The following is a 72,089-nucleotide window of genomic DNA, read 5'->3' on the forward strand; positions in this document are numbered from 1 at the left end:
CGGGGTATGACTATAAAGGTCTTGTAGAGGAGAAACAGGCGCTTCTTTTGCACTAGGTATCGAAGGGCGCTATGTTCAAAAATCTGAAACTAGAGCTCAAAATTCGAAAAAAATGTCCACAAAATGGGGGTCGGGTCGGCCTATTCCAGGAGTTCTAGAGAAAAATAATGAGGGGTGTCACGGAGAATGACTATATAGGTCTTGTAGAGGTGAAACAGGCGCTCCTTTTGCGCTAGGTATTTAAGGGCGCTATGTTCAAAAATCTGAAACTAGAGCTCAAAATTTGAAAAAAATGTCAAAAAATTAGGGGGGTCGGCCTATTCCAGGGCTTCTAGAGAAAAATAATGAGGGGTGTCACGGGAAATGACTATAAAGGTCTTGTAGAGGAGAAACAGGCGCTTCTTTTGCGCTAGGTATAGAAGGGCGCTATGTTCAAAAATCTGAAACTAGAGCTCAAAATTCGAAAAAAATGTCAAAAAATTAGGAGGGTCGGCCTATTCTAGGACTTCTAGAGAAAAATAATGAGGGGTGTCACGGGGTATGACTATATAGGTCTTGTAGAGGAGAAACAGGCGCTTATATCGCACTAGGTATCGAAGGGCGCTATGTTAAAAAATCTGAAACTAGAGCTCAAAATTCGAAACAAATGTCCACAAAATGGGGGTAGGGTCGGTCTATCCCAGGAGTTCTAGAGAAAAATAATGAGTGGTGTCACGGAGAATGACTATATAGGTCTTGTAGAGGGGGAACAGGCACTTCTTTTGCACTAGGTTTCGAAGGGCGCTATGTTAAAAAATCTGAAACTAGAGCTCAAAATTCGAAAAAAATGTCCAAAAAATGGGGGTAGGGTTGGCCTATTCCAGGGCTTCTAGAGAAAAATAATGAGGGGTGTCACGGGGAATGACTATAAAGGTCTTGTAGAGGAGAAACAGGCGCTTCTTTTGCGCTAGGTATCGAAGGGCGCTATGTTCAAAAATCTGAAACTAGAGCTCAAAATTCGAAAAAAATGTCAAAAAATTAGGAGGGTCTGCCTATTCTAGGACTTCTAGAGAAAAATAATGAGGGGTGTCACGGGGTATGACTATAAAGGGAAGTACACCACTAATTCATGGTCCCATTGCTTTCTATGTTAAATTCCTCCGTTTCAAGCAGGCACACCTCTTTTATTTTAAGTTCAAATAAAGTGGCAATCATTGCATTTCAAAGCAACACTTTATGGTGTCTTGTACTGGAAAAATCAACATACCTTACATGGCATATAAGAAAGAACTGGTTCCCGGAACTTCAGATGTACCAAAACAGGTACTTCAGATCTGACAAACAGACAAAATGTACCCTCTTTTTAAAATTTGATGCAGGTTTTTTAATATTCAAAATTAAAAGTCCAAAAGTGTTCTACAATGATCACCAGTCCTTCAGCTTTCATTTCATACCAAAAATACCTAAATATTCTACATATTTTGAAAGTTACACTCATGCGTAGGAACTATTTTGTGTTAAATATGTACTACTTTCTGGTATGTGCTTTCTGGCCGGGCCTGAATTAGTGGTGTTACACCTATAGGTCTTGTAGAGGAGAAACAGGCGCTTCTATTGCACTAGGTATCGAAGGGCGCTATGTTCAAAAATCTGAAACTAGAGCTCAAAATTCGAAAAAAAATGTCCAAACAATGGGGGTAGGGTCGGCCTATTCCAGGTGTTCTAGAGAAAAATAATGAGGGGTGTCACGGAGTATGACTATATAGGTCTTGTAGAAGAGAAACAGGCGCTTCCTTTGCACTAGGTTTCGAAGGGGGCTATGTTCAAAAATCTGAAACTAGAGCTCAAAATTCGAAAAAAAATGTCAAAAAATTAGGAGGGTCGGCCTATTCTAGGACTTCTAGACAAAAATAATGAGGGGTGTCACGGGGTGTGACTATATAGGTCTTGTAGAGGAGAAACAGGCGCTTCTATTGCACTAGGTATCAAAGGGCGCTATGTTAAAAAATCTGAAACTAGAGCTCAAAATTCGAAAAAAATGTCCACAAAATGGGGGTAGGGTCGGCCTATTCCTGGAGTTCTAGAGAAAAATAATGAGGGGTGTCACGGGGTAGGACTATATAGGCCTTGTAGAAGAGAAACAGGCGCTTCTTTTGCACTAGGTTTCGAAGGGCGCTATGTTCAAAAATCTGAAACTAGAGCTCAAAATTAAAAAAAAATGTCCAAAAAATGGGGGTAGGGTTGGCCTATTCCAGGAGTTTTAGAGAAAAATAATGAGGGGTGTCACGGAGAATGACTATATAGGTCTTGTAGAGGGGAAACATGCGCTCCTTTTGCGCTAGGTATTAAAGGGCGCTATGTTCAAAAATCTGAAACTAGAGCTCAAAATTTGAAAAAAATGTCAAAAAATTAGGGGGGTCGGCCTATTCCAGGGCTTCTAGAGAAATAAATGAGGGGTGTCACGGGGAATGACTATATAGGTCTTGTAGAGGAGAAACAGGCGCTTCTTTTGCGCTAGGTATTAAAGGGCGCTATGTTCAAAAATCTGAAACTAGAGCTCAAAATTTGAAAAAAATGTCAAAAAATTAGGGGGGTCGGCTTATTCCAGGGCTTCTAGAGAAATAAATGAGGGGTGTCACGGGGAATGACTATATAGGTCTTGTAGAGGAGAAACAGGCGCTTCTTTTGCGATAGGTATCGAAGGGCGCTATGTTAAAAAATCTGAAACTAGAGCTCAAAATTCGAATAAAATGTCAAAAAATTAGGAGGGTCGGCCTATTCTAGGACTTCTAGAGAAAAATAATGAGGGGTGTCACGGGGTATGACTATATAGGTCTTGTAGAGTAGAAACAGGCGCTTCTATTGCACTAGTTATCGAAGGGTGCTATGTTCAAAAATCTGAAACTAGAGCTAAAAATTCGAAAAAAAATGTCAAAAAAATGGGGGTAGGGTCGGCCTATTCCAGGAGTTCTAGAGAAAAATAATAAGGGGTGTCACGGGGTATGACTATAAAGGTCTTGTAGAGGAGAAACAGGCGCTTCTTTTGCACTAGGTATCGAAGGGCGCTATGTTAAAAAATCTGAAACTAGAGCTCAAAATTCGAAACAAATGTCCACAAAATGGGGGTAGGGTCGGTCTATCCCAGGAGTTTCAGAGAAAAATAATGAGGGGTGTCACGGAGAATGACTATATAGGTCTTGTAGAGGGGAAACAGGCGCTTCTTTTGCACTAGGTTTCGAAGGGCGCTATGTTCAAAAATCTGAAACTAGAGCTCAAAATTCGAAAAAAATGTCCAAAAAATGGGAGTAGGGTTGGCCTATTCCAGGGCTTCTAGAGAAAAATAATGAGGGGTGTCACGGGGATTGACTATAAAGGTCTTGTAGAGGAGAAACAGGCGCTTCCTTTGCGCTAGGTATCGAAGGGCGCTATGTTCAAAAATCTGAAACTAGAGCTCAAAATTCGAAAAAAATGTCAAAAAATTAGGAGGGTCTGCCTATTCTAGGACTTCTAGAGAAAAATAATGAGGGGTGTCACGGGGTATGACTATATAGGTCTTGTAGAGGAGAAACAGGCGCTTCTATTGCACTAGGTATCGAAGGGCGCTATGTTCAAAAATCTGAAACTAGAGCTCAAAATTCGAAAAAAAATGTCCAAAAAATGGGGGTAGGGTCGGCCTATTCCAGGAGTTCTAGAGAAAAATAATGAGGGGTGTCACGGGGTATGACTATATAGGTCTTGTAGAAGAGAAACAGGCGCTTCCTTTGCACTAGGTTTCGAAGGGGGCTATGTTCAAAAATCTGAAACTAGAGCTCAAAATTCGAAAAAAAATGTCAAAAAATTAGGAGGGTCGGCCTATTCTAGGACTTCTAGACAAAAATAATGAGGGGTGTCACGGGGTGTGACTATATAGGTCTTGTAGAGGAGAAACAGGCGCTTCTATTGCACTAGGTATCAAAGGGCGCTATGTTAAAAAAATCTGAAACTAGAGCTCAAAATTCGAAAAAAATGTCCACAAAATGGGGGTAGGGTCGGCCTATTCCTGGAGTTCTAGAGAAAAATAATGAGGGGTGTCACGGGGTATGACTATATAGGTCTTGTAGAAGAGAAACAGGCGCTTCTTTTGCACTAGGTTTCGAAGGGCGCTATGTTCAAAAATCTGAAACTAGAGCTCAAAATTCAAAAAAAATGTCCAAAAAATGGGGGTAGGGTTGGCCTATTCCAGGAGTTTTAGAGAAAAATAATGAGGGGTGTCACGGAGAATGACTATATAGGTCTTGTAGAGGGGAAACATGCGCTCCTTTTGCGCTAGGTATTAAAGGGCGCTATGTTCAAAAATCTGAAACTAGAGCTCAAAATTTGAAAAAAATGTCAAAAAATTAGGGGGGTCGGCCTATTCCAGGGCTTCTAGAGAAATAAATGAGGGGTGTCACGGGGAATGACTATATAGGTCTTGTAGAGGAGAAACAGGCGCTTCTTTTGCGCTAGGTATTAAAGGGCGCTATGTTCAAAAATCTGAAACTAGAGCTCAAAATTTGAAAAAAATGTCAAAAATTAGGGGGGTCGGCTTATTCCAGGGCTTCTAGAGAAATAAATGAGGGGTGTCACGGGGAATGACTATATAGGTCTTGTAGAGGAGAAACAGGCGCTTCTTTTGCGCTAGGTATCGAAGGGCGCTATGTTCAAAAATCTGAAACTAGAGCTCAAAATTCGAAAAAAATGTCCACAAAATGGGGGTAGGGTCGGCCTATTCCAGGAGTTCTAGAGAAAAATAATAAGGGGTGTCACGGGGTATGACTATAAAGGTCTTGTAGAGGAGAAACAGGCGCTTCTTTTGCACTAGGTATCGAAGGGCGCTATGTTAAAAAATCTGAAACTAGAGCTCAAAATTCGAAAAAAATGTCCACAAAATGGGGGTCGGGTCGGCCTATTCCAGGAGTTCTAGAGAAAAATAATGAGGGGTGTCACGGAGAATGACTATATAGGTCTTGTAGAGGTGAAACAGGCTCTCCTTTTGCGCTAGGTATTAAAGGGCGCTATGTTCAAAAATCTGAAACTAGAGCTCAAAATTTGAAAAAAATGTCAAAAAATTAGGGGGGTCGGCCTATTCCAGGGTTTCTAGAGAAAAATAATGTGGGGTGTCACGGGAAATGACTATATAGGTCTTGTAGAGGAGAAACAGGCGCTTCTTTTGCGCTAGGTATAGAAGGGCGCTATGTTCAAAAATCTGAAACTAGAGCTCAAAATTCGAAAAAAATGTCAAAAAATTAGGAGGGTCGGCCTATTCTAGGACTTCTAGAGAAAAATAATGAGGGGTGTCACGGGGTATGACTATATAGGTCTTGTAGAGGAGAAACGGGCGCTTATATCGCACTAGGTATCGAAGGGCGCTATGTTAAAAAATCTGAAACTAGAGCTCAAAATTCGAAACAAATGTCCACAAAATGGGGGTAGGGTCGGTCTATCCCAGGAGTTTCAGAGAAAAATAATGAGGGGTGTCACGGAGAATGACTATATAGGTCTTGTAGAGGGGAAACAGGCGCTTCTTTTGCACTAGGTTTCGAAGGGCGCTATGTTCAAAAATCTGAAACTAGAGCTCAAAATTCGAAAAAAATGTCCAAAAAATGGGAGTAGGGTTGGCCTATTCCAGGGCTTCTAGAGAAAAATAATGAGGGGTGTCACGGGGAATGACTATAAAGGTCTTGTAGAGGAGAAACAGGCGCTTCCTTTGCGCTAGGTATCGAAGGGCGCTATGTTCAAAAATCTGAAACTAGAGCTCAAAATTCGAAAAAAATGTCAAAAAATTAGGAGGGTCTGCCTATTCTAGGACTTCTAGAGAAAAATAATGAGGGGTGTCACGGGGTATGACTATATAGGTCTTGTAGAGGAGAAACAGGCGCTTCTATTGCACTAGGTATCGAAGGGCGCTATGTTCAAAAATCTGAAACTAGAGCTCAAAATTCGAAAAAAAATGTCCAAAAAATGGGGTTAGGGTCGGCCTATTCCAGGAGTTCTAGAGAAAAATAATGAGGGGTGTCACGGGGTATGACTATATAGGTCTTGTAGAAGAGAAACAGGCGCTTCCTTTGCACTAGGTTTCGAAGGGGGCTATGTTCAAAAATCTGAAACTAGAGCTCAAAATTCGAAAAAAAATGTCAAAAAATTAGGAGGGTCGGCCTATTCTAGGACTTCTAGACAAAAATAATGAGGGGTGTCACGGGGTGTGACTATATAGGTCTTGTAGAGGAGAAACAGGCGCTTCTATTGCACTAGGTATCAAAGGGCGCTATGTTAAAAAATCTGAAACTAGAGCTCAAAATTCGAAAAAAATGTCCACAAAATGGGGGTAGGGTCGGCCTATTCCTGGAGTTCTAGAGAAAAATAATGAGGGGTGTCACGGGGTATGACTATACAGGTCTTGTAGAAGAGAAACAGGCGCTTCTTTTGCACTAGGTTTCTAAGGGCGCTATGTTCAAAAATCTGAAACTAGAGCTCAAAATTCAAAAAAAATGTCCAAAAAATGGGGGTAGGGTTGGCCTATTCCAGGAGTTTTAGAGAAAAATAATGAGGGGTGTCACGGAGAATGACTATATAGGTCTTGTAGAGGGGAAACATGCGCTCCTTTTGCGCTAGGTATTAAAGGGCGCTATGTTCAAAAATCTGAAACTAGAGCTCAAAATTTGAAAAAAATGTCAAAAAATTAGGGGGGTCGGCCTATTCCAGGGCTTCTAGAGAAATAAATGAGGGGTGTCACGGGGAATGACTATATAGGTCTTGTAGAGGAGAAACAGGCGCTTCTTTTGCGCTAGGTATTAAAGGGCGCTATGTTCAAAAATCTGAAACTAGAGCTCAAAATTTGAAAAAAATGTCAAAAAATTAGGGGGGTCGGCTTATTCCAGGGCTTCTAGAGAAATAAATGAGGGGTGTCACGGGGAATGACTATATAGGTCTTGTAGAGGAGAAACAGGCGCTTCTTTTGCGCTAGGTATCGAAGGGCGCTATGTTCAAAAATCTGAAACTAGAGCTCAAAATTCGAAAAAAATGTCCACAAAATGGGGGTAGGGTCGGCCTATTCCAGGAGTTCTAGAGAAAAATAATAAGGGGTGTCACGGGGTATGACTATAAAGGTCTTGTAGAGGAGAAACAGGCGCTTCTTTTGCACTAGGTATCGAAGGGCGCTATGTTAAAAAATCTGAAACTAGAGCTCAAAATTCGAAAAAAATGTCCACAAAATGGGGGTCGGGTCGGCCTATTCCAGGAGTTCTAGAGAAAAATAATGAGGGGTGTCACGGAGAATGACTATATAGGTCTTGTAGAGGTGAAACAGGCTCTCCTTTTGCGCTAGGTATTAAAGGGCGCTATGTTCAAAAATCTGAAACTAGAGCTCAAAATTTGAAAAAAATGTCAAAAAATTAGGGGGGTCGGCCTATTCCAGGGTTTCTAGAGAAAAATAATGTGGGGTGTCACGGGAAATGACTATATAGGTCTTGTAGAGGAGAAACAGGCGCTTCTTTTGCGCTAGGTATAGAAGGGCGCTATGTTCAAAAATCTGAAACTAGAGCTCAAAATTCGAAAAAAATGTCAAAAAATTAGGAGGGTCGGCCTATTCTAGGACTTCTAGAGAAAAATAATGAGGGGTGTCACGGGGTATGACTATATAGGTCTTGTAGAGGAGAAACGGGCGCTTATATCGCACTAGGTATCGAAGGGCGCTATGTTAAAAAATCTGAAACTAGAGCTCAAAATTCGAAACAAATGTCCACAAAATGGGGGTAGGGTCGGTCTATCCTAGGAGTTCTAGAGAAAAATAATGAGGGGTGTCACGGAGAATGACTATATAGGTCTTGTAGAGGGGAAACAGGCACTTCTTTTGCACTAGGTTTCGAAGGGCGCTATGTTCAAAAATCTGAAACTAGAGCTCAAAATTCGAAAAAAATGTCCAAAAAATGGGGGTAGGGTTGGCCTATTCCAGGGCTTCTAGAGAAAAATAATGAGGAGTGTCACGGGGAATGACTATCAAGGTCTTGTAGAGGGGAAACAGGCGCTTCTTTTGCGCTAGGTATCGAAGGGCGCTATGTTCAAAAATCTGAAACTAGAGCTCAAAATTCGAAAAAAATGTCAAAAAATTAGGAGGGTCGGCCTATTCTAGGACTTCTAGAGAAAAATAATGAGGGGTGTCACGGGGTATGACTATATAGGTCTAGTAGAGGAGAAACAGGCGCTTATATCGCACTAGGTATCGAAGGGCGCTATGTTAAAAAATCTGAAACTAGAGCTCAAAATTCGAAACAAATGTCCACAAAATGGGGGTAGGGTCGGTCTATCCCAGGAGTTCTAGAGAAAAATAATGAGGGGTGTCACGGAGAATGACTATATAGGTCTTGTAGAGGGGAAACAGGCGCTTCTTTTGCACTAGGTTTCGAAGGGCGCTATGTTCAAAAATCTGAAACTAGAGCTCAAAATTCGAAAAAAATGTCCAAAAAATGGGGGTAGGGTTGGCCTATTCCAGGGCTTCTAGAGAAAAATAATGAGGAGTGTCACGGGGAATGACTATCAAGGTCTTGTAGAGGAGAAACAGGCGCTTCTTTTGCGCTAGGTATCGAAGGGCGCTATGTTCAAAAATCTGAAACTAGAGCTCAAAATTCGAAAAAAATGTCAAAAAATTAGGAGGGTCTGCCTATTCTAGGACTTCTAGAGAAAAATAATGAGGGGTGTCACGGGGTATGACTATATAGGTCTTGTAGAGGAGAAACAGGCGCTTCTATTGCACTAGGTATCGAAGGCGCTATGTTCAAAAATCTGAAACTAGAGCTCAAAATTCGAAAAAAAATGTCCAAAAAATAGGGGTAGGGTCGGCCTATTCCAGGAGTTCTAGAGAAAAATAATGAGGGGTGTCACGGGGTATGACTATATAGGTCTTGTAGAAGAGAAACAGGCGCTTCCTTTGCACTAGGTTTCGAAGGGGGCTATGTTCAAAAATCTGAAACTAGAGCTCAAAATTCGAAAAAAAATGTCAAAAAATTAGGAGGGTCGGCCTATTCTAGGACTTCTAGACAAAAATAATGAGGGGTGTCACGGGGAATGACTATAAAGGTCTTGTAGAGGAGAAACAGGCGCTTCTTTTTCGCTAGGTATCGAAGGGCGCTATGTTAAAAAATCTGAAACTAGAGCTCAAAATTCGAAAAAAATGTCAAAAAATTAGGAGGGTCGGCCTATTCTAGGACTTCTAGAGAAAAATAATGAGGGGTGTCACGGGGTATGACTATATAGGTCTTGTAGAGTAGAAACAGGCGCTTCTATTGCACTAGGTATCGAAGGGCGCTATGTTCAAAAATCTGAAACTAGAGCTCAAAATTCGAAAAAAAAATGTCCAAAAAATGGGGGTAGGGTCGGCCTATTCCAGGAGTTCTAGAGAAAAATAATAAGGGGTGTCACGGGGTATGACTATGAAGGTCTTGTAGAGGAGAAACAGGCGCTTCTTTTGCACTAGGTATCGAAGGGCGCTATGTTCAAAAATCTGAAACTAGAGCTCAAAATTCGAAAAAAATGTCCACAAAATGGGGGTCGGGTCGGCCTATTCCAGGAGTTCTAGAGAAAAATAATGAGGGGTGTCACGGAGAATGACTATATAGGTCTTGTAGAGGTGAAACAGGCGCTCCTTTTGCGCTAGGTATTAAAGGGCGCTATGTTCAAAAATCTGAAACTAGAGCTCAAAATTTGAAAAAAATGTCAAAAAATTAGGGGGGTCGGCCTATTCCAGGGCTTCTAGAGAAAAATAATGAGGGGTGTCACGGGGTATGCCTATATAGGTCTTGTAGAAGAGAAACAGGCGCTTATATCGCACTAGGTATCGAAGGGCGCTATGTTAAAAAATCTGAAACTAGAGCTCAAAATTCGAAACAAATGTCGACAAAATGGGGGTAGGGTCGGTCTATCCCAGGAGTTCTAGAGAAAAATAATGAGGGGTGTCACGGAGAATGACTATATAGGTCTTGTAGAGGGGAAACAGGCGCTTCTTTTGCACTAGGTTTCGAAGGGGGCTATGTTCAAAAATCTGAAATTAGAGCTCAAAATTCGAAAAAAATGTCCAAAAAATGGGGGTAGGGTCGGCCTATTCCAGGGCTTCTAGAGAAAAATAATGAGGGGTGTCACGGGGAATGACTATAAAGGTCTTGTAGAGGAGAAACAGGCGCTTCTTTTGCGCTAGGTATCGAAGGGCGCTATGTTCAAAAATCTGAAACTAGAGCTCAAAATTCGAAAAAAATGTCAAAAAATTAGGAGGGTCTGCCTATTCTAGGACTTCTAGAGAAAAATAATGAGGGGTATCACGGGGTATGACTATATAGGTCTTGTAGAAGATAAACAGGCGCTTTTTTTGCACTAGGTTTCGAAGGGGGCTATGTTCAAAAATCTGAAACTAGAGCTCAAAATTCGAAAAAAATGTCAAAAAATTAGGAGGGTCTGCCTATTCTAGGACTTCTAGAGAAAAATAATGAGGGGTGTCACGGGGTATGACTATATAGGTCTTGTAGAAGAGAAACAGGCGCTTCCTTTGCACTAGGTTTCGAAGGGGGCTATGTTCAAAAATCTGAAACTAGAGCTCAAAATTCGAAAAAAATGTCCAAAAAATGGGGGTAGGGTTGGCCTATTCCAGGAGTTCTAGAGAAAAATAATGAGGGGTGTCACGGGGTATGACTATATAGGTCTTGTAGAAGAGAAACAGGCGCTTCCTTTGCACTAGGTTTCGAAGGGGGCTATGTTCAAAAATCTGAAACTAGAGCTCAAAATTCGAAAAAAATGTCCAAAAAATGGGGGTAGGGTTGGCCTATTCTAGGAGTTTTAGAGACAAAAAATGAGGGGTGTCACGGAGAATGACTATATAGGTCTTGTAGAAGGGAAACATGCGCTCCTTTTGCGCTAGGTATTAAAGGGCGCTATGTTCAAAAATCTGAAACTAGAGCTCAAAATTTGAAAAAAATGTCAAAAAATTAGGGGGAACGGCCTATTCCAGGGCTTCTAGAGAAAAATAATGAGGGGTGTCACGGGGAATGACTATATAGGTCTTGTAGAGGAGAAACAGGCGCTTCTTTTGCGCTAGGTATCGAAGGGCGCTATGTTCAAAAATCTGAAACTAGAGCTCAAAATTCGAAAAAAATGTAAAAAAATTAGGAGGGTCGGCATATTCTAGGACTTCTAGAGAAAAATAATGAGGGGTGTCACGGGGTATGACTATATAGGTCTTGTAGAGGAGAAACATGCGCTTCTATTGCACTAGGTATCGAAGGGCGCTATGTTCAAAAATCTGAAACTAGAGCTCAAAATTCGAAAAAAAATGTCCAAAAAATGGGGGTAGGGTCGGCCTATTCCAGGAGTTCTAGAGAAAAATAATGAGGGGTGTCACGGGGTATGACTATATAGGTCTTGTAAAAGAGAAACAGGCGCTTCTTTTGCACTAGGTATCGAAGGGCGCTATGTTCAAAAATCTGAAACTAGAGCTCAAAATTCGAAAAAAAATGTCAAAAAAATGGGGGTAGGGTTGGCCTATTCCAGGAGTTTTAGAGAAAATAAATAAGGGGTGTCACGGAGAATGACTATATAGGTCTTGTAGAGGGGAAACATGCGCTCCTTTTGCGCTAGGTATTAAAGGGCGCTATGTTCAAAAATCTGAAACTAGAGCACAAAATTTGAAAAAAATGTCAAAAAATTAGAGGGGTCGGCCTATTCCAGGGCTTCTAGAGAAAAATAATGAGGGGTGTCACGGGGTATGACTAAATAGGTCTTGTAGAGGAGAAACATGCGCTTCTATCGCACTAGGTATCGAAGGGCGCTATGTTAAAAAATCTGAAACTAGAGCTCAAAATTCGAAAAAAATGTCAAAAAATTAGGAGGGTCGGCCTATTCTAGGGCTTCTAGAGAAAAATAATGAGGGGTGTCACGGGGTATGACTAAATAGGTCTTGTAGAGGAGAAACATGCGCTTCTATCGCACTAGGTATCGAAGGGCGCTATGTTAAAAAATCAGAAACTAGAGCTCAAAATTCGAAAAAAATGTCCACAAAATGGGGGTAGGGTCGGCCTATCCCAGGAGTTCTAGAGAAAAATAATGAGGGGTGTCACGGAGAATGACTATATAGGTCTTGTAGAGGGGAAACAGGCGCTTCTTTTGCACTAGGTATCGAAGGGCGCTTTGTTAAAAAATCTGAAACCAGAGCTCAAAATTCGAAAAAAATGTCCACAAAATGGGGGTAGGGTCGGCCTATTCCAGGAGTTTTAGAGAAAAATAATGAGGGGTGTCACGGAGAATGACTATATAGGTCTTGTAGAGGGGGAACATGCACTCCTTTTGCACTAGGTTTCGAAGGGTGCTATGTTAAAAAATCTGAAACTAGAGCTCAAAATTCGAAAAAAATGTCCACAAATTGGGGGTAGGGTCGGCCTATTCCAGGAGTTCTAGAGAAAAATAATGAGGGGTGTCACGGGGTATGACTATATAGGTCTTGTAGAAGAGAAACAGGCGCTTCCTTTGCACTAGGTATTAAAGGGCGCTATGTTCAAAAATCTGAAACTAGAGCTCAAAATTTGAAAAAAATGTCAAAAAATTAGGGGGGTCGGCCTATTCCAGGGCTTCTAGAGAAAAATAATGAGGGGTGTCACGGGGTATGCCTATATAGGTCTTGTAGAAGAGAAACAGGCGCTTATATCGCACTAGGTATCGAAGGGCGCTATGTTAAAAAATCTGAAACTAGAGCTCAAAATTCGAAACAAATGTCGACAAAATGGGGGTAGGGTCGGTCTATCCCAGGAGTTCTAGAGAAAAATAATGAGGGGTGTCACGGAGAATGACTATATAGGTCTTGTAGAGGGGAAACAGGCGCTTCTTTTGCACTAGGTTTCGAAGGGGGCTATGTTCAAAAATCTGAAACTAGAGCTCAAAATTCGAAAAAAATGTCCAAAAAATGGGGGTAGGGTCGGCCTATTCCAGGGCTTCTAGAGAAAAATAATGAGGGGTGTCACGGGGAATGACTATAAAGGTCTTGTAGAGGAGAAACAGGCGCTTCTTTTGCGCTAGGTATCGAAGGGCGCTATGTTCAAAAATCTGAAACTAGAGCTCAAAATTCGAAAAAAATGTCAAAAAATTAGGAGGGTCTGCCTATTCTAGGACTTCTAGAGAAAAATAATGAGGGGTATCACGGGGTATGACTATATAGGTCTTGTAGAAGATAAACAGGCGCTTTTTTTGCACTAGGTTTCGAAGGGGGCTATGTTCAAAAATCTGAAACTAGAGCTCAAAATTCGAAAAAAATGTCAAAAAATTAGGAGGGTCTGCCTATTCTAGGACTTCTAGAGAAAAATAATGAGGGGTGTCACGGGGTATGACTATATAGGTCTTGTAGAAGAGAAACAGGCGCTTCCTTTGCACTAGGTTTCGAAGGGGGCTATGTTCAAAAATCTGAAACTAGAGCTCAAAATTCGAAAAAAATGTCCAAAAAATGGGGGTAGGGTTGGCCTATTCCAGGAGTTCTAGAGAAAAATAATGAGGGGTGTCACGGGGTATGACTATATAGGTCTTGTAGAAGAGAAACAGGCGCTTCCTTTGCACTAGGTTTCGAAGGGGGCTATGTTCAAAAATCTGAAACTAGAGCTCAAAATTCGAAAAAAATGTCCAAAAAATGGGGGTAGGGTTGGCCTATTCTAGGAGTTTTAGAGACAAAAAATGAGGGGTGTCACGGAGAATGACTATATAGGTCTTGTAGAGGGGAAACATGCGCTCCTTTTGCGCTAGGTATTAAAGGGCGCTATGTTCAAAAATCTGAAACTAGAGCTCAAAATTTGAAAAAAATGTCAAAAAATTAGGGGGAACGGCCTATTCCAGGGCTTCTAGAGAAAAATAATGAGGGGTGTCACGGGGAATGACTATATAGGTCTTGTAGAGGAGAAACAGGCGCTTCTTTTGCGCTAGGTATCGAAGGGCGCTATGTTCAAAAATCTGAAACTAGAGCTCAAAATTCGAAAAAAATGTAAAAAAATTAGGAGGGTCGGCATATTCTAGGACTTCTAGAGAAAAATAATGAGGGGTGTCACGGGGTATGACTATATAGGTCTTGTAGAGGAGAAACATGCGCTTCTATTGCACTAGGTATCGAAGGGCGCTATGTTCAAAAATCTGAAACTAGAGCTCAAAATTCGAAAAAAAATGTCCAAAAAATGGGGGTAGGGTCGGCCTATTCCAGGAGTTCTAGAGAAAAATAATGAGGGGTGTCACGGGGTATGACTATATAGGTCTTGTAAAAGAGAAACAGGCGCTTCTTTTGCACTAGGTATCGAAGGGCGCTATGTTCAAAAATCTGAAACTAGAGCTCAAAATTCGAAAAAAAATGTCAAAAAAATGGGGGTAGGGTTGGCCTATTCCAGGAGTTTTAGAGAAAATAAATGAGGGGTGTCACGGAGAATGACTATATAGGTCTTGTAGAGGGGAAACATGCGCTCCTTTTGCGCTAGGTATTAAAGGGCGCTATGTTCAAAAATCTGAAACTAGAGCACAAAATTTGAAAAAAATGTCAAAAAATTAGAGGGGTCGGCCTATTCCAGGGCTTCTAGAGAAAAATAATGAGGGGTGTCACGGGGTATGACTAAATAGGTCTTGTAGAGGAGAAACATGCGCTTCTATCGCACTAGGTATCGAAGGGCGCTATGTTAAAAAATCTGAAACTAGAGCTCAAAATTCGAAAAAAATGTCAAAAAATTAGGAGGGTCGGCCTATTCTAGGGCTTCTAGAGAAAAATAATGAGGGGTGTCACGGGGTATGACTAAATAGGTCTTGTAGAGGAGAAACATGCGCTTCTATCGCACTAGGTATCGAAGGGCGCTATGTTAAAAAATCAGAAACTAGAGCTCAAAATTCGAAAAAAATGTCCACAAAATGGGGGTAGGGTCGGCCTATCCCAGGAGTTCTAGAGAAAAATAATGAGGGGTGTCACGGAGAATGACTATATAGGTCTTGTAGAGGGGAAACAGGCGCTTCTTTTGCACTAGGTATCGAAGGGCGCTTTGTTCAAAAATCTGAAACCAGAGCTCAAAATTCGAAAAAAATGTCCACAAAATGGGGGTAGGGTCGGCCTATTCCAGGAGTTTTAGAGAAAAATAATGAGGGGTGTCACGGAGAATGACTATATAGGTCTTGTAGAGGGGGAACATGCACTCCTTTTGCACTAGGTTTCGAAGGGTGCTATGTTAAAAAATCTGAAACTAGAGCTCAAAATTCGAAAAAAATGTCCACAAAATGGGGGTAGGGTCGGCCTATTCCAGGAGTTCTAGAGAAAAATAATGAGGGGTGTCACGGGGTATGACTATATAGGTCTTGTAGAAGAGAAACAGGCGCTTCTTTTGCACTAGGTTTCGAAGGGCGCTATGTTCAAAAATCTGAAACTAGAGCTCAAAATTCGAAAAAAATGTCCAAAAAATGGGGGTAGGGTTGGCCTATTCCAGGAGTTTTAGAGAAAAATAATGAGGGGTGTCACGGAGAATGACTATATAGGTCTTGTAGAGGGGGAACATGCACTCCGTTTGCGCTAGGTATTAAAGGGCGCTATGTTCAAAAATCTGAAACTAGAGCTCAAAATTTGAAAAAAATGTCAAAAAGTTAGGGGGGTCGGCCTATTCCAGGGCTTCTAGAGAAAAATAATGAGGGGTGTCACGGGGAATGACTATATAGGTCTTGTAGAGGAGAAACAGGCGCTTCTTTTGCGCTAGGTATCGAAGGGCGCTATGTTAAAAAATCAGAAACTAGAGCTCAAAATTCGAAAAAAATGTCAAAAAATTAGGAGGGTCGGCCTATTCTAGGACTTCTAGAGAAAAATAATGAGGGGTGTCACGGGGTATGACTATATAGGTCTTGTAGAGGAGAAACAGGCGCTTCTATTGCACTAGGTATCGAAGGGTGCTATGTTCAAAAATCTGAAACTAGAGCTCAAAATTCGAAAAAAATGTCCAAAAAATGGGGGTAGGGTCGGCCTATCCCAGGAGTTCTAGAGAAAAATAATGAGGGGTGTCACGGAGAATGACTATATAGGTCTTGTAGAGGGGAAACAGGCGCTCCTTTTGCGCTAGGTATTAAAGGGGGCTATTTTAAAAAATCTGAAACTAGAGCTCAAAATTTGAAAAAAATGTCAAAAAATTAGGGGGGTCGGCCTATTCCAGGGCTTCTAGAGAAAAATAATGAGGGGTGTCACGGGGAATGACTATATAGGACTTGTAGAGGAGAAACAGGCGCTTCTTTTGCGCTAGGAATCGAAGGGCGCTATGTTCAAAAATCTGAAACTAGAGCTCAAAATTCGAAAAAAATGTCAAAAAATTTGGGGGGTCGGCCTAATCTATGACTTCTAGAGAAAAATAATGAGGGGTGTCACGGGGTATGACTATATAGGTCTTGTAGAGGAGAAACAGGCGCTTCTTTTGCGCTAGGAATCGAAGGGCGCTATGTTCAAAAATCTGAAACTAGAGCTCAAAATTCGAAAAAAATGTCAAAAAATTTGGGGGGTCGGCCTAATCTAGGACTTCTAGAGAAAAATAATGAGGGGTGTCACGGGGTATGACTATATAGGTCTTGTAGAGGAGAAACAGGCGCTTCTTTTGCGCTAGGAATCGAAGGGCGCTATGTTTCAAAATCTGAAACTAGAGCTCAAAATTCGAAAAAAATGTCAAAAAATTACGAGGGTCGGCCTAATCTAGGACTTCTAGAGAAAAATAATGAGGGGTGTCACGGATTATGACTATATAGGTCTTGTAGAGGAGGAGAAACAGGCGCTTCTTTGCACTAGGTATCGAAGGGCGCTATATTCAAAAATCTGAAACTAGAGCTCAAAATTCGAAAAAAATGTCCACAAAATGGGGGTAGGGCCGGCCTATTCCAGGAGTTCTAGAGAAAAATAATGAGGGATGTCACGGGGTATGACTATATAGGTCTTTAGAAGAGAAACAGGCGCTTCTTATGCACTAGGTTTCGAAGGGCGCTATGTTAAAAAATCTGAAACTAGAGCTCAAAATTCGAAAAAAATGTCAAAAAATTAGGAGGGTCGGCCTAATCTAGGACTTCTAGAGAAAAATAATGAGGGGTGTCACGGGGTGTGACTATATAGGTCTTGTAGAGGAGAAACAGGCGCTTCTATTGCACTAGGTATCGAAGGGCGCTATGTTCAAAAATCTGAAACTAGAGCTCAAAATTCGAAAAAAATGTCAAAAAATTTGGGGGGTCGGCCTAATCTAGGACTTCTAGAGAAAAATAATGAGGGGTGTCACGGGGTATGACTATATAGGTCTTGTAGAGGAGAAACAGGCGCTTCTTTGCACTAGGTATCGAAGGTCGCTATGTTCAAAAATCTGAAACTAGAGCTCAAAATTCGAAAAAAATGTCCACAAAATGGGGGTAGGGTCGGCCTATTCCAGGAGTTCTAGAGAAAAATAATGAGGGGTGTCACGGGGTATGACTATATAGGTCTTGTAGAAGAGAAACAGGCGCTTCTTTTGCACTAGGTTTCGAAGGGCGCTATGTTCAAAAATCTGAAACTAGAGCTCAAATTCGAAAAAAATGTAAAAAAAAATGGGGGTATGGTCGGCCTACATGTATTCCAGGACTTCTAAAGACAAATAATGAGGGGTATCACGGGGTATGACTATATAGGTCTTGTAGAGGAGAAACAGGCGCTTCTTTTACGCTAGGTATCGAGGGCACTATGTTCAAAAATCTGAAACTAGAGCTCAAAATTTAAAAAAAAGGCAAAAAATTAGGGGGTCAGCCAGTAGCGACATAACACAAAAAAAATCATCATAAATACCAGACGCGCGTTTCATCTGGCTCAATATTTTTAATTGTTTTTCCATAGGCGATAATGGTAACGTTTTTTCATGTAGCTCAGTCCATATCGTAAACTTGGATATGTATGATAGCTCGTTTCGAAGCTGTGACATTTTCACATATGTGGTTAAATTTTCGTGGTACTAAGTGAGATAACTTTTTCCGTAAATTAGCAAACCCCGAACATCCTTTTGTGATGCGGCTCCTTGTGGTAAAATATCCCCTTTTTAACACAATAAGTTCTATGAAAATTTAATACTTTGAACACATTCAATAGCTCCATAGTTTTTACACATTTATTCTATGTTCCTCTACTTTCCTAATCACTACAAATAATTAAGTTCAGTCATTTGTTAAAAATAGAAACATGTCCAATATCACTACACAGAGATTTTTTCTTTACACGTGACTTTTGAGTTCCTCATTTCAAGGCGCATTAGGGATGTTATCCCATCTACAAAGACTCATTAGTGACGCTCGAATCAAAATAATGATTGAAAGGCCAAAGTAAAGGACGAAGTTGAAGAACATTGAGAACATAACATTCCTAGTAGTTTTGCCAAATACAGGTAAGGCAGTCTATTCCTGGTGTAGAAAAACCTTAGCTTTTTCAAAAATTCAAAACGGTATTAATTTATAAGATTATATCAATGATAAGCCAAGTCAACACAAGTGCTGACTACTGGGCTGGTGATACCCTCGGGGAAATAAATCTCTACCAGCAATGGCATCGACTCAGTGGTTGCATTTTAAGTTTTAACTCATCATAGATACCAGTATTTAAATTTTATATTTACGCCAGACGCGCATTTCGTCTACAATATATCAGTGAATGTCCTGTGAAGGGAAAACAGGTGCATCGTTTTCGTAAGACTGTAAAGGGTGCTATAGATAAAGGAAGATGTGGTGTGAGTGCCAATGAGACAACTCTCCATCAAAATAACAATTTAAAAAGTAAACCATTATAGGTTAAAGTACGGCCTTCAACACGGAGCCTTGGCTCACACCGAACAACAAGCTATAAATGGCCCCAACATTACTAGTGTAAAACCATTCAAACGGGAAAACCAACGGTCTAATCTATATAAACAAACGAGAAACGAGAAACACGTATATATTACATAAACAAACGACAACTACTGTACATCAGATTCCTGACTTAGGACAGGTGCAAACATTTGTAGCGGGATCAAACGTTTTAATGGATCCAAACCTTCTCCCTTTTTCTGAGACAATAGCATAACATCACAACATAGAAAAACACACGATAGAATATCAATTGGCAGACTTAACTCAATCAAAAAACGTATGATTACACAATGAACGAATATATTTGATCTGCAATATCTGAATACAAATGCAAAGTTAATTAAATATTAGAGACACAAATTCATAAACAAAAAGCTAACAAACAAATTTAAACAAAGCCATGGCAGGACATGACTGAGAAATATTTAACCCTTCGAAAATATTGATCAAAATTCACTTTAGAAAAAAACCGGTTTTAAAAAATATAATTATAATCGTGAAGTTTATACAAATGCAGTAAGAATAATGTTATGTTCAATTTTGTCGAAAGGACCTAAACACTTTTAATGACAAAAGAGTTTGTAAAATGTGTTACGAAAATACTGATAAAAAAATGCCGATTACTGGCTGATTTTCTTTTTCAAGGGTATGTCGAAAAGAAAAGGACGAAGATAAAAAGAACTTTAGTGCGATTGGCAGCTGGTATATAACCAAATTGGAATTGAAATTAAAAAAACACTCTTTATTTTTTTATGATATAATTTGTTAAAATAGAACTAGTTAAACACTATTTAAATATCACCTGAGTTTGATCAATAATTTTCGACTCGATAAGTTCCTATCTGCACATGCAGCTCCTGTACCCGTACACAGCAAAACATGTGTTTCATCCTCAATGTTTTCAACATTTTAAATTACCAAGTTTATAAAGTTATGTGATTGACACCATGAAATAGGTCCTCCACAACTCATAACCGCAGCAAGATGGCAGATTATCAGCATGAGAGAGACAGGAATGTTGCTGTGACAATTGCACGTATTGTCGTTCATTACTTTTCCACTATAAGTCGTTTAGAGAATAAAAATTAGGCAATACACGATATAAAAGACTATCCGAGCTCAAAAAGACCCCCTATACCACCTGCTAGGGAAAATCAAGCATGATGAAGCTTAGTCAGAAAGAAACCCATGGCATACAATACAATCCTGAAAAGAGAGAGGTGGGCATACAGGAGCCTTTTAACAATAATTGTTCGAGATTGAATCATCTCTACTGGTTATTGTGCGATAAGACCATTTCAGGGACGTTTGCTTACGAACAGACACACAGTTATCCGTATCAAATGTAGTGCAGAGCTCGCCAAAATTGGAAATTAGCATCGTGGAGGAAGATCCAATGTTCAAATGGAATTCGGTTCATCTTCCTTGGCCCGAATGTGGCTCGGATTTGAACCATATCGAGCATATTTGGGACACTTTTGGGCGGAAAGTGCACAAAAGGTCACACCAGTTCAAACACATCATGAAATAAACAATGTCCTTCATCAGAAATGGTTGCTGCTACCTTAACAACATATTAGCCGATTTATGGCAGGAATCAAAAGACGTTGAGTTGCGGTAATTCGTTTGATTGGAGGCTGCGCACAAAGTACTAATTCTTTGGCGTATGACGACCAACCATGATGCGAACAGTCATCTGAAGATTATTTTGAAATACCTGACATTGTAAAGTTCAACTACTACAGTAAAAGTTGAAAAATGCATTTTTTGTACAAAAAAACACTACATTTTGTTATTCAAATTGTGGTTGCCAATGTTATTATAAACTATGTTTCAATAATATCCTTCACATATTTTTTTATATTTCATCCTAAAAAAAGGCTGATTTTTCAAGTTTTAAAAAATCAAGGTGTTGCAATACTTTTTCCATGTGTATATATAATACAGCCGTGCGTAAGATGGGTCCATTAGGGTTGTTAACTAAGCGTCTTTTTGAAATAAGTCACTCTCCTATTGCAACATAAGAATACAACGACTCGCAACTATATGAGTTAAAGAACATAGGTTGTTATCTATGCACTATATAACCGACTTCATCTAGTCAGCCGTTTAACAAACTCGACGTAAATTCGAGAAACGATGCTTGATCGTTGTTCGTTTGAGTGAAACTTTGATTACAGTTCTGTTTCAACAGAATAAAGAATTCACGTTTATTCTTCGCATCATTTATGTTTTACTTGCCAATATGACTAAGTGCCGCCCAAGACCAAGAAGTTGTGATGATCCAGGTTGCTTTTCATACCATATTCAAGTCAAGCTTTTTCATAAAACTATGGACGGAAAAGATTACCGAATTCAACAACAAAGAGATCAAAGTACTATGCATAATACACTGCGTTGATGTCGATCCCTTAAGATTTGAGGAAACTCGAGTTTTTCTCGACCACTGAGATCATACCATGATTGGGAAGATGAACTAATACTTTAAAGTCAAATATATTCGCACTTGCGTGATTGGTACTTTAGATGATCTCATTAACAAACAAAAACACCACCAAACAGAGACCGACCTAGGACATGTGGCCGCAACTTATAAGAAATATGAAAGATAATAAGGTGAAGTGTAACTTGTATGCAGACATACTAATTATACAGCAGGGTCAGTTCCGCGTGATTACCAATTCCAGAATTTTAACAATGAGGAAAAACAGGGTTCCCGAACTTCTGAATACCGCGTATCGCATCTATAGTCGTATAATTGGGGTGATGTAAATGATCTCTTGGAGGAATGGAAAGGTATTCTCAGTCATTTATTTCTTGCATTTGGTTCAAACAATAAGACATGGAGTCACAACCTCTATTTTCAAACACAAAGGTTCGTGGGTCCATCTCTGTTTCTGGGAGACAATTTCAGGGACCAAATTTTAGGCTCTTCATTCACACCATTTGCGAGTATTATCTTCATGAACAACGATAGTCTGTCGAAAGGATACGCGACTGATCACGTGTTAAAAGAGAGCCATACCACTTGCACGTAAAAGACAACTTGTTAGCTTCCAAAAAAGAGCAGGCTAATGGCGCTACAAGGCAGCACTCGCACAATAAAAGTAAAAAGGGGTATGATTACTAGTAATTTAACTCATAATAACTTGTTTCCGAAATAACTATGCTTAAACTAACATCTCTAGAAGGTCTATATTCTTGATGATTCTCCAAGACTGTAAAGGTTATGAGAATGTAAAGGTTACTACTTGTAACCAATGATTCAGCGGTTTTCTCTGATAAATCAGAGTAACTACTATGAATATATGCTGCATTCTATTAAACAAGAGATGTCAACGTGCATCTATTTAATTGGCGTGCCGGTGCTATTGAGAGGAGTGACTTGCGGGTACACATTGTCTGTAGGTGAAATTATGATATGTATCGGTGTATTAGAGGCAGTAACATGGCTACCTTAAAAAAAACGATAGTATTGACGGGTAAGTTATAACTAGATGATTGTAAGGATTGAATAAAAAAAATCTAATTTGACGGATTTCTTAATCTTAACGAACATTTACTGATTTGTTTGCTAAATCTCTTCCAACACCTTTTTATACGAGCAATAGTCTGCAAGTTTATCATGATGACCTATATAAATGTCATTTTTTTGTGAGTATGAATCTAAAATTTCTCAATTTTTATATCGAAACTATCCAGTTATGTATTCAAAATTCTTCTAAAGTCTTGTAAGTGCTCGTTCATTTCCGGAACAAATGGCTTTTAGCTTTGTATTACTTTTCCTTTCTTAAAATAGAAATAAAGGACTTCTTAAATATGTGAGAGATGTATTAATCATAGAAAGATGTCAAAGTGACGTGACATTACATTGAGTGCGGCACATAGTAAACGCCATGTGTGTGGTATTTACGAGAGGTATGAGTATGATGCAACGTATTACCCTCAATTTTTAAGGTTTCAATATCTACTCTAATTTGTCTCAACACATCTCACTCCGTGAATTCGAATCTATTCAATTTCTCTTTCTTGTTCTTCTTGTTTTGCTTACCAAACATTCATTACCTGGATCTCAGCTGCCGTTTTATTTTCGTGAAGTTAACAAATCAATGGTTCTGCATGTTTGAATTTGTGGTCATACTTGTCCAGCTTGTTCATTATTTTATTTTCACGTTCTTTTATTGCTGCATCATATTTTATTTGCATCCATTTTATATCCGTTTCAGACGTGCTTTTGAATGAACCAACATTTCATTACAGCATCCGAAATGGCCCTCAGAGCTTTCAGGATGGTGATATTCTGGTCATTCATGTTCCAGTATCTGAAGAAACTATTCTTGATCGTCCTTTTTATCAATGACCCTTTCTGTTGTTGCTTTCCCTGAAAAGTGTTATTCAAGTTGGATGACCGTTTCCGATGGATTTGGGCTCTTTTTGGTGAGTCGTCCAAGTTCGTCCCAAAGATGTCCCATTGGCGATAATCTGAAGACAATACTGGCCACGGCAACACTCGAATGCGATTATTCTTCAAAATTCATTAAAATGTGTTTACAACGGGCGTTTTCTGTTAAAAATGTAGTTTAACGATGCCTTCGGAGAAACGGGAGAACTAGTGGAGCCAGAATTTCGTTCCTATACCCTTTTTGCATTTAGGTTTCCTTCACTAATTGTCAGACCTAAAGCCAAATTGTTTCCTGTACGCACGCATCAAAAAGCATGCCTTGTACCTGCGGCAGACCATGTCTCTGCCATCGATAAATGTCAAGTTGAATTTCGATTCAGCGGTAAAAAGGATTAGTCTCCATGTTAGTCTATGTAATTGAATCCGTACCCTCTCCATTTAACTCGCGACATCCTTCGATTCTGCGTAAGGATAGTTTACTTCAACGAACGACGAGCTCTTAGGCTGCCCAGATGAAGTCGGTTACAAACTGTTTGCGCATATAGCCTATTTTTGTTTCTTCCATGAGTTTCTCCAAATCGATTACGGAGATGAATAATGTGGATTTGCCAATCTTCACATAACTTCGTTTCACGTGAGTTGCAACCTCGGGGACGTTAAAATGTTGTACCAGTATCTCTAAGACGAGTCTTTAGCGCCTTTCAAAGTCATTCTAGAGACATTGAACAGTGCTCGATACATTTAATGATCAAAAGGACAACTCAGTTCCATCTATATAAAGGTAAATGGTTGAAAAAATGCGTATTTGTTTGAAATCGGAAAATGGCGTAAAGTTATCTTCGACTTTAAAAGAAAAAACTAAATGATCATGAATAGATTATTCAGGTCATTAGTTTTAATCGTGAAAATATTACAAACTAATATATTAAATATATTTTAATTAAAAAGCAAAGTAATGTTTCTTTTTTTATATATACACATGGAAAAAAGTATTGCAAAATATTAGTTTTGTAAAACTTGAATAATCAGCCTTTATTTTGGATGGAATATGATAAAATATTTGTAAAATAATATTGAAACACAGTTAATGAAAACATTGGCATTTTAACGAACAAAAAATGTTTGAAAAAAAAAATTATTTATCTAACCACAATTCTAAAAACAAAATGAGGTGTTTTTTGTTCAAAAAACTGCATTTTACAACTTTCACTGTAGTCGAACTTTACAATGTCAGACATTTCAAAATTAATCTTAAGATGATTGTTCACATCACGGTTAATCGTTATACGCCAAAGAAATAGTACTTTGTGCGCAGTCTCCATTTAAACGGTCAACCGCCACTTAACGTCTTATGATTTCTGCCATAAATCGACTAATTTGTTGCTTAGGTAACAGCAACCATTTCTGATGAAGGGCATTGTTTATTTCATCACGTGTTTGGACTGGGGTGTCCTTTTGTGCAAATTACACCCAATAGTGTCCCATACATCCTTGATATGGTTCAAATCCGGGCTATGATTGGACCAAGGAAGATAAACAGAATTCCATTTGAACAATGGATCGTCCTCCACGATGCTTATTTCCAATTTTGGCCAGCTCTGCACTACATTGGATACGGATAACTGTGTGTCTGTTCGTAAGCAAACGTACCTGAAATGGTCTTATCGCACAATAACCAGTAGAGATGATTCAATCTCGAACAATTATTGTTAAAAGGCTCCTGTATGCCCACCCCTCTCTTTTCAGGATTGTATTGTATGCCATGGGTTTCTTTCTGACTAAGCTTCATCATGCTTGATTTTCCCTAGCAGGTGGCATAGGGGGTCTTTTTGATCTCGGATAGTCTTTTATATCGTGTATTACCTGATTTTTATTCTCTAAACGACTTATAGTGGAAAAGTGATGACCGACACTACGTACAGTTGTCACAGCGACATTCCTGCCTCTCTCAGTAATCAGCATTCTTTTTATCAGTATTTACATAACACATTTTACAAACTCTTTTATTCGGATGGGGAAATTATGACTTTATATGACTAGATTTTGAAAATAAGTTTTAACTGACTCTGATATGTTGGGTTTTTTTTTTTTGGTTTTTCGCGTTCTTGTCTGACAGTTGATTTTTTTTTAGTTCCTTTCGACAAAATTGAACATAGCACCTTTTGAAGTCTTACGCAAACGATGCGCCTGTCTTCCCTTCACAGGACATTCACTGATATATTGTAGACGAAACGCGCGTCTGGCGTAAATATAAAATTAAAATACTGGTATCTATGATGAGTTAAATAGTAAATATAGTGACGATGTGGCATCCATGTACTATATATGGACACATTTTTGTTTCCACATGTTTTACTTATAGGTTTTAATATATATGCAACTGGTATGACCTCTTAAATAGTAAACACTTCAAAGAAAACAGTAGAGAGAATACAGAGTGTCTCAATATATTTAATTAGTATAATCGTACTTTACATGTGGATAAACGCGAATATAATTGTTCTCTCTAAGAAGGTATAAAAGTTGTGGTTCTTGCGATCTAAACACCATGATATGGAGAACGCTCTGATTGGCTTATTTATTTTTCATTTTTGTTATCAATCATACGATTGGTTGAACTTGTGCATGTTTTCAAACCGGAAGTCTTTTTCTATGACTAAAAGTCAGTCCGATGACGAAATAAATATCCGGACTTCTTTTGTTTCGTGTTTCTTCAAAAATAACTCAATCATGGATGACAAATGCGACTATACATGGTACCTACATGTTTACAACATAGAGGAATGATTTACTAACTTATCGTGGAAGGAAGAAAAGCGACACACAAAATGAGGTCTTCTCGTTTAATATGTAGAATTGGCAAAATAATTCTCTCTAGCAACATAAATCATGCAAGAGACTACTACACACCAATTAAGGGCTATTTCCCTAATGTTCGTTGTTTAAAAGTTTGGTTGAGATGCTTATATATAGATAGGTGGGAATTCAGCTTATTTGCATTGTAATCTGCATTTTACTTAACACATTTTAAGTGTAATGCATAATGAGAAAATTAATAACAATGCTTGAGCAAACATTTATACAAGCAACACACGCAAGCTAACCAAACCGCTAATCTACAAGCATTTGAAAACAAATCTATCAAGTTTCTGATTTTATCAATATAATTGACATGGTAGTAGGAGAAATTTCAATTTCAACTAAATTCATGGCCATAAAACTAAGTATATTTCTTCAAAAATATTGAAATAAAAATCTTACTTCATACACGTTTTCAATTTATAACCAATGCCTGAAACTATTAGTATTGATATTGCAATTAGTAGTTTATCGTATGAATTGTCATATTTTGAATCCTTTCAAAAAAAAAAAGAATTTTCATTGGTGGGCGCAATTATCATTAGGTTTGAGCACAACAATAGATGCCACACATGTGGAGGAGGATATGCTTACCCTTCCGGAGCACATGCGATTATCCCTAGATTTTGGTATGCTCATGTTACTCGGTCTTTAGTGTTTTTCTATATCGCGTTTTAAGAACTGTTGTTTGTTTGACTTTTTCTTTAAAGCCATGTCGTCGTTGACAGTTTATTTTCAATTTGTGGGTTTGAATGTCCGTTTGGTATCCTTCCCCTTTTCTGTCAGATCCTAGTCATTATAACAAAATTTGCATTTAAAAATAAAGATTACATTTATATCTACAGTACGCGTGTTAGTCTGCAGTCTTATTCATTCAAAATTAAACCTTTTAATACTGATAATTTCCTGTTCTTTATTTTTAGATGTTCGGCAAATAGTAGGAGCACTAGTAGTACTGCAACCAGAGGTCATTTTTTAAAATTTTAATGGTCTGGAAGAACACACACCTAAATTATATATCGATGGAAAGAGGAAAACGTGTACAATAAGACAAGTTGGGTCGTAAAATTCCAGAGTGGTCACAATTTTGTGAAATTGAGGTCAAAGGTCAAACCTAGAAATATCAATATTTCAACCTCAAGGACAAAAGGAAGAAATATTCTGATATTTACTCAATAGAATGCTACAAAAACAATTCGATCATAAGCATATGTTATAAACGATGTTAAAACGACAAATTTATATGAAGAGCTGCCATTACAAAATGGCGTTGATTTGGAACCTTCTGATTTTTTTCCATTTAAGACATAGCAAAAGAAGAAGTGGCCTTGACCTTTTTACATCCATTAACTTTCATATTGTGTATAGTTTTTCATTATAGTATATTACAGAATTATTTTCTAAACTACAAAACACCAGTTTATCAAATTATTTCAATATTTTTTCTATCTTTAAACAAATTCAAGCGCTAAAACAGTGTTTTTAATTTTGCACCTTAAAGGTTCTGTATTTTGTAAAAAATAGTATCTAGTTATAGATAAATACATATTGTGTATTTGCAAAGTATAAAAAAAGCAGTTATAACACAAACAATACTGTTTGTTGTCTCTTTGGCACATTCCCCATTTCCATTCTCAATTTTATAGACACCCGAGGCGAATGTAAGGTTTAAAAAAAAATGATTGAAAAACAAAGCCAATTTGGTTCATGAACATTTTTTTAGTGGGATAATCCTGGTAAAAAAGTTAACTCATTAATGTTTAAAAGGAAGGATGAAAAATCATACAATGCAATGCCAATTTTCTAATGTTGTAATTCAAAATCAGTCATTATCCTTATATAACTTTTAAAAGCGACACACAATAGCTCGTATTCATTAAAAAGGCGCAGGACATAATTTGCTTAAAGCAAACACAGTTTTTGAGTACAAATGCTATCTGGAGCGGTAATACCGTCATGATTCTGTCAAACTCGTCAAATATTACCTTTGCGTAGGAAACACAAAAGCATATTCCCATATGCATATGCATGATATATCTGCACTGCGAATCCCAAATGTAATTGGGCGAATGTTGCAACAGAAACAATTGATTTTGTAATAGCCATACATTTACGAATGTTTGTTATCTTTAGGGACAATATACGGTTTTAATGCGCCTTTGTGTTATTTTTCATCAACTAACTAAAAAATGAACTTTTGAGCATATGCTCCGTGTTGAAAACCAGACCGTGACCTAGAATAGTTTACTGTTATAAATTGTGACTTGAATGGTTTGTTGTATCATTGGCACTCATACATGTACCACATCTTCCTATATTTATTAAGAAGCTATGCGGGCATAATTTCCATAGAAATACCAAAACGAGGACATCACTGGTGGCAGGGTGAAGTAGTTGTTCCTTTCTTAATGTATCCTTGATATTTTCAGACACACCTTGGTGTAATTCTGAAAGTCTTTACGTAGACTTTGATTTTCCGGCAGCAGATATAGCATCCCCTATATTTAGTTAAACTCTATATTTCATATCCCTTGGCCCCACTGTGTCTGAATCGTAAGGTGTCACAATATCTAGTTAGTTCTGGCAGTTTGGTAAGCATCAGAGACAATCTTGGGTAAAAGTGATCGGTATATGTATTGGGTCGTGCTACATGAGAAATGCTTTCTCTTATGGAAGAACAAATCATATCACTAACAGTCGTTATTAATGAACTGACTTGCTAGCAAGTTTAAATTCTAATTTTTTCAGAAACTGTTTTTCTTAAGTGCACTTCAATAAGTACTTGGTTACATTAAAAAATAGAAGATGTGGTATGATTGCCAATGAGACAACTATCCACACAAGACCAAAATGACACAGACATTAACATTTATAGGTCACCGTACGGCCTTCGAAAATGAGCAAAGCCCATACCGCATAAATGATTACTCACATTAATAAGCACAACTTAACAGACTGTCAACACGTTAAGATGACTCAGTTTTATGTAGTTTTCTGTTTTTTTAAAGGTTTTCTTTTACACTAAAAACTGTTTTCATATCCAAACTACAAGGAAGAAACTAAGCGCGAGATCGTATAAAAGTGTCAGGTTGTGAGAATACATATCGATAAGTTTGATCACATATATGGATTTCTGTTCTAATTTAAAGTTCCCCAAGGGTGACTGGGACAACGAAATATGGTCACTTGGTCTTCTCCCGACCGGCAGTAAAACGAAGTGGGACGTCTGTTTGGCTGTGCGGAATGTATCAAGTTCGCAGTCACGTCCAGTCAGAATAGGGACGTTAAATCCGATGCCTCGTGTAAAGGGAGTGTCAAATTCTTTGTACGTTTAAAACCCTTGCAACAACTCTTTGAGGGGTCCATAGGTGGCCTGTTGGAATGGCAAATTCTGTCCCAATCCAATATACCATCATATTTCCAGTGGCAGTCTAAATTTTCCCGACCATCATACCGAATGACCTCTATTATGACAAAACCTACCTATTGTTTTTATTGTTAACTTGTTCTCGTCCTGAAGATGCATTTGCCACTGGACGTTAAGCAACCAACAATCAATCAATCATTCTAATTTAGTGACACACCAATTTTGCCTTCTGGTGCAAGTCTAATAACATCACTGATGATTCGCCCAAGTAAAGCAGAATATCAAAAGAAGTTGGTTTTAGCATCATCTTGTCACACACCAAATCTCTGCGAAACTTCAATAGTACTTTTCCCCCGACCATTTGCATGCATATTAATTGCTCTGAGGTTAAACATTGACATACAATGTATTTTCACACAATATCAAATGTCATTATTCGGAAAAAACTCTTATCCGATGGATTTGGTTTACTTTTATTAAAAGTCAAAATTTTATTCACAAAAACATAACTTATTTACAGAAAATACACGAAAGAACTTCTATATATATTCAAATCACTCAAAAATAAATTAACTTCTCCTACAAAATCTACATAATCACATCGAAACTATCAAATTGATTTTGAAGGAAAAAATAAATGGTGGATCTGATTGACGGATATAAAATTTCCGTAATTAAAAAAGGTAAAAATGATTTTTTATTTTTGAGTTTTTGACAAAATTGTTGGGAAATCGCCCAACAAAATTTGCATGCAGCATCGCAATGATATGTTTTGTCATCTCAAATGTCAAATACTGTTTTTGAATCATATGTTTTCTCGTTTTCAAAGAAAAGCGCGTTGAATTTCTACCTATAAAACAGCCAACTTTAAGTTTGAAAGTTTTACTTGAAGATGGTATTATATTTATGTCTTCATCCTTCCGATGATCCTTTATGATATGTGCATAGAAAATATTTACGAAAATAGCGGGAAATTTAACCAAAAAACATATTTTTAGATTTTAAGGTAACTACTGAAAACCGTAAATTGAGGGGTACCCCCATTAAAGGTATAAAATACAAAAATGTGACCATAGAAACTTTTTTCGACCCGACGGAAATTAAAATATAGATATTTTTCTATCATTTAAAACAATTTGCAGCCGTGTGTTATTCTGGACCATAAAACTCGTTAACTTAACGTCCTTTTCGATGTCAGTTGCAGCACTATAGTAAATTGGTAAATTGGTAAACTATCACATTAAAACACAAAATGAAACGTTTATTGAGTCACAAGAGGTCAAAGTGCATATGTACAGTGGTCTCCCTTGTAAAGCATTGATACATAATTAAATTTAAAGAATGACAAAACAAAACAAACAAGTATTTTAAAAGCGTTCAATTCCAATAAAGCTAGAAATATACATGACATACTTCATCATTCATAATTAATGTAAATCAAATAACATCAGAGAATGAGACTTTCAGTTTGGTAATATCATTTTTTATTGCAGAGCATGATTTGAAAAAAAACAGAATTCGGAAAAAAAGTGATACTAACATGGAACTTGGTGTTTTAAAAGTTGACAAGAGGTTCGAATTAAATCAATGCAATGTTTGTTAATACACTAATCATGTTATATCGTTTGAGATAAGTTGATGTTTTATTAACTCAACGTCTAAATAAAAATAATGTAAAAGAGGGACAAAAGATACCAGAGGGACAGGCAAACTCATGAATCGAAAATAAACTGACAACGCCATTGCTAAAAATTAAAAAGACAAACAAATAAACAATAGAACACATACCACAACATAGAAAACTAAAGAATAAACAACACCAATCCCACCGAAAACTAGGGGTGATATCGGGTGCTCCGGAAGGAAAAGCAGATCCTGCTCCACATTTGTACCCAGAATGGTAAATCTACGGAAAGTGTACAACTGAGGTCTATTGTTGATATTCCGTTACTCATTCTGTTTATAGAAAATGTGGTGTGAGTGACAATGAGACCACTCCATCCAAATAACAATTTATAAAAGTAAACCATTATAGGTCAATGTACGGCCTTCAACACGGAGCCTTGGCTCACACCGAACAAAAGCTATAAAGGGCCCCACAATTACTAGTGTAAACCAGTCTGTTGCTGATGGTATCCATTTGACGTGGCTCATTATTTATACATCCTATATCCGATGAATCACTGAACAGTTTGTAATTTCAAATAATATTTATTTCAGCAATATCATTAATTCATCTTCTTTTATTTGATGTGGATTTAAATCAAAATTGTATCCGGTAATTTGATCTTTCAATTTTTAAACTTAGCCAGCCGAAGACCGTAGACAACTACTACCAAAACTCCTTTTCAAAAAAATGCGATACAGAAAATAGCGGTGCCCTTATTCATTGCGGGCATTGACCGCACATCTTGTCCCTCTTCCAGGATAGTAGGTCACATCTTCCTTTAAACCACCGTTTGTCAGGAAAATAACTTCACCTTCAATGGTGTTCAAATCGTTGGGTTCCGTCATCATAAGCGGCGGCGAAGATGTAATATGGCGTTATTCAATTGTGACGTTATATGTTACTCTCTGCCCAAGATCTGCCATAGATTTGAAAAAAAACAAAAATCTGCCATAGATTTGAGTTGTTTGGTGTTATAACGTCACATTTACCATAGAATAGGAATCTGCCATAGATTTAGAACCCGTTATAGATTTGAGTCCTACATATATATAAAAAAAAATTGATATTCAATTTTATACTGTGGATTGCCCCATTTATGGGCATTATGTTTTTAGATCTTTGCGTCCGTCTTTTCTTCCGTCCGTTTGTTTGTCCGTTTGTTCTTCGGTTTGTCCCACTTCATGATACAGTTTTTGGTCAAGGTTAAATACAGGTAAAGTTAATCAATTCTTAGAATTATACGGAAAACAAGAATACAAAAATGAACTTTCACATAAAAAACACAAATAATGACTGGGTGTATAAGTATCGAGCAACGTCAGCTATACTCAACAGTTATTTATAATTTACAATGACATATATAAGAACACTATAATACTCTAGGGCCGTTTGGTATTATGTGTATAGTTGATACACATTATTTATTAACAAGCTATTGTTAATTTTTTTTCAAAAAACTAGATGTTTTGTGACATACCCCTAGTTCATCAACATTTTTCTCTTACACTGGTGTCGTTCTAGTAAGTCTGCGCAGCTGATGCAAGATTTTGAATGCTGAATAAGTTGAGAAATGTATATTTCATATGTAGGTGCAGTAGGTGTATTGCTACATGAGCTTGGGAAATTGATAATTTCAGAACTCAAATCGTCACGTTTGTCATGGATTCTAGTACTGAGATAATCCTTTAAATCAAATAAAAGATAAGAGTTAAAATGTGAGCCAGAGGAAGCCATGTCTGTTGGGTTTTTTAGTCGTAGAAAAGGAGTGCTAAAGCTTTCATCTAACTTAATAGCTGTAAAATGTATTATAAGTGACAGAATGACATTTTTTACCATCAAATAAATCAAGATGTTTAGGGAAATGAGAACATTTACATCTATCATGTCTATTGAGACTCGGGAATTGAAGATTGTTTTTTTCGGAGTCCGAGACGGAATACCTATTTTTTTTTCGTAAATTTGTGATGACAACCTATCCTGACCATTTCCACTCCCATTCCTATATCTTAAGGATTGGACTTCAATCATAATTGAATAACATTTTGAACAGTAACAAAACATTTCATTTCGTTAAAATTACATTTTCACAAAACGTATAAATGAGTACACAACATGATCAGTTGGAGGATTCTTATGGGGGGGGGGGGGGGATTTGTAGAATTATAACATGTATAATGACAATAAGGTGTTTTGCATATAGCAAAATATTCTCATGTTTGTAGTTTTGTGTTCTCTTTAAAAATAATTCATATTTAAACATTTAGCTTACGAAATTTTAATGTAACCATGAGTAGCAATAATTGTTGTACAATTACAGATGTTATATTTCTGTTAAATTTTGACTCCTTCTACAAGAATAGTTGTTTTGTTTTACTTCTTGCAGACCCATTATTCAAATGTATGAACGACTCCTGGTGCGGGATTTTCTCGCTAAATTGAAGACCTGTTAGTGATCTTCTGCTGTTGTTTTTTCTATGGTCGGGTTGTTGTCTCCATGACACATTCCCCATTTCCATTTTCGATTTTATTATTTGCAATTAATCGGACATCTTTTCTTCATAAACCCCTAATCCACATCTTTGTTTAATAACTGTTATTTTTTTGCTGTTCAATGGTGATAATGCTGTCACATGATCATATTGATCAATAATGAAGTTTGCCCACATGTTCATATCTAGTATTAGTCAGACAAGTGCATTTGTTTCAATTTTTTTTTATATCACAACGCATTCACAGTGCCAGACATGGACAGATAGTTATGTTTCTTCTCTGGTAACCGCTATATAATATTAAGAAAAAACAAAAAACAACTAAAATCAAATTTGATAAAATGAGTTACTTATGACGTTTAAACATTTCGTATTTTAGCGATCATCGATGAGCTTTAGATCGACATAAAAGTCATAACCTTGGGAACTTAATTATAAGCCTGGTGTTCCTAATACTATGTCTTACATTAATATTATCTGTCAAGTGTCATTTAGGCCGTGTTCACACCTAACGCCGTGTAGAGTAAACATGTTTACAATTAGTTTAGTGTAGTGTACACTGGTTTCACATTACATTTGTTCACATCTATACACCTTGTTTAGCTACCTGTACATAAGATTTGTTCCCACTTGTAAACTATATGTCATTTAAATGTTCATTACGAAGAACTGAATTTAAAAATTTTGGACAATTTTTCTAGCGGTAAGGGAACAACCATTTGACTTCAAAAGGGGGTAGGGTGGGAATGGAAATATTCCGATCCCCAATTTGAATATAAAAAAATGGTCATACAGATGATAAAAAAATATTCTGAATCAAGAGTTTCCCCATACGTTATAGTGTTAAATATTGAACAAATGTATTTGATCACCACCATCGAAAAAAAGGAATAAAAACGTACGCGCGAAAAAAAATATCTGACTCAGATAAAAAAAAATAACCCTCCCCCTTTTTAAGTTAAGTGGTTGCTACTTTATGAAAGCTATTTTCATAATTTGCAGTAGTTTGGATATATTAGAGATGTCTCGATTATGCATTGGAAAACGTCAGCTGCAGCAGCGTTCTTACATCCGAAAAAAAGGATTGAGATATTAGGAATCACTATACACTTTTATCTTTTCTGTTTGTTTCAAATGGTATTTCTTCTCCAAGGAGTAGGGTAACGATTTTTTTATTTGAAGTGTCATTTAACGGATCTGAGATACTAGACAAACATATCATTTAGCCAACACTTTGTTTAGTCATGCATTTATGCGTGAATTGTTGTTTGAGTAAAGACCAGTGGCGAATATTTATGTGTAAGTCGATTCGATTCGGGAAGACCTTTTCAAATGAATTAGGCAACAACTATTTACTTCATTTTTTTGGGGAAGAGGGAGGAAGAGCGGGGGTAGAGGGGCGTTGGCTATTGATTTTTTTTCAGGACAAATTTGGATGACAAGTCGAAATCAATTTTAGCATTATATATTGTGGCAGCTGAGGGTGAAACAAACAAGAAAAATTTCAGGGCCAAAAACTGGAAACATTTTTTTTCTGCCAAAACAAAATCCATAGCTCACCCCAACCCCTTGCTTTTATGTTTTATACTCAACTATAATCCCCCCGAAAATCAATTGGTTGCTGCCTTATGGGATTGGCAATGATGCTGCTTTGAGTCTTGATCAGGGGTAAATAAAGTACGGGAATTTTTTTTAACCAAAAAAATCTGTAAAATTTAGACAACAATTTCTGAAAAGAACTATACTTAGTCTAATAATTATCACAAATATCAATTTTACTCAAAAAAGGTTTCCTCCTTAAATACATACACGTTAAAACTAATGTCCTAAATGCCTAGTTTTGTGTACACTTAACCTACACAAGGCCTACATTGACTATCGACTGTGTGTAGATAAAACATGATTTAAACTACATGTAAACATTGAGTTTTATCAATGGGAACGCAATTGGTAAATTTTTAATTAATTAAAAATACTTAATTCCATCTCGGATGCTTTCGACATTACTCGTTACCTTTCGACATTACTCGTTACCTGTTTGTACAAAAATTTATCGTTCGTAATTTATACGCATTTGATTGGTTAACAGAAATACCTGTTCACTTCAGGTAAATTTTCATAAATATTTCCTAGTCATTTCGAAAAGTTTACTGGTCAGTTCAACACGTTAAATTTACGTGATATTTGGGTAATCCTATCAAGGTTTCTTATCCTTCAGTTGACTCTTTGGTGGAGTTGATAAGGAGAAAAGGTTCTGGTTCGTTGTGTTTTAAGAGGGACTTAAAGCGAGCTTATAGACAAATCCCAATCTGTCCTGGTGACTGGCATTTGGTTGGATTTTCATGGGAAAATCATATTTTTTTTTATCGGGTATTGTCCATGGGACTAAGGTCAGCTGCATATATTTGTCAAAGGGTGACTAACGCTGTTAGTTTTATTTTAGATGCTCACTATGATTTACAAATTGTTAACTATCTTGACGATCTAGCTGGTTGTGATGTACAAGAGAAGGCCTTTGACGCTTATGCTATTTTGGGTGAAGTATTGGACAACTGTGGTTTAGAGGAATCTGTAGAAAAGGCCACTCCTCCATCTACATCTATGGTTTTTCTTGGTATACTCTTTGATACAGTAAGTTGTACTCTATCTATTACTAAGGATAGGTTGGAGGAAATACTTGGTTTGGTTAAAAGTTGGTTGCAAAAGGAGAAATGCTCTTTAAGAGATTTACAATCTTTACTCGGTAAACTTCATTTCGTGAGTTCATGTGTTCGCCCTGGGCGACTTTTTGTTTCAAGGTTATTGGTTTGGTTGCGGACTTTTGGTGGTCAAAATATTACAAAACGTGTACCCAAGTATATTAAGATGGATTTATTTTGGTGGAGCAAGTTTCTAGACATATACAATGGAGTTTCTATGATGTTTCTTATTGACTGGTCTAGTCCGGATTGTGTGCTTTCTTGCGATTCAACTTTGATTGGTTGTGGAGGTATTTGTAATGGGAGGTATTTTCATACAGTCTTTCCTGCATTTATTCGCAGGCAACAGTTGCATATTAATGCTCTGGAACTACTTTGTGTTATGGTGTGTCTGAAAGTTTGGGCAAGTGTACTTAAAGGTTCTAGGATTATTATTTATTGTGATAATTCTTCATCTGTCACTGTACTAAATTCTGGTGCTTGCAGAAATACGTTCATGCAATCTTGTCTCAGAGAAATCTGTTTTCTGACAGCTAGTCACGAGTTTCAAGTAAAAGGACGGCATTTGAGTGGTGAAGCAAATAGAATTGCTGACATGCTTTCTAGGTGGGATATGGATCCCGGTATTAGTACAGAGTTTTTAAAGCTGGCTCGTGTCAATGCGTGGAAAGAAATTGAATTGGATGATGATCTGTTTCATTTTACTTCACCATGGTGATTTTTTCTTTGATATTGTTTATTGTAGATACTGAGTTATGTAAGTTACAGAAAGACACGGAGTTATGTAAAAAATCTGCGTTTGCAGACGGAACTTACAAGAAATTGAAAGTGCAATTTGTTTCTTACTTTTTATTTTGCACATATTTTAATATGTCACCTTTGCCTACTTCTGTAAATACTCTTTGTTTATATGGAAATTTTTTGAGTAGGAGTTTTAAGAGTGTAGCTTCAATTCAAAATTATATTAGTGGTGTCAAGACTTTACATTTGTTATTAGGATTTGAGTTTCCAACGGAAGATTGGTTTTCCATAAAATTATTGTTTAGAGGGTTGTCTCGTCAAAATCATCATATGCCTCGCAGAGCTCTGCCTATTACTCCACAGATTCTTTTGAAAATGTGTGAATTTTTAGATATGTCTAATCCGTCAGATGTCACTATCTGGTGCTGTTTTTTGTTTGCCTTTTTTCTTATGGTTAGAAAGTCTAATTTAGTTCCAACTTCGGCAAAGAATTTTGATCCACACAAACAATTATGCAGAAATAACGTTATTGTTTTTAGTGATTATTTGTTGGTTAAAATGGAATGGTCAAAAACCATTCAATTTGGTAATAGGAAACTGGAGTTACCATTGGTTAAGATAAAAGGGTCTCCACTTTGTCCGTACAACGCGTACAATCGTATGTGCACTCTTATACCAGCCGATGGTGAAAAACCCGCTTTTTTAATTCCACAATCTAAAGGATTTAAAATTTTATGTTATTCTTATTTTCAGAAAAGACTACGGGACATTTTAGAAAAGTGTGGTTTAAATTCTTCCAAATTTTCCTCTCATTCTTTTCGGAGAGGAGGGGCTACATGGGCTTTTCACAGTAAAGTTCCTTCCGAGTTGATACAATTTCACGGGGATTGGCGTAGTGACGCATATAAAGTTTATTTAGAATTTGATTTACATGACAAATTGTCTATTTCACGAGCTATGGCTGATGAGATTCTGAATTAATATTGTTTGTTTATCTTATCTAATTTTATTTTTTTGTAGAAATTGTGTCAAAAAATAAGGTTTTGTTGCTGTCAGATTCTACTTGTAAATATGTAAATAACATTAACTGGCTGGAATGCAATGCTATATCTGGTGCTAATATATACACTCTTCATCAATTTGTAAATGACAACAAATCACTTTTAAGAAAATACACACATTTGTTATTGCATGTAGGCACAAATGATGTTGGAAATGGTTTATCCAGTAAATTGATTATTCAATATTATAATAATTTAATTGATTTTATTTGCAATGTTTTTCCTTCTTTAAAGATAATAGTTTCAGCAATTTTGCCAAGACCTATAGATTTTGATGACACAAAACAAACTGTAATAGAATGTAATAAAGCTTTGGCTAAGCTTACTTTAAAGAGAAATATTTTATTTGTCAAAACTTATAAGCAATTTGTTCAGCAACCAGGATCTATTTATAAAAGTAAATGTTTTTGTAAAGATAGATTACACTTAAGTTATTTTGGTGTTTCAGTTTTAAGAAACTTTTTTATAGGTGTAGTTAATCATTTGTAATTATACAATGTTGTATTTAAATGTATTTTTTTTTCAAGATACTTTGTGGTTTTTAATTTTATTTTTCAGAAGATGATGGTCAAGAAAGCTGGGCTAGACCATTACTTCTACATCTGGTTTACCTGTGAACCTATATTAGTTTGCAGGATTCCAGAAGTAACTGTTGTTGTATGTATTATCAGGTATGTTTATATTATAATGTAATTTTTTCTTTAATACTGTACACTTTATAGTGGCCGTTGGTTTGGTGCATTTATATATTTTGGAAATTAATATTTATCAAGAATATGGACTTTAAATGAGAAATTTATTTATGACATATGTATGATTGTAAATTGTTATTTATGCCAAAATATGATTATCATTACTTATGTGTTGAGTTTTGTTTTATTACATCGAAATGGGAGCGGAGGGAATTGGTAAATTTTTAATTAATTAAAAATACTTAATTCCATCTCGGATGCTTTCGACATTACTCGTTACCTTTCGACATTACTCGTTACCTGTTTGTACAAAAATTTATCGTTCGTAATTTATACGCATTTGATTGGTTAACAGAAATACCTGTTCACTTCAGGTAAATTTTCATAAATATTTCCTAGTCATTTCGAAAAGTTTACTGGTCAGTTCAACACGTTAAATTTACCCACCCTCCCGCCCATTTTATTTTTGTATTATTTGATATTTTTGTACATGTGTTATACCTTATTAAATAGAAGAAGTTAGTCTTTTTCAGATAATGCAGATTGATGAATTTGATGTCTGTTTGGGAAGTGACTGGTGCATTTATATATTTTGGAAATTAATATTTATCAAGAATATGGACTTTAAATGAGAAATTTATTTATGACATATGTATGATTGTAAATTGTTATTTATGCCAAAATATGATTATCATTACTTATGTGTTGAGTTTTTGTTTTATTACATCGAAATGGGAGCGGAGGGAATTGTGTTTAGTTTACGTGTGAGTTACACTAACACAACACCGAATTTAGGTCAATGTGAACACGGCCTTATTGCTTCTTTCAATCTGGACATAAATCTAATGTTAAATGACTAGTATTGATTTTTTTCAAACATCAGCAGTCATTAAGTTTGTCTTCTAACGTAAGGACTTAACCGATGAATTAGTTGTATGAATATTGAAGATTTCTCCAACATCAGTAATTAATCAGATGCAAGATATAGCAACGTGTTGTAATCAGTGTAATTGCAAAGTTTATTTCTGTTCTTAAAAAACTTCAAAGGATAAGAAAATAAGATAATAGCATGGAAAATAAAGTAGAAAATTATGAGACTCCGTCAGTAAAAAATAACTATACATTTGCCTTTGAATATGTTTCAAAGAATTATTGTTCGATATCAGTTACCAGTATGAAAATATTGACGACCTTACTCGTTTTGTCCGTTTTGCTTTATACCTGCAAAGTTGATGCAGCTTGAAGTGAATTTGTTAGTAAGTAATATAATCAATACATTAATATAGTTGTAATCACTTACATTTTCTTTTTGCAGGATTGAAGGTATCGTTATTATTTAAGCCTTTGATATGGTTTTGCTTTTGTTTCGATTTGAGTGTCACTGGTCAGTCTTATATATGCGAAACGAGAGTTTTAGGTGAAATTAAGAATGGAAATACATGTAGGACATGTGTCAAAGAGACAAACATCCAACCATAGAACATACAACAGACCAAGGCCACCAATGGGTCTTCAAAGTAGACGCACACACCCGGGGTTGTCCTTCAGCTAGCCCCTAAATATGTGTAGTGTAAATATATTACCAGAGGTATTCATGGTTTCTTCAACGAGATAAATGTGTGTCGTACAGCTTTGTAGAATGTTATGTAAATAACGGGCCATGGAGGCAATATTCATCTAATTTTATATCAAAATGAAAAATACAAGACTTATACCTAGTAACATATTTAAAAAAAAAATAGTATGTTAAATGCACGTTCGGTAATAATTCTTTATTCCGTAAGCAAATATACAGCTCATAGGATTAAATACATAGTACACAAATTATACAGTTTACATAAACATATACATAAACATATACAGCATTACTATATAGCGGAGTTTGGCATATAATTTACATTGGTAATAAAGGTACAAAACAAAAATCAAGTGTTACGAATTTTCTCTGCCTCGTACAGATATTAACCCAGATTATTTAATTCTTTAATATTTCTTACAGATAGTAATTGAACTAATTTGAAGGTAGATGGGTTTCTGTAATAATATATCTTAATATATTTACTTCTGACATTTACATATTTATCACACTCTAATATAAAATGATATTCGTCTTCGATGACTTTCTTATTACACATATTACAAACACGCTCATTTCTGGAAATATTAAAGTATCTTCCAGTTTCTACATTAAGTGAATGTGAATTTAGTCTATATTTAGTTACATATGACTGATATAAACTGTTCAATGGTCGATTCAAATAAAATTGCAAAGTATGTCCATCATGTATATATTGATATAAATAACATTTTGAAATGTTTTCAAAAAATGACAAGGCTTCGGCTATATAATTATCAACAATTCTTTTTTTTAAATTCATGCAAAAATAATTGACTATTTCCAACACTTTGTGCTAACCATATATCATTAAATCCATACCTGTTTAGTATGTCTCTTATTTTACAACTCCAATTGAGTTTATCATTCGGTTTGACAAAACTAGATTCGTACATATCTTCATACATACTATTCAATATACAATTATTAGATTCTAATAGCTTCAACCAATAACGTACCATTCTTACATATCTATTAACATACAATGGTAAACGACCAAGTTCAAAATACAACATATGGCTCACAGTCGTTTTTCTCACTTTCAAAATTCTTTTTGAGTAATACAAATGAAGCGTTTCTATATCAGCTCCTTTATGGAAACCCCATATTTCACAATCGTAATTCACAATACTTGTTACATATGTATCAAAAAGGGACATCAAAGTCTCAGTGTTATAACAATCATCATAAATCTTACTCAATAAACAAAATGTAGCCTTTCTACCCTGTTCAGATAGTGTTTTCTGTGTTACAGTAAAAGTACCGTTATAGTTTAATAACAAACCAAGATATACAAACTGATCACACATTTCTATCATTTTACCATTCAAATACCAATTTTCGTTCTCTTTCAGTACACCTTTGTTACGAAAAACAACTATTTTGGTTTTTCTTAAATTAATATCAAGACCATTCTTGTATGAACTATCATATACAGTGACTATCATTTTTTGTAAATCAGAAATACTTTCGCTGAAGAAAACTGTATCATCAGCATACATAAAAAGATAAAGATTTAACATTTTTTCTTCATATGGTTCTATTCCTTGTTTCATTAACTCAATTTCTATGTCATTTAGATAAATTGCATATAAAAATGGTGATAATGATTCGACTTGCATTAGGCCAACATTACAATGAAAGAAATCTGAAAATTCACCATCTAATTTAACACAAGTTTTTAACTTAGAATACATTGATTTAATAAGATTCAGTAAATTTCCACTAATACCGCATTTTAACATTTTTTCCATAAAACATAATGTGACACACTGTCGAAAGCTTTGACAAAATCAATGAAACAACAATAGAGACGCTTTCCTTTACGTAAACTTTTTGATACAATAGAATGAAGGGCAAAAATCGCGTCGTGTGTACCATATCCAGGGACAAATCCAAATTGCGCATCAGTCAATATACTGTATTCTTTGCACCACTTCAATAGTCTTGTATTAATGACAGAAGTAAACAATTTCCCAACATGAGACACAAGCGAAATTCCTCTGTAATTTCCTGTATCATCAACTTGACCTTTTTTAAATAGCGGAACTAAAACACTCTTGACCCATATTTCTGGAAACCAACCGGTAATAAGTATTACGTTAAAAAGTTTACATAACAATGGCAGTAGGACTAATTTACACTCCTTCAAAAATTCATTTAATAGATTGTCATAGCCTGTTGCTTTTTAAGTTTTCAATTTTTTAACGCAAACATCAATTTCTTGCTCCGTAAAAGGTCGGTCCAATTCTTCGTAAATTACTTCATTGTTGACTTCTTCGTCCGGTCCGTCGTCAATTTCTTCTTTAGAAACTAAATTTTTAAAATCAATTTCTTCTTTAGAAACTAAATTTTTAAAATGAGTCACAAAATCGTTTAATTTTATGTTGCTTTGTTTGGCCTTTTTTCGTTTCCTGAATTTTCGATAAAAGTACTTTGGATTCGTTTTTCTCATAGAACTCAACATGTTTCCTCTCTGTTTTTTATATCGTCTTTTTAAACTATTCTCACTTCGTTTAAATCTTTGTTTAGCAAGATTTAAAATTAGTCTATTTTCTTCACACTTGTTTTGGTTAAATTGTTTCAATGAGCGTTTATATTCAATATACAATTGTTTGCAGTCATCATTTATACATGGTTTATCTTGTCGTATATTTATAGGTTTATAAGTTCGCTTTAAGCTGTTACAATAATCACATTTTAAAACTTTAGTCACTTCTGTTTTTGTATATTTATTGACAATATCTGAGAGACACGAATTAATATTGTTCACAATTTGGTCGATATTCCTTGGCTCGTCGGATAAACTGTTCATCAGTTCATTAACTTTATCGGAATTTGCCGCAAGGTCCCTTTTAACGTCATCTTTTAACCCTTCATTCCATTTATAACAATCATATTTAACAGTTTTACAAGTACATATTTCATTTAAAGTTAATCCTTTAAGTTTAAAAACAACTTTTAACGGTGCATGACATGAAAAAGTAGTAAAATCACCAATGACAAAATCATTAACAATAGAAAATGAATCACAAGATAAAAGCAAATAATCAATTACGCTACATCCATTCTTATTTTGAAATGTAAACATTTCACTTTTTTTCCCAAAACGACCATTACATACTCTTATACCAGAAGATTTACATAAGTTCAAAATTTTACGACCAAATGAATTAGCCGGCTTTATGTCCTCTGTTGTTCTTATACTTGGTAGATCAGGTTCATAATTAAGTAAATCAGTTTCATTGCAATTAAATACATTTAAATTGTCTTGCATTATGAAGTCATTTTCTAAACCTATACTTCCGTTGAGATCACCAATCACTGCGATGTTACCCAATACACTATAATGTTCTATTTGTTCCTGCAAAACTTCAAAGACATCTAAGTCATACTTTCGGTAAAACACATTATTATCAGGGGGCATATATATAGCACACATATACAAATCTTTACTATCAAACATAATAACATTTCTTATTTTTAACCATATCATACTATTAGCACAACAATTCAATACTTCAATATACGGATTTAACCACTTTCTATAGAAAACAATAACTCCTCCTCCGTTGCACTTTTCCCTATAAACAAACTTTTTATCATAGCCATTTAATTCGAATTCCGTCGGGCATTTGACCCAGCACTCATTTAAGCATACGATATCACAATTTGTTATTTCCATTAAAAATTCTTTATCTTTCAGTTTCCGCAACAGACCTTTAGATATATTCCATATAAAATGATATTCGTCTTCGATGACTTTCTTATTACACATATTACAAACACGCTCATTTCTGGAAATATTATAGTATCTTCAAGTTTCTACATTAAGTGAATGTGAATTTATTCTATATTTAGTTACATATGACTGATATAAACTGTTCAATGGTCGATTCAAATAAAATTGCAAAGTATGTCCATCATGTATATATTGATATAAATAACATTTTGAAATGTTTTCAAAAAATGACAAGGCTTCGGCTATATAATTATCAACAATTTTTTTTTTTAAATTCATGCAAAAATAATTGACTATTTCTAACACTTTGTGCTAACCATATATCATTAAATCCATACCTGTTTAGTATGTCTCTTATTTTACAACTCCAATTGAGTTTATCATTCGGTTTGACAAAACTAGATTCGTACATATCTTCATACATACTATTCAATATACAATTATTAGATTCTAATAGCTTCAACCAATAACGTACCATTCTTACATATCTATTAACATACAATGGTAAACGACCAAGGTTCATAATTAAGTAAATCAGTTTCATTGCAATTAAATACATTTAAATTGTCTTGCATTATGAAGTCATTTTCTAAACCTATTCTTCCGTTGAGATCACCAATCACTGCGATGTTACCCAATACACTATAATGTTCTATTTGTTCCTGCAAAACTTCAAAGACATCTAAGTCATTCTTTCGGTAAAACACATTATTATCAGGGGGCATATATATAGCACACATATACAAATCTTTACTATCAAACATAATAACATTGCTTATTTTTAACCATATCATACTATTAGCACAACAATTCAATACTTCAATATACGGATTTAACCACTTTCTATAGAAAACAATAACTCCTCCTCCGTTGCACTTTTCCCTATAAACAAACTTTTTATCATAGCCATTTAATTCGAATTCCGTCGGGTATTTGACCCAGCACTCATTTAAGCATACGATATCACAATTTGTTATTTCCATTAAAAATTCTTTATCTTTCAGTTTCCGCAACAAACCTTTAGATATATTCCATGAGTACACATTTAATGAACATTTATTACATTTATCACTTTCAACAGTAGTACAGCCATTCTCCACACACTCATATTCCTGCCACAACTTTCCTTCAACGAACAATTTATCTCCTACTAGATATGCCTCTTTATTTTCTTTACGTTTTTCCTTCATCACTGGTATCAATTTTTTTCGTTTTAATAAAACTTCTGTCGGGTACTGAGGACTAATCCCAAATTTTGTCTGTCTTAAGCGACCCGAAGCTTTTCGTACCGTTTCTCGATCACCGAATTCAGCAAACTTTACCACTATTGGTCTCGGTTTTTCGGCGTTCGTCTTTTTCCTACCAAGTCTATAGGCTTTTTCGAGTTTTATGTGCGTTTTAGCGTCTTTAATGTTCAACCTTTGCTCGAGAAAATCTGTAATGATGTTGATGCAATTTTCCGGTACTTTTTTTTCCGCTGCATTCGCCTCCTCGTGATCACCCTGTGCCCCGTTTATTCCAGTATCCATTTCAGTAGCTTCAATTTGTTCATCGATAGCAAAGAACAGAAGGTTATTGCTAAAGTTTTGTTTTTCAACGTCGACAAGTCTATTTTTCACATTTAAATTTACTGTTTTTGAGGTTTCTATGCTTTCAGACACCTTTTCAAGTTTCTTTTTAATAGCTTGGTGTTCATCCTTTATATCGGACATGAATTGAGCACTATGTTCAAGCGTGCTTATTCTGTCTTTGCAGGTTTTTATATCAACATCAACAGCACTAAATTTCGATTCGTATTTGTTTAATCGCTCTTCAATAGAGTCTAACTTGTTTAGTTTTGTTTCCATCGAATCAACTTTTTTACATAGTTCACTTAGTACCCTCTCAATTCCGTTTGTTGCTAGATGAGGCGGTAGGGGTGGGGGTGGCGGTGGTGGACTGGGGTATTGGTGAAACTGGTAGGGCTGGCCATGGTACTGGAAATTTGGTGTACTTGATTGAATGGGTGGTATTGACTAAATCCTTGATTAATCGAATTGTTCATGTTTGTATTTTGATCGTAATTAGTAGGTGAGTTGTTGTAAAGACACGAGAAGGCCTCGCTTAGTGTATCTGTTAATAATACCTTGTTTTCGTCACCCTTTATGTCATCTGAACACTTTTTCTTCTTTCCTTTTGTTAACAAAGAACTATCACTTGTCGAGCCTTCAGATGAATTATTTCCTTTAGCCTTTTCCCTCTTTCGTTTTTTGTCCTTTTTATCCTTTTTGTCCTTTTTGATTTTTTTGTCAGTCTTTTTTGGCATTACTAATCACACATTTAAATCCAATAAAAATTAACTAATGCTGCATATTCACAAGTTTTACGCATTTTTATATCATAATTTAAGAACGAAAATTTTCACTGCCATTCAAACTGGCGCATGCGTATAAAACTTTACTTTAAATGTATCATATTTAATCAAAATTGAATTTAATATTATATTTCAATTGAAACTTTGAATGTTTATAAAACCTTTTTTTTCAATTATCATTTTAATTAACATTCTTTTAATAAATACAATTTATATTGTAGACTGCAAGGCGTTGCAATTGCTTTTTTATGTAGCCAGGTAAATATCTTTTATGTTTAGGTAGATCATGTTTAGTTAAAAAGGACATCAATTCCAAAGTACTATTTTTACACTGTCAATCAAATAAATATAATGTGACTATTTTACAACAAAAATGTATTATTATATAACAGTTATATTATACCGTTGGTTTTCCCGTTTGAATGGTTTTACACTAGTTATTTTGGGGCCCTTTATAGCTTGTTGTTCGGTGTGAGCCAAGGCTCCGTGTTGAAGGCCGTACTTTAACCTATAATGGTTTAATTTTTGAATTGTTGTTTGGATGGAGAGTTGTCTCATTGGCACTCACACCACATCTTCCTATATCTATAGAGTAGATAGAGTGTCTTTCCTTATCTTGGAATTTGAAATACCAGTAAATACGGTCTAGATTTTTAGTTATACAATTATAATTCTTCTGTTCGAAAAATATAAAAACCCTAACGTTAGTGTCCATGGCGTTAATTTTCGATCTTTTAGTTGGAATGTCCCTCTGTGAAAAGAAAAAAACTATATCACTTATCTAAGCTCGATATTTGGTATTACATTAAGTAATAAGTTTGGCTATTGATTTTGTAGATGTAAAATATGAGATGGATGACCTCCAATTATGTGAGTAACACTGTCGTGGTAAGTGGATTATCAAGTAGAGTTTATTGTATATTTCTTTGATTTAAAAAGATATGATATGAGTGTCAATGACACATTTTCTATCCAATTCACTGTTTGTAAAAGTAAACCATTAAAGGTCAAAGTATTGTCTTAAACACGAAGCATTGACTGACACCGACAAGCAAGCTATATAGGGCACCAACAATGACAATTATAAAATAAGCTTTGGATTTCAACTATTTTGGCCACGAGCATCACTGAAGAGACATGTTTTGTCGAAATGCGCATCTGGTGCAAGAAAATTGGTACCGTTAATTTTATAACACAATTTAAACAGATAAAAACTGTTTTTTTTAAATAAATGAAAAATACATCAACCACTGAACATCAGCCTGCGTGTTTAAACGTTTTAATATGTTTCAACCTTCATTATTATATAATATATAACATATTTATAAAAACGAATATGAGGTATAATTGCCATTAAAACAACTTTCCACACAAGACAAAAATAACTCAAAATTGTATATTGTATATTTCTTAAATATATTTCTTGATGTAATAATCAATTGGTATTTACACCAGAAATATAGCGTCATAATGTTTATAAAAAAAACACTTAAAAATTTCGATACGACGTGCTTCCAAAACGAAAAAAAAACCAATTGATGTGAGTTTTTATGATGTTGCAAACAGAAAACCAGTGCTTTTGTTTCTCGTATTAAAACTAATATTTGTTTAAATAAAGATGTTCTGTAGACACATTTGTGATAAACAATGTTTAAAATGTTTAATTGTGATACGACAAAGTTACGTGATATGTTTGACTAAACCATATTCAAATCTTTTTGATTTCAGAAATTCACCCATACGACATGATCGATTAAGATCAAGAACTTTCTGTATCTTATGACATAAAACTAAAATAGTTTTACCTGTTTCATTTCTTGCATTGCAAGATAGATCTTAACTAGTACTTCTTTAACCATTAAACATGCGGTCAGTTATGCACTGTTCTATTGCATGTCAAACACATATTTGATATCTATTCCAACGTATTCGGCTTAGGCTATGACTACCACATTCTGTCTGATAATTATGTATAGCAAATAACTGTGAACATTTCTGAACGGTACATTTATTATTATTCTGTTAAAATATATCCCAAAATAATTAAAATTGAAAAATTTCACAGAAATGTAAATAGAAGAGTTTTATGCTCCTGACCTGTTTTTTTGTCCGTGTACGTCTCTAAAATGCTGCTTTGGATATGACTTGCCATTTATTTTGTCAGTTTTTAATGGGTTATTTGCAGTTCCATTGTACAGTTTAATTGAATTAAACATATATTGAGTTGTACTTGATGAAGTCATTTTAACATCAATGTATTTCTTATTATCGGTTAAGAGCGTTCAATTAGTTAAACACTAACTGAAGATATAAGAAGATGTGTTACTAATGTCAATGAGACAACCCTCAGCCCAAGTCATTTTTGTTAAAAGTAAATCATTAAAGAATGTACTGTCTTCAACACTGACACCAAACAGCGTGGTATAAAGGGCCCAAACGATATCTAGTGTAAAGCCTGTAAAGTAGAAAAACCAAAAAGACACAAAAAAAACCCAGTTATGAACCAAATAAATACACTTCAACAATTAAAATTATCAAAAGGTATTCATTATGTAAATGAGTATTCGTGCGCTCCTTTAAACTATGTATTGAAACTATATTGATCGGCATTACGTGTCCAGTGAAAAATGTTTAGCCTTATTACACATTCAATTAAACGTATTGTGTCAGTGCATTATACGATATAAAGAGCTTAAATTGGCATAGGATCATGTTCAAGATAAAACGAGCGAATCAAACCAAAGACATTGTTATGTCCATAAGATGAAAAACTGCAAATATCTTAATAAAGCAACAACAACAGAAAACAACACTATACAAAGCAAAACATGCACAAACATGATTGAGCAGGGTCAGGTGCTCCGGAAGGGTAACATGTAGCAGAGACTGATATAACATTGTGAATTTGTAAGGACTTTATTTAGTCTGCATTAGATATTTTCTTAATCATGTCACACCCGTTTTTTTTTTTTTTTTTGCACTATTTTTGAATAAATGAACTTCAAGTGATACAGCTTGTTTTTAACTTTATTTTTATATGGAAACCAAAGAGCCATAATCATTTCCCCTCTCTTGTTTAAACAATATATGTACATAAAATGGACAACTTGCATTGCTTTAAACGTTGGACTCAGGTCACTACCAAAGGCAACAACCGGCTCATCCTTAATATAAACAAACAAACAAAAAGTCCAAAACACAACCAGAACACTTGTATCACACATTGTCAAAAAAAAAGGGGACTTAAGATACTAGAGGGACATTCAAACTCATACATCGAAAAAAAGATGACAACGTCATGGAAAAGAAAAAAAGACGACATTTCAACTTAGTACAGACACAATATATGGCTCCGTTAACATGGTTAAGTAAGTGTTGTGTGTTGAAAAATGCGGGAAAGATAATTGTTGTGTGTAGAAGATCTATCCAGCCCTCTCCGTTCTTTCTTATTAACTCATTGTTTGAGATCCACTACCACAACGATGACCATTACCCTAACGAAATAAACATGACAAATAAATATCACTGATTGGGTATACATCATAATGTTGATGCACTATTCAACAGACTGATGTTTTATTTAAAAGACGAATTGCTTACAAGACACTTTTAAACTAATTTTTTCGAGAGTGAACTTAAATTCAAATATATGTGTCTACCATTTATATCTAGTGTACAAAACTAAGCCTATAGACTCTTAATGAATTAAAATATTGAGAGGATATGTTCACCATACCCTTACTTTTGATCTCAGTTATAGATGGTGTTAGCTGTGGACGTTAGGTAAATTCACCAACATGTGTCTATAAGTCAAGGTAACCTTAGATTTTTTGGTATGAATTGTACCTGGAATGGACAATACCTTTGATACAGGGACATTTTCAAAATAAAAAGTAGGGACAGGTAGTGTCACTATACCCAACTTTTGATTTCAGTTCCGAACATTCGTGAAACTACCCAACGGGTCCATTTGATTTCAGCAACTTTGATTAACTTTTCATGAATTTACATAATTATGGAAGTTAACCCATCTGGTTCTCTATGACTTATGTTTGTACCTAAAATGATAACATGGTTTGCTGCATGAATTGTTACATGAATCAAATAATAGAGAGGGTATGGTAACAATATGCCATCTTTTGTAAATCTGTTAAGGGCGTTTTTAAAATGTCGCTAGCTGTGTCTTTATTTCTAAGCAACGGTTATAGGCAACTGAAATCATTTGTCCTTATAATGGTCAAAAGCTTTGCCGAAAGAACCCTTTATATGAGACAAAATTGAAAGAGCCTTACCTCAACTTTGAACCTAAGTTATAGACGGTTCGTATGTATTTAGGTCTATATATATTGATTAGTTTGATATCTTTTGTTGTTAGTGCATATACATTCTTTGGCGTAATTCCTTTTTTATGAATTAAAGTGTGGTGCGGATAAGGTCGACATACCTTTACATTTGACTTCAGTTGCATATGATCCGAAATTTACCCACTCTGGTCATCTAATTCGTTCAAACGATGTTGAGTCGTTTCATGTTAAGCCAGTGTGGACAAACCATTCGCGCGCTTTGTCATTTTAATGACAACAAATATTATAAGGGATAGTAACACGTCCCAATGCAAAACTTTTAAACTCAGTTGAAGGTCATCCATGACTCTATCGGTTCAGACAACCTGATACAATTGGCTGTCGTGTGAACCTCGTACGGACACAGATGTGCCGTATAGACTCTTTGTGAATTGAAACATCAAAGGGATAGGATCACCAAACCCCAACTTTTTATGATTTTGTTAGTTTTTATCTTGATTAGAATTGTTAACTTGAATTTAATGGCTTGACATTGATACAGCATGCAGGAAGGTAAACAATATATTTAACAAACTCGTACAAAGTCGGGATTTTTTTGTGATATGATGTAGGGTTTTGTTTTTTCCTAAATTTATCTTTGAAACAATCTTTTTTCACGGAAAATATTTGAAAACACTTTGAAATTGAGAACCCGTTATCGATCCGTGTATTATACGCTTTGTCTCATGCTCAGTCAAAATATTCCAAATTATATATATTGTCTTATCAGATGTTAATGATGTCTCTGTAAACAAATTTTAACAAGAGACGCCAAAGATACAGATGAGACCTCACCCTCATGAATCGACAATCGACTAACAATACACTACTTGAAAGAAAGAAAAAAACGAATGACAAATGACAAATAATAGCATACAAAATACAACATATAGTTCTTTTATTGTTTTATAAGTAAAATCATACCTGTGACATATTAATTTTCTTAACTCTGGTCCTTTGGAACAGTCAGAATCTGTTTCTCTGCACTTACATCGTCAAGTAAGGTCAAAATTATAATTCCATGAACTTTGTTCATGTTGAAAAGTCAACAACCGTGTTACTGATGAACTTTGTTCTCCTTTAGAAGTACCATTAGTGGTATGATATTATTATAAATTTAAGAATTCCATAAAGGTTAATCAGTTTGTTATACCTTTTTTGTATAATAACTTATGTTAATAACAGAGGTTCTTCAAATTAATAATAAACACAGTAAGTTATTGTTATCTAAACGTTCGTTTCTTTTTTTGTTACATTTTCGTTTGGTTTTAGTTGCTCTTTAGTGTTTCTGTTGTTTCGTTGTTTTCCTGTTAAAGTTGATGTGTTTACCTCGATTTTAGTTCGTGACCCAGATTCGTTTTCTCTAAATCAATTTTTTACTTTTAAAAAGCGGTATACAACTGTTATACGAAATCATCAAAAATATTCAGATGGTTTTTTTTTATTCCGCAACACACATTAGAAGGAACTAAGATTAATGCATCGACTGTAAAGTAGTTCACATTATTACTCCGAACTACAACTTACTGGTGTTAGAACAGCAAGCTCTCGGCTTGGCTCGTCCTGTAATCTTACGATGGAGAGTTTACCTCCGTACAACCAACTATTGATCGATTTCAAAATGTTTGTTATGTTTTGTGTATGCTATTTAAACGAATCTCCGATGGACATCCTGCGTGTTCAATAGCGTGTCACTCTTTATATTTCAGCCAATTACATGTATAGACAGCATGATTAACAATTTGTATAAATAGTCCGGATCACTGACTTATCGTTACATTTAAGTTGAAATACACGAACTATCTTGTAGTACTTTACTGGTATTCAATATTTGTGTATTTACCATGGGTATGTACAAAAATTGTTCATTGTCTTAATCTCAAATAAATATATTAGTTAAATATGCAAATGAAATATACGAAATACAAAACAAACGAATCCTTGATTGATATTAATTTTAAAACACAAATTATTGTAAATTCTGTTGTTAAGTTATTTAAAGCATAGCAATTTAAAATCTGCGCTGTTGATTCAGTGAACTAAAACAACCAAATAAAACAAGGGTTGGATACAATCAATTCAAACGGTTTGGCAATACTTTCAGAAGTATCTTATTTCCTAAGCTTGCTTGTATTCAATATGATGGCTTTTTCTCTGGCTTCTATCAAGAAGGGTGTAGGAATAATGTTCAGCCCACAATACCAGTGTACAGATGAAGCCACCTTTGACATCGTGCACTGGTGGCAAGTACTATAGTATTTCAACAGTATCACATGTTCACATAGCGGCCAATTAAATGCCATTCTCCTTCTCAGTCATCTTATTTGTTAACCTGTGCGACATGTAAACACTAGTTTTTTCCCTTTTACTGATTTTGACATACTTACCGGTACCTTTACTACGAAATGTCATTCTTTAAAGTAATCATACGTATAGATAAATAATAAACAATATATGAGTTAACAAAAAAGTAAACCCCTGATTTTAGTCAGTTATCTCTTGTTATGTTTGTTTTTCTGAGGTGAATATTAAATTTTATTCCTTGTATCTATCATAAGTTTATTCAAATACTTTTAACTTAAAATGCTGAAATTACTAGTATACAAGCACATCATCTGAATCATTGCACTCTTTACTGTTGACCTAGTTTTCATGCTAGTAAGGTTTATGGTAAGAATATATACCCCTCCCCCGGCAAACCAACAATACAAATTTTATAGTAAAATGAACAGCTTCGATTGATGAGCGAGCTACTCCGCTTTTAGAGTCTGCGCCGTATGTTTTTTTTTTAAATGCATGGTTCACTGGATTATATATCAAACATTACATAGCATTTACGTCTCTGAACACTGCCTCCTGAGAGGTAATTACATATGTCGATGAAATAAAAGTATAGGAACATTTATGTATTTACAATGCATTCAATAAAAAAAACGTGTAACATACATTTTAAGTCAGGGATATGGCAGTTATTTTACCAGTACTCTGATTAATGGGTGTTTTTTACTTGGTTTTAGTATGTTACTTCAATTTATTTTAGATAAATCGAATTATGACCATTCAAACAGAGATGTACTACTTTCGTGTTTATCTATGAGTCGGACAAGAAGCTATTCATACATCAAAATAAGCTTTTAAAGTTCAGATTTATTTTATGTTTATGTTATCCTTTTATTTGAACATTTTTGTTTAATCAACATTTTCTACTGAGGAAAATGCATGTACCAAGGAAAATGACAGTTTTGATGTTATTTATTTTTTTGTTTTTGCTATTTGATCGGTTTGACTTTTCTTCACTATTTTATGATTTTGTTAAAACAGACTATTCCGTTTCTTTTATTTACAAACTATAAGTTAACTCCTTTAACATACTTAATTATTTAAAGAATTGAATCCACTACACATTTTACTTTTTCCTTTGTATATTACATGTATTCCGATATTTATAAGTTGATTAAGTTAATTATGGTATGAAGAAGCCCCTACTCTGAACATGTTAATGTCAAAAGCCCCTACTCTGTACATGTTAATGTCAGAAGCCCCTACTCTGTACATGTTAATGTCAGAAGGCTCTACATATGTATGTTTAGAATTAAATCAGTCATCCCAATATATCGTCAAATTAAACAGGCACTTTCGATTGGTGGATACACCAAGTTCGCTTCAGGGCACGCTTGAATAATAGAAGAATATGATTAACAGATTTGTATAAATAGTCTTGAACACTGTCTTATTATTACATTTAAGTTTAAATATTGGAACTATCTTGTAGTACTTAACTAGTATATTTGTGATTCCATCATGGGTATGTACAAACTGGCTATTGTCTTAATCTTAAATAATTAATACGTTCGCCGGAAATGTCTTTAAATATACGAAATATGACACAGATATATTTATATCTTAAATCAGTCATTCAGAAAATGTAAAAAAAAAGTAATCCACGTTTTTGATGCAAATGGTTTATAACAGTATAATCTTAACTCTACATGCTTTCTTGTCATTGTTTACTTTATTCAGTGTTACCGGTATCTAGTTTACTAAACCTTCTGGTACTCAATATGATCGCTGTGTCTGATGTGCTATCAAGAAGGGTGTAGGAATAATGTTTAGCAAACAATACCAGTGTACAGATGAATCTACTTTTAATAACGTTAACTGGTGGTAAGTAAACAAGTAATTAAACAGTATCACTTGCTCCACCAGTAGGCTCATCTGTGTGTCATGATGTCTCGTTCTGTTATAAAGCTGATCCCTTTTGTGGACTGTCTACCAAATATATAGATTACCTTAGCTGTATTAACAAAACCTGTTTGAATTATATGTCATCAATTATCGTTATGTCTTTAACCTCGTAATCATTTTGCTTTTTCTTTATTTTTTTGTCAATTTTAGTGTAACTGATAAGCCTTTTGTAAACTTTACATTCAGATAAAATAGCTACGATAGTGAACAATTCGTATGAAATAGATATTTTACGGACGTAAAACGTCCGTTTTTTTATCCGTATAACGTCTGTTTTTTCAATTCTTCATTTTTTGAATCCTTTTCTCTAACCTGTATATCTCATCTAGACTCCAAAACGCAAACAATTTTGAACTGTCAATTAATATGTTGTAGTACAATTGCCAATAAGACAATTTATACACTAATAACCTATGGAAAAACACGAGGTCTTCTTATCACCTTCGTCAATGAGCAAACAAACAACAAAGGAAGCTATACGAGGCCTCTGCTTCAGTTAGTTATATAAGGTACTGCGATAGAGAATCACTGGAATCCCATACATAAGTCAAAGACCTGCAGGTTACTATAGGCTTTTTAACATTAAGTAAAATTTCATAACGTACAGTCAATAACTTGCTACTATTTTGACGAAATGAATACCAATTCATATTAGAAAGGTAGAAATCTGATTTATGTATAAAACAAAAAACGAAAAACAATATACAATGTACTAAACTCGTGACTAAGGACATGTACACATAGTCATCTATGTTTAAATTTTACATTTTGTTATTGCTTTCAGGTATGACTGGCATCAAACACCCAATTTGATGCACGGATATTATCACTGTCCAACAACCGTTAGATCTGGATATGTACCGATGGTAAACGGCAAACAGTTTGAAAGAGGAATCAATATATCGGTAAACTCGCAATTCCTTCTCGGGTTTAATGAGCCTGATCATAAAGTACAAGCAAATCTTACAGCAACTCAAGCTTCTGTTATGTGGAAAGAAGTAGAAAAACATGCTGCAGGGAAAACATTGGTAAGTCCGGCTGTTACTGATATCAACTGGTTGCAACAATTTTTTTCAGCATTGCAACAATTGCAGAGTTGACCACGTGGCAGTACATATTTATAAATGTAATGCACACCAAATCATGGCAAACCTTAAGCAAACATGGGATAGATTCCACAAACCAATCTGGCTTACTGAATTTGCCTGCCCTCATACTACATCAGCTAATGAACAGCTTCGATTGATGAGAGAGCTACTTCCACTTTTGGAGTCTGCGCCGTATGTTTTTCGCTAGTAGATGGGTCTTCCATAGTCATACATTTGTAGATGGTTCAACAAGTCTGATGAAAGAAAACTCAGCAGAACTCTCAGCACTTGGACATTACTACAATAATTTTATGTAACTAAATAAAAAACAAATGTGTTTCTTCCAATTGAAAAAAATAATGGGTTATATTTTTATATCTGATTTAATGCAACCTTAATAGACACAATGGGATCATGTGATCCTAACTGACACCAACCAATAAAAACTGTATTAACATACATCACATTTTTGCGAATGTTCCAAATAAGGAGCCTATGTTCTTTGTGAGTCTGGTGTGATTTTTACTTATTGTTCAATTATATATTTTGGAGTTTAGTATGACTTCCATAATCACTGTTATAGTACACATTTTGATTAGTGGCCATCTGAAGCATGACTCTGTGTGTGGAATTGTACCGATGTATAGAAGACCCTTTGGTGTTCTATGGTCGGTTTGTTTTCTCTTTGACACATTTCCCATTTCTAGTCTCATTTTCAAACATACATTGTCTAGGATAATTTTACGAAAACAAAAATGTGTAGTTAATAATACAAACTTATCATCAAAGACGTGCATATTGTCTCGATCTACTCATCAATGACGTCAATTTCATAATGACTTCACTAACAAAAGAAACGATTTCGTCGTTGAAAGAACAAACCATGTAATAGACAAATTAAAATAGCCAAATATTTATCTCCAAGGAAAATTCAAAACGAAAAGACCGTATCATGTGTTAAAAGCTAAACACATGAACGAATAAAGAACACCTATGGTTATTCTGACTTTGAACTGGCATTGCCTTTAACTTGATTGTAAAACAATGTTCAATCCCGTGTGTATGTCAGTCGCATGTAATTGCACTTTTTAAACAGTGGATTTTTATCAATTGAAATAAAAGGTTGCAAAAAAGAATCAGCACAGCGGTTTGCGTTAATTCCAAGTCAGATCAAAGTCTAGGCCTGCACCAAAGCACGAAAACAAATAACAAGTCAAATAAAGTCAAATAAAAAGAAAATACATGTAGTTACTCAGGACTATTATTATTTGTAAATTATATACGTAGACACTGAATATTTATTATTCGAAATGAACTCATAAACTAAAAGGTTCATAAATTGATCGCTCATACATGGACGACGTAGCAGCTTTACGCTATATAATATGGTATGTGTTATTGTGAATATCAACTCCATTCGCGGTTGAATTCGGGATACTGCTCCCAAGTTCAGGACAGTTTATTACTTTGAAATTGAAATCTGTTAATAATTGAGGACATAAAGGACTTTTGAATTGTCAAAATCATATCTGTATCAAATGTTACTTGTTTGTACGTGTGATTCCCCGAATACGTATTGATTAAAGTTCTTTTGATTTTTTAACTCTGTATGCGTACATTGCCTATGGAAAAAAAAATTAAAATTGTTTGTATGCACATTGAACATCAAATTTATGTGACGTATATAATTTTTCTAACGTCAGACACTCAAATCAATCCATGTGTTCTTAGACAGTAGATGTTATTGTGTCCTGTTAAACTGTTCCCTTTAAAAAGTTTTGGATTCTCATATATTCTATGTATAATTTTTGGACTAGTTTGAATCTCGGTCTATTTCTGTAATTTATTCTTACATACTTTTGATTTTTTAACCCTGTATGCGTACATTGCCTACTCAAGTAGATCCATGTGTTCGTGGATAGGTTTTTGTGTCCTGTTAAATTGTTCCTTTTACAAGTTTTGGATTCTCATAAATTCTATGTATAACTTTTGGACTAGTTTGATTTCTGTAATTTATTCTTACATACTTTTGATTTTTTAACCCTGTCTGCGCTCATTGCCTATGTAAAATTTAAAATTGTTTATAATCCAGGTACTTTGGATAACTATTGTATGCACATTGAACGACAAATTTATGTGACGTATATAATTTTTCTGACGTCAGACACTCAAATCAATCCATGTGTTCGTAGATAGTAGATGTAGTTGTGTCCTGTTAAATTGTTATACGATGATGACTGATGTTCCCATATTTTGACTATTTTATTGATTGTGACTGTTTATTTAACGCATCATGTAAATGTAACGGAATTTGATGAGACTGTTATTAAAGTGAGAGGGTTAGCGCTATAGAACCAGGTTTAATCCACCATTTTCTACATTTGAAAATGCCTGTACCAAGTCAGGAATATGACAGTTCTTGTCCATTCGTTTTTGATGCGTTTTGTTTTTTGATTTTGCCATGTGATTATGGACTTTCCAAATTGATTTTCCTCTGAGTTCAGTATTTTTGTGATTTTACTTTTTGATAAGACCCTCTTAGTAAGAGGGTTTACTCACAAAAACAGAATCTGAGGAACAACACCAAATTTGTCGTAAAAACCTCAGACATTTATCAACCTCTTCGTCTATAAACACTATCCCGGTTTGAAAATTACCTATTTCGATACAAAAAACATACCGCACCTTATTATTCATAACATATAGCACGAAACGAAATCAATGCACACGCTGTATGTATATACAATGTATGCATTTAATACAAAATATATCCTCTCATTGTTGATATTTTTGGTCGGTTTAAGATTGTAACATGTACCTACATTGTGTTTTCGCTTAATTGTATGACTTTTGTCTATAAGCCCATAAAAAAACCCACATAACTATTCATTAAAGATTAACATTGTTTTCGTAACGTCGTTATAAAGAAAGTTATCCTTGCATCTTAATTTATTGATCGTTTAAGACTTAGTGCCAGTTCAAAATTACAATACAATAGAGCCATTTCTCTAAATGTTTTCAATACTACTGTGTTGATTGAATTGCATTATACATCAAGTCAATGTAATACGTCTCCAGCTGTGAAAAAAATGAGCATGTATATTCTTATGTAAAAGTATTTTCTTAGGGAAACGCTCAGCCGAATTTGCAATATAAAATAAATGAGTTATCCTTTAATTCTCGTTAAGGCTCGGTACGGCAGATACAACAATTTAAAGTTAAGTTAGGGTGAGTTATGTTCGTTCGTCAGATGTTGAAAAATCTCTAATAGAAATAACCCATACGATTATAATGTTATATGTTTATTGTTATTCTGGGGTTCACATGTAAGTGGCGATCGAATATATTCTCTATGCGTTTCTCTGTTATAAGTGCACTTGTGTTTGTTTGTATTAGGTTCTTGTCATGCAGTGTTATTTTAGCCTTATTCATAACATTGCAAGCAAAGCAGGATATTTGGAGAGAGAGAGAGAGAGAGAGAGAGAGAGAGAGAGAGAGAGAGAGAGAGAGAGAGAGAGAAAAGAGAGAGAGATAGAGAAAGCTTGAGCAGAAACAAATTATCGTCCTTGGACAACTAGACAAAACAACTTAACATAGAGCACCAACCTATTGCAACAAGATCACACATAAATATTTCGCATCAATACCATCTTATTGTAGTTTTACACATTTCTCAATTGAAACTTTCTACAGCATTTAAGGCTGTAATTACTAAACCAATGAATTACATAAAAAAGACAACGTTTACGAGGGAATGTAAAAATTGTAAATTTCATAAAAACATAAAATCCCCCCAATAAAATCCGAGAAAATTCAAAACTGAGAATCTCATAGACATCTAATAAATTCACAACAACTGTCATAATACCGACATCTCTCTGTACAAAATGGTGGATTAAGTCAGGTGTTATAGCTTGCAAAAACATCTCACTTGTTTGAAGTAACAAGACGGACGAAAGATACCAGAGGGACAGTCAAACTCATGAAATAAACTGACACGACATGGCTAAAAAGAACAGGACAACCAGACAAACAATAGTACACATGACACACTATAGAAAACTAAAGAATAAAAATACGAACCCCACACCAATCTAGGGGGATCTCAGGGGCTCCAGAATAGTAAGCAGATACTGTTCCACATGTTCAACCCGTCGTGTTGCTTATGATGTAACACATTCGGTAAATTGTTTAATTCAGTAGGTCACACGTATGAAAGGGAATTGGATTGTAGTTATGACGTAAGAAACAAATCAGAAACATTTGTGAAACGGTTATTCCATAAAGGCCAACCAAATCATCATGGCGTATGTAAAATTTACGAAGAGACGATTTACACTTCACCATTTAGAACTCTTGGTTTAAAAGTTTCCTTGTGAGCAACAACCCTCTATCAAGAAAATTTTCATAGTTTGACAATGGCAAAATTTATATATAAAACTAACAATAACGTGTGAACAAAACAAACAGAAATAATAGGTACAAATATCAAAACTGGGGTGCTTGAGAGAAAAAAATGGCATATACTGTGGATAAATTAATCTTTAATGAACAAATTTACGTGGCTTTCATGGGTACAGGTGAACCACGAAATTAAACGTTCAACAAAAAAACATATTTTCAAGGTGTGTATGCAAACTTTAGCACAACCAGGAAATCCATGAACATGCAAGTTTTTCTCAATCCACGAAAATTGCAATTGGTACCAACGATAATAAATGAAGCCACAGAAGACAAAGCACATGCACGAAGATGAGGGAAATTAATATTTTTTTACTAAAATGACAAATTTGATATTGAATTTAAATACAGAGACACGTCTGTTGTTTCTCTTTTTTTTTAGTTCTGGAAGATATAGACAGCGAACCTAATCAGAAAGAAAAGAGGGGCAACAGATACCTGAGGGATAGTATATCTCATAAAAAAAAAACTGACAACGACATCGCTATCAAAAAATTGACAAACAGACACATAATAGAACACAATATACAACATAGAAAACGAAAGACTTAGCACCACGAACTCCACAAACAAAATTGCAGGTGCGCCGGGAGGGTAAGCAGAAAAATTCCGATTGTTTTAACAATTTTCATCAATTTATCTCAACGTGAAATTGAATGACCTGGCTGCTACTATTTTCTTATTTTGTCAAGTGTCTGAAGGAATTACGACTCATATGAAAAAAAATAGAGATCAACTAAATAATGTTTTGAAATATATTTTTTATCTGTACATAGCTCAACAGAATGGTCATTCTCGAAACATCCTCCAACTTTTTTATGATGACCAATGCCAAATTAGATTACCTAATATGTATGCTATTTGATACATGAGGATCATGATACTTATTATCATATTTGTTCTCTATATGAAATGCACTTTGTTGATTTTATATTTTCTAATAACATATATGTGTCGGTGACTTTTTTGCAAAGTTCTGTCAGATTGAAATAAAATAGTATGTATTCGTATACTTTACGTTACTGACATGTACCGTAGTAAAATGGCAAACTAAAATTTATATGTTGATACGATTCAGCAAATTCAAAGTTGAAATCGTGCAGGAATGAATGTTTCCAATGTCATACTTTTCAGCCAATCACAAACGAGATATTCGACAGTTATAATATAATCTAGACCACGTTCCTATCAGTACATTCAAGTTTATCGGTATTACCGTGTTATATTACTACACAGAAATTTGGATTCTGTGTTTGTATTTCGATTATGGGTATGTACAAATCATTCAAATTGATAAATTGAAATTGTCAAAGTGCTTTGATACTTATTTTCGAAAAATAACATGAATAAGGAGAAATGTTTTTCGTTGATATTTATTTTATGATTTTGCAATAGTTTTATATAGGCCAAAACATATGCATTTCGTTCAACAATTATTGATATGAGACAAAAACTCTACGAATAATGGTAGCCGCCAATTATTAATGAATACCTTCTGAAGTATAAAACACACTGACATGACAATTAATCTTAATTTTACAGAAGAGGGTTTGTTTTATTTGTTGGTGCAAAATAGTTAAAAGTATAATTTAACGTCTGTATTTTCATAAAATTGTTTAACAACAGCCCAAAGAAATTAATGCAGTGTTAATTTCAAATCGATTAACATGTTTATTTCTAATATTTCAGTGTTGGTAGTGTATAGTTCTTTATGTTTAATTATACTTCATATCATCAACTTTACTGATGCATCTAACAAGAAAGGTGTGGGAATAATGAGGAGCAAACATTACCGGTGTTCAGATGAATCCACCTTTAATAACGTTCATTGGTGGTAAGCATATAGGTTTCTAAATAATATCGTGCGTTAACAACGAAGTTATTCTTTTAAGAGTTAAGTTCAAATCGATTAACCTTTTTGTTTCTAATATTTCAGTGTTGGTAGTCTCTATTTCTTTATGTTTAATTGTACTAAACGTCATCGAACTGACTAATGCATCTTACAAGAAAGGTGTGGGAATGTGAGAAGCAAAAATTACCGGTGTTCAGATGAATCCACCTTTAATAACGTTCATTGGTGGTAAGCATATAGGTATCTGCAATATATCATGTGTTAACATGGTAGTCCTATAATTTAAATTCGTTAGATTATTTCATAGTGTTTACATTTTATAACGGACAATCTAAACTTCAGATAAAACATGCTATCTGTATAGGTAATAACGAGACAAAAAATCGGCTTTTCACCATTCGAAATTGCATGGACAAACGAAACAAATGGCAATATTCTGCTTAAAGCACAAACACATATTGCTTTATATCTTACGTAATGGTAGGTGGTAATGTTGCATGTATGATGCTACCGATGTGCAGGTAAAAGTTGTGACGTGATTATACAACACACAATTTAGGTATTATTTGAAAATATTGTAACATCACCAAGCATTCATATTATCACTCATATCAACATATGTACAATTCCACTTAATGAAAGAAAAAAAGTGGTATGCATTTATTGCGTAGCATAACTGTTTAATGTATAAACAAAATAAAAATCACATCATTATCATACAATCATGTACTTCCATGTATAATAAATAGTACTATAAAACGCTGCATACATTTCAAGAAAAGTTGAAATTGTTATTATCATTTTTTTAATAATGATACAAAACTTTTTACGAAAGTTTGTGAAATCGATCGATCAACAAAAAACACATACTCATAAGTCTCAAATCTGAGTAAGATCATTTAATGAATAGGAATCTGACTCGAGATGTATACTTTCACCTAAATGCAATTTTTCTTTATTCTTGTTTTTATTGTTCTCAATTCCTTATACTTTCGCAAGCTCATTATTCTCTTATTTTAGTTTATTATTCTCTATTCTGTTCAAACCCTCATGAAAATAAGTGCACAAACCAAGAAATAAATAAAAAGGAGAATGGAAATAAGGAATATGTCAAAGATACAACAAACCAAGCAATAATTTGTCCCCAGCGCTGCAAGAAAATCCCGCCAAAGTTTATTCCTAGTTCATTTTTTTGAGTTCCGTTATCTATTTTAGGTACGACTGGCAACAATCACCTGATCGTATGCACCTTCGCCACCGTTGTCCGTTAAACGTTAGATCCGGGTATGTTCCAATGGTAAATGGCAAAAATTTTGAAAGAGGAATCAATGTATCTGCCAATACACAATACCTACTTGGATTCAATGAGCCTGACCACCCTGAACAGGGAAATTTAACAGCAGCGCAAGCGTCGGTAATGTGGAAAGAATTGGAAAAACACGCCGCAGGGAAAATCTTGGTAAGTCCTGCAGTAACCAGTCTTGACTGGTTGCAACAGTTTTTTCAGCATTGTCACAATTGCAGAGTTGACCACATAGCAGTACATCTTTATAGATGCGAAGCACACCAAATCATGGCTTTTGTAAAGCAAGCATGGGATAGATTCCATAAACCAATATGGCTGACTGAATTTGCTTGTCCACATACTACATCAGAAAATGATCAGCTTCGTATGATGAGAGAGATTCTTCCACTTTTGGAGTCTGCACCATATGTATTTCGTTATGCATGGTTTGCTAGTAGATGGTTGAAACATGTAAGTGATGGCGCTTGGGTAGATATATCAGCATCTCTGATAAAAGAAAATACTTCAGAACTTTCAGCACTTGGACATTATTATAATAACTTTATGCATTAAAATTGAAATCAATAGTTTTTAATCAGCTCTAATTATATCACCCATTTCTTCCTTCTTAATATTAAGGTTATTAAGTTTTAGGTGTATTATAGATAATACATGTTTCTCTAATTCTATGGAAATTTATCCCTTTTCGAACCCATTGTATAAAAAAAATTAATCAACGTGTGGTTGCTGGTGATCTCAGAAGATCATTGGATGATTTTAAGGGTTATGACCTTTTTGGCTGACTGGATGAACCAAAATATGATAACAGGTGTTAATGAAATTGACAACTTCGTGCAATGTGAAAGGTACTCGAAGGGGATTTTCGGTAAACAAAAAAAGAAAATGTCTTTTTAATCATTAGAGAAACAGATTCTTACATAGTTACTCGTGGATTATCGGATTTATCCAATCTCGATAGTTAAATTATAAATTTTAAAGTACTCGCCGAGGTGGCTCGAACTTTAAAATTAATAATTTAACTATCTCGATTGGATAAATCCGATAATCAACTGGTATCAATGTAAGAATCTATATATATACTGATAAAAAAAATACATCAGTTGTTAATTTCTCATTTATATTTTAAATACATGTATGTAGTAGCAATCGATACCACTGTATCCAATGACAACTTTATAAAAGCTAACAACTACATTTGCAGCACATTATTTAATCTTACAATAAGTGTGTTTTTGATGAAAACATAACATTTCCTTTCATACCGTCCTTTTAATTAAGCGCTTACCAAGTAAAAATTCAATTAAAATTCAATCGGTTTTCTTTCTGGGCGACTCCACTAAAATCAGTTTGTAATTGGTCAGAGTTAATTTATGTTTTGATATAGACGGTCCAATTCACTTAATTAATCTGACTTTGAAGGTGGTTAATCAAAAACACATAAGTGATAATTAGTTCCATAAAACAAGGGTGAAAGGTACAGTCGGACATTCAAGCTCAAATGTTGAAAATAAACAAACGACACCGTGGTTAAAAAAGAAAAAGACCTATGGACAATCAAAATTTGAAAAAAAACAACATAGAAAAGTAAAGACTGAGCAACACAAAACCCACACAAAACTGGGGGTGATATCAGGTATTCTGGAAGGGGAAGCAAATCCTGCTCCAAAGTGACAAACTGCAAATGTATGAGTCAAGCGACCTGTACAATTGTCACAATTTCCAGGAAGTCATAACAAAATATATCAAAGTGTTATGGTTTATTAAATAATGCTTATTTTTAGATCCGTCTTTAATTTTACCATTCCTGACATGTTTATTATATTGTGATTAAAAACTTGGTAAAACAGTAAATATAATGACAAAATTATTTTATCTAATAATAATACTTTTTCTGTTAAGTCTGTTTTTTCTGTTATACATTTGACGTGAAACTGTACGTATGTATCCCGTCATACTTTGAACCACACATTATTTTATTTATTATTATTACATTTACTGTTGAGTCTGTTGGTTGTTATATCAACATTACGTGACTTTCTTTCTTTTGTATTAGCTTCATATCTAAGGAACACCCCGCAATGGGTAATGAGGAGTATTTACAGTAGTGGGTAAATCAAAGATTTATTTTATATTTTTAAAAGTTAATTACAATAGGGTTGAAAAGTAAAAAAAAAAAAAAAAAAATAAAATAAGGACCAAAGACAAAGGTAAAAATAATCGATAAAATAAATAATGTAAAAAAAGGGCCAGTAGACGTGCTCTGTACATATGGTGGAGAGGTTAACGTGGTTAAGAAATAAAAATACAATAAAATGGGGATGGAAAAATATTCACAGGATTAGAAAAAATGTACATGTTTGGAGGCATAAAATCTAAAACTCAACTTGTCCATCATAAGTAAAAAAATAAAAATTGATTAGGTACAAAAGTTACTAGAGTACATTGTCTATACTGATCATTCCTACAATTCACAAACTTCCATTTTAATTTCACTTGTTTTCTAAGTTCTTAAGAAGCTGTAAGCGGCAGATATGTATTTTGTAACAGAAGTCTCTAGTCAGTGACTCGACATTCATCTTCTGGGTTTTACTGAGGTTTTGCAGATTGTGGAAAACTGAGAAATCTAGCAAAAGTGCTACAATGTTTTGGTTAATGTTAAAAAGTTGTTCCCATCCTTTGCAACCTATGATATTTGTGACCAGGATTTTGAGAGGAAGGAAATACTTCATACGAGTTTCCCTTAAAGCTGGACAGAATGTTAAGACATGCGTTAAATCTTCGTCCTCCCTCTGACACAGTAGGCATGTTGTATTTATCTTGTATTGACTAAATTTGTATTTGTCGGCCTGTACCAAGTATGTACCAGTGAGCATACGATCTTTGATCATGCTTTTCCGTACATCTACTAAGCTCTGTGATGCAGATTCCCAGACTGGGTGGACAGTACCTATCTCTAAGATGGTTGTGTTGAGTGAACTCAATGATGATTTTGACTTCGCTTTTTCTTGTAGTTCATAGGTCCAGTATTTGTTGACTGTGGATCTCAAGATTTTTTTCCATACAACTTTTTAAGGCAGTTTTATACTGGAGTCAAGAATGTTTGGCAGGTTGTATTGTTGTAGTAGTAAAATTGATTGATGAAAGAAGCTTTTAGGATTATCGGAGTTGACGGATATTTGTCTTTTAAGAATTTTCTTTAATTTAGAGTTGTCACAGGACAGAATTGCATGTAAGAGTGTCAGTTTCTTTCTATGGATTTCTCCTTCTACCGGTAGGACACCCAGTAGTAAATAAATGGCAGGAATAGCCGTTCTTTTAGAGAATGATTGGATTGATCTGAGAGTTTCTTTGTGAAACTTTTCCAGTAGTTCCATTTGAGCTTTGGTAAGAGTGAGGACTTCCAAGCCATACAAGAGTCTAGGTAATACATAGCTTTTGTAAATTGTAACGGAGATTTTGGGATTAAAGCCGTTGGTTCCGTGCAGACCTGAGTTCATTAGAGCATACTTGGTTCTTCTTGCAGATTTGATGCGATCCTCTATGTTGATATCACATTCCTTTCTCGTTGTTCGTTTTATACCCAGATGTACCGTTTCTTCAGAAGCAGAAATTTCCTTTCCCGACATGTTCCAGGAGTAAGGCTCGGGATTTTTTGATGATTTATTATAGTGGATAATTTTGGATTTAGTCGGGTGAATAGTATACTGATGTTGGTTCGCATATCTCTGTAGAATATTAAGCATCACCTGAAGTTCTTCTGGATTTGAGCTCAGTAGCGCTACATCATCAGCACAAGTTGGTGCGCCACAGTATATTGTGCCTAATATAAAGCCTAATGAGTTTTCTTCCAGTTCTTTAAGAAGATCTTCCACAAATATTTTATATAAGTGGGTTGATATAATACCTCCTTGTCTAACTCCTTGTTGGATGTTAAAGATATCACTGAATTCTCCCTGCCATTTAACTTTGGAGGTGAGACCGCTGTAGAAGTCTTTTATTAGTAACCATATATCAGGGTGTGTTCCACAGTCGAGAAGCTTGTCAAGAAGAATGGTATGTTGAACGACATCAAAAGCCAATTGGACGTCGACAGTTGCTAGATATAAGGATAATGCACTGCTTATTTCACATTTACACTCAGAGATTATTAGACTTGCGAAGAGTGGCCAAAGACCTGCAGTAAATCCAAATTGTAAGTCAGTACCCGAGTTGATAAAGAGTTTGCCAAGAATGCAGAATTCGTGTAGTTTTGAGAGTACTGGAGTCACAGTGATGCCACGGTAACTGTTAACCAGAGATGGATTTTTTTCCTTTTTTAGGACTGGCGTCAAGATTCCGGATTTGAAGTCAACTGGGACTTTTCTTTCCTGCAAGATTTTATTGAAGATTTTTGTGATCACTGGTACCACGGTGTGTTGAGCGTATTTAAGATGTTCTGCACATATTCCGTGTTCGTTTCTGATTTATAGGTGTTTAAGAATTCAATTGCTTGTTTTACTTCCTTTTCCGTGTATGGGTCCATTGATGGCAGATTTTGACTGAAAGTTTCCTCAACTATTTTCTGTCTTATTTGGCAGAGTTCCAGATAAGCATTGTCATATTCGTTCTCTTTTGGAAGGCTGAGATCTTCGTAGTAATTTGCGAAGGCACGGCTTTGATTTTGGGAAGAGAAGTCAAATTTACCGTCAATTTCCAAGCCGGATGTTTCCGTTTTAGACTTTGATTTATTTCTATTGATGAGTTTGAAGAAGAGTTCAGATGAAGGATTGTCCATAATTTGCTCATATAGCTTTCTCCTGTCAGTTGCCTGTTCTTGTCTCTGTTGACTGCGGAGTTTCTTCTTTTCCCTTTTGAGATCTTGCTTGCTTTGATGATTTTCTGGTTTACCCAGTGCTTTTCATTTAGAATATAATTGTTTGCAGGTTTTGAGATGTTTCTTGACTTTTGGTGAGGCTTTCCATTTTGGACCTTTTAGCTTGGTTATTTTTGATGGGACTGCCAGATGCGACGCTTTTAACAGAATAGACGTCAGAGTTTTAATGTTCTCTGAGGTTGTTTTGTCTTCCCTTATGTCAGATAGTTTTTCTGAGATAGTATCCCGGTATAGTTGTTCATCAATCTCATTCCATTTCAGTCTTTGAACAGTTTTTTATTTTGATTAGAGAATTTTTCAAGCAGAGGGACAGCAATATTGGTGATCATTGAGACAGGTACATGCGAGGAAACATTAGATGGTGTGTTTTCCCAGATCTCATGATTACAATAAATATCCTTGTTGTTGGTCAGTATGTAGTCAATTTGCGAAGAAGATTGTCCTGAATGGTGGAAGAATGTTTTTTTTTTCACCATGACTATGCATGTACGTATGCCTTCATACTTTGAACGACAAAATTATTTTTATGTCTACCTGTACGAGATTCAAACGCGCAATTTAACACCAGCAATGAAAACCTTCTTTCCTTTACGGGTAGACTTTATATACATAAACTAAGTGGTACAAGAAAAGCAAAATGAGTATGTTGAATTTGATGTATTCCTTTTTGTGATTCTTCGTTACATTTGTTTGTTTTTATAGTGATATTAAGATGATAACACAATATTGACTGCTGTACCCCTATGTTTGACATTTTTACTCTTTGAGTATGTTTGTTTTGTACATACATCGTTGACTATGTAATGGAATTTGATACGACTGTCAAACAAGTGAGAGTTTTAGCTAGCTATAAAACCAAGTTCAATCCACCATTTTCTACACTAGAAAATGCCTGTACCAAGTCAGGAATATGACAATTGTTATCCATTCGTTTGATGTGTTTGGACTTTTGCTTTTGCCTTTTGATTTTGGATTTTCCTTTTTGAATTTTCCTCATAGTTCAGTATTTTTGTGTTTTTACTTTTCTCTAATTCTTATTTTGGCCTGTTGATTATTTGTATTTAATCAATGTGTGATTTGTTTAATCTCAGTTCTTTATTCGTCAAAAATCGGTCATGACTTTTTAGTGTTCTTCTGAATTTCCTTTGGTGACGGCATGAAAAAAGGCGACCATGCCTGATTGCGTGACATAGAAAGAACACATATTTTTGCAGATCTTTTCGACAGGAGTAATACGTTTGCCGGCATACTGTTTTAAAAGCATAATAGAAACATTTTCCACATCTCAATATCGTGAAATACGATATTTATTCAGCTTCGACAGTTCAATTATAAACATTTAAAATGCTCGGCGATTTTCGCATTTCAAATTTGACAATTTAACTGTCTCGAGTGGATAACTATGGTATTACAGTCGTTGCAGTGGTAGACTGAAGGAATTACAATACTGTAGTTGAAGAGTTGCCAAATTTCAATTGTCGATTGGACGGTCGCAAATATATTTTCACTGGCGACGCGTAGCGGAGACAATAAAACGAACATTTGCGACCGTCAAATCAAAATTAACGATGGAAACTCTTCAACTAAGTACTACTATTACACTACGAAATAATATATTAGAGCTTGAATGTTAGATTTGACATACAAACGAATTCCGCAACTCTTTATGAATGATTTTGGTGTAAAGACGTCGTACATAAACATGACGTCATACACCAAAAAACTTACAACCTCGAGGTTATTACGTTACCTCTTCGATTAAAATTCGAATACAATCGCATCAAAAAGACAAATTTCAGGTAGGTGTAGTATTATTTTCGATAATATTGTAGAAAATGAATATTTGTTAATCTATTCAATTCAAAATGGTGGGTCCCTTCTTATTTACACCTGGTCCTTTGTGGATTTGACGGTGACTTTCAGCCAAACAAAAAACATGCTACATAACAATTACATTAGAATCAATATTTATGCATATAATAGATTCGAAAGAGACTAAAGAGACATTTAAAATTAGAAATCGATGTCAAGCCAAACCAAACGACCAACAACAATAAACAAACACCCAACCCCAACATAAAAGCCTAAAAACTGTGAAACATAAACCCTATACGAAATAAGGGGTTATCTCAAATTCTCCAAATGAAAAAAAAACCAAATCGTTCGCCACATTTGGTACCCGTCGTGTCACATATCTTGTCATAATTTGATATACATGATAATGGTATAAAAACTTAAGATTTATTCGAAGTAAAATGTTCTACATTATCGGGCAGTATTATATCACTACACTAGAGGTGTCAGGAAAGATCATGTCTGCAAGAAATGACAATTAAGCACCTTCATTTTTGGCGTTGTTTTTTTTTACATAGTATGACATCTTCCTCATTTATGTTCTTTATTTTCCCCTCTTGTGAAAAAGCACTAGACATACAGCTACTGAACCACTCAAGTTTCCCGTTTTTCCGTTTTCGCTCCGTTTTTCATACGTTCCGTTTGCGTGTTTCGTTCATTCCGTTTACGTATCATTCATTCCATTCATTTCGTTCATTCCATTCCGTGTTCCATTCCGTTTATACACGACATATCATGATAACAAGCGTGTTATTCGGTAAATTGTGAAGCTAATCATTTCGTTTTAGAACGTTTACAGCGTGTGTGAACGATTATATCATTCTAAAACGAAAGGTAATTGGGTTCGTTTCACAGATAAATTTCGTATTTTATAATCACATCATCACATGTATTTTTCTTTTAAAAAAAAACCACGATAAAACTTTTTGTTCGCAGTATAGTCATTAAAAACTTGTTGAGACATGGAAATATTATATTTTACTTTCATGCTGAGATTAAATGTATTCACGGGTTCATTATTTTTTTTTTGTAAAAAGGATTTTTAAGAATATCCCTATATTAAAGTGTACTCCACACATGGCTTACTGAATATACCGAGTTGCAAATGTCTACATGTAACTAATTTACAATAAAACGAATGTAGAAAATTGTAGTACGGTAGTTTGTAAATAGTCTTCTTTCTATTTTAAATGATTAAAAGTAAATGCTGTATAAAATGTATCTACGATTGCTTAAAACATAGTGACAATATTTCTGTAAGTCTGTGTTTCATTTAATTTGATTTAACAAGCTAGATTTATATTGTTTTTTTAATACAGCTACTGTAATCTTAGTATTATAGGAATTTTTTTTTTTTTATTTGCATGTCATAAATACAATGAAATATCATGCATATAAAACATGTATATGAAGCCTTGTGTTTAAGTTAAGTGGACTATTGACAATAATATATTTCTGTAAAGGTAAAAAGACATTTTATTGCAACAGATGTGTATTAATTAAAGTGGTGACAACGTTTTCGA

General features: G+C 35.0%; 2 protein-coding genes and 1 long non-coding RNA gene across 4 annotated transcripts; all 3 read left to right on the top strand.

The window, feature by feature from the left end:
* The first annotated feature begins 37,193 nt into the window (after nt 1–37,193).
* LOC134694527 (uncharacterized) lies at nt 37,194–38,062 on the top strand. Its single transcript, XM_063555539.1, has one exon. It carries the CDS (start codon nt 37,211–37,213, stop codon nt 38,060–38,062), a length of 852 nt encoding a protein of 283 aa, XP_063411609.1. The 5' UTR covers nt 37,194–37,210.
* A 62-nt stretch (nt 38,063–38,124) lies between these two features.
* On the top strand, nt 38,125–39,535 carry LOC134694739 (uncharacterized). Its single transcript, XR_010102595.1, has 2 exons — nt 38,125–38,813; nt 39,368–39,535. It is a non-coding gene; the product is annotated as an uncharacterized LOC134694739 (long non-coding RNA).
* Nucleotides 39,536–61,846: 22,311 nt separating this feature from the next.
* On the top strand, nt 61,847–64,413 carry LOC134694901 (uncharacterized). Of its 2 annotated transcripts, none has more exons than XR_010102645.1 (3): nt 61,847–61,951; nt 62,618–62,761; nt 63,749–64,413. XR_010102645.1 is itself a non-coding variant. In XM_063556008.1 (3 exons), exons 1-3 carry the CDS (start codon nt 61,948–61,950, stop codon nt 64,389–64,391), a joined length of 792 nt encoding a protein of 263 aa, XP_063412078.1. In that variant the 5' UTR covers nt 61,866–61,947; the 3' UTR covers nt 64,392–64,413. The 2 variants fall into 2 exon arrangements, 1 of the variants encoding a protein (XP_063412078.1); XM_063556008.1 differs by lacking the exon at nt 62,618–62,761 and adding an exon at nt 62,371–62,515 and having other exon boundaries at nt 61,866–61,951.
* The last annotated feature ends 7,676 nt before the right edge of the window (nt 64,414–72,089 follow it).

The sequence above is a fragment of the Mytilus trossulus genome, chromosome 13, assembly GCF_036588685.1.
Source record: "Mytilus trossulus isolate FHL-02 chromosome 13, PNRI_Mtr1.1.1.hap1, whole genome shotgun sequence".
Classification (NCBI taxonomy): domain Eukaryota; kingdom Metazoa; phylum Mollusca; class Bivalvia; order Mytilida; family Mytilidae; genus Mytilus; species Mytilus trossulus.

Coding starts and splice junctions, on each gene's coding strand:
- LOC134694527 (XM_063555539.1), top strand. CDS start 37,211: ATGTCACCTTTGCCTACTTCTGTAAATACTCTTTGTTTATATGGAAAT.
- LOC134694901 (XM_063556008.1), top strand. Junction 62,516..63,748: donor TTTAATAACGTTCATTGGTG/GTAAGCATATAG, acceptor TATCTATTTTAG/GTACGACTGGCAACAATCAC.